At 50.0% G+C, this 72,089-nt stretch overlaps 1 long non-coding RNA gene across 1 annotated transcript; it reads right to left on the bottom strand.

Moving 5' to 3' along the window:
* Positions 1 to 43,476: 43,476 nt before the first annotated feature.
* Positions 43,477 to 48,933, bottom strand: LOC138246153 (uncharacterized). The gene is made up of 3 exons (XR_011194231.1): positions 48,887 to 48,933; positions 48,401 to 48,471; positions 43,477 to 44,434 (listed from the first exon to the last, which is right to left on the bottom strand). It is a non-coding gene; the product is annotated as an uncharacterized lncRNA (long non-coding RNA).
* Between the last annotated feature and the right edge of the window lie 23,156 nt (positions 48,934 to 72,089).

The following is a 72,089-nucleotide window of genomic DNA, read 5'->3' as shown; positions in this document are numbered from 1 at the left end:
AAAACTGATGCTCACCCTATACCCAGGGCAGATGAGCTCATAGATACACTGGCATCTGCCAAGTATCTAAGCACTTTTGACTTGACTGCAGGGTATTGGCAGATCAAATTATCAGAAGATGCAAAAGCAAAAACTGCATTTTCAACCATTGGAGGCCATTACCAATTCACAGTAATGCCTTTTGGATTGAAAAATGCACCTGCCACTTTTCAAAGGTTGGTGAACACAGTCCTGCAAGGGCTGGAAGCTTTTAGTGCAGCATATCTGGACGATATAGCTGTCTTTAGCTCCAGTTGGGATGATCACCTGGTCCACCTATGGAAAGTTTTGGAGGCCCTGCGAAAGGCAGGCCTCACTATCAAGGCTTCAAAGTGCCAGCTAGGGCAGGGGAAGGTGGTTTATCTGGGACACCTGGTTGGTGGAGAACAGATTGCACCACTTCAGGGGAAAATCCAAACTATTATAGATTGGGTTCCCCCTACTACTCAGACTCAGGTGAGAGCCTTTTTAGGCCTCACTGGGTACTATAGGAGGTTCATAAAGAACTATGGCTCCATTGCAGCCCCTCTTAATGACCTCACTTCAAAGAAAATGCCTAAGAAGGTATTATGGACAGCAAACTGTCAAAAAGCTTTTGAGGAGCTGAAGCAGGCAATGTGCTCTGCACCTGTCCTGAAAAGCCCTTGTTACTCTAAAAAATTATATGTCCAAACTGATGCATCTGAATTAGGAGTAGGGGCAGTCCTATCACAACTTAATTCTGAGGGCCAGGATCAACCTGTTGCTTTTATTAGTAGGAGGTTGACCCCTAGAGAAAAGCGTTGGTCTGCCATAGAGAGGGAGGTCTTTGCTGTGGTCTGGGCACTGAAGAAGTTGAGGCCATACCTGTTTGGCACTCACTTCATTGTTCAGACAGACCACAAACCTCTACTTTGGCTAAAACAAATGAAAGGTGAAAACCCTAAATTATTGAGGTGTTCCATATCTCTACAGGGGATGGACTATACAGTGGAACATAGACCTGGGAGTACCCACTCCAATGCAGATGGACTCTCCAGATATTTCCACTTAGACAATGAAGACTCATCAGGTCATGGCTAGTCTTATTGTCCTTCGTTTGGGGGGGGGGTTTGTGTAGGAAAGTACCATCTTGCCTGGCATGTTACCCCCATATTTCACTGTATGTATGTTGTTTTAGTTTTATGTGTCACTGGGACCCTGCCAGCCAGGGCCCCAGTGCTCATAAGTGTGCCCTGTATGTGTTACCTGTGTTATGACTAACTGTCTCACTGAGGCTCTGCTAATCAGAACCTCAGTGGTTATGCTCTCTCATTTCTTTCAAATTGTCACTAACAGGCTAGTGACCAATTTTACCAAATTACATTGGCATACTGGAACACCCTTATAATTCCCTAGTATATGGTACTAAGGTACCCAGGGTATTGGGGTTCCAGGAGATCCCTATGGGCTGCAGCATTTCTTTTGCCACCCATAGGTAGCTCTGACAATTCTTACACAGGTCTGCCACTGCAGCCTGAGTGAAATAACGTCCACGTTATTTCACAGCCATTTTACACTGCACTTAAGTAACTTATAAGTCACCTATATGTCTAACCTTTACCTGGTAAAGGTTGGGTGCTAAGTTACTTAGGGGGTGATTCTAACCCTGGCGGTCGGTGATAAAGCGGCGGCCAACCCGCCAACAGGCCGGTGGTCCAAAAAATGGAATTCTGACCCTGGCGGGAACCACCAACACAGCCCGCCACTTTAACACTCCGACCGCCACGGCGGGACAAACAAACAGGTTGGCGGTCACCGCCAACAGGCAGGCGGCAGACAATGTACCGCCCACCCTATCACAACTCACCAATCCGTCACCTTTTCCGGGGCGGGAGCCCCGCCGATAAAAACACGGCTGAAACAGACTACGAACGGGAAAACGCTCACTTCTATGCACTCCACGAGGAAGGAGGACAACATGGAACCCGAATTAAACATCCTACCTGCTCTCGTCTACCTGCTCATCTACCACGAGTACGAACGCCGCCGCAGACGACAACAGTGAGTACTGCACCTACGACACAGGGGAGGGGGGAGGAGGAAAGGTTACGGCACACACATATGCGACCCCCACCCCACCCCCAAACTATGTACACACCAATGCAGAGCAACAAGTCACAGTGACACCACCCAAACCCCCCGGAAAAATGCAAAGACATCATTAAATAGAGAAACAAAATTTATGTAAAAATAGCCTCTGTTAAGTCATGGTCAAATAGCAATTAAAATAATACAAAAGAAAATAAATATTTTGTGCAATCGATAAACCGAGGCAATTAGTCCTGCACATTTAACGAAATTCCAAGTGTCCGTGGGCCAAAGTGTATCAACACAAGGGCAAAGCTCACACAGGAGACCTGAGTCCGTTGGAGAGAACACTGCTGGGGCATCTGATGATAAAACTACAGGCACCTCAGGGGGAAGGGAAAGGGGGGCACCACAGCCACATGAGTCCACGACGCCAGATCCACGAAGGGGCCACCATGCCCACTGTACAATCCTGGGGAGTGCAAAGCCACAGTCTCTCAATGTCTCTACAGTGGGTGGTTTGCCCACTGTACAATCCTGGGGAGTGCAAAGCCACAGTCCATCAGGTGGATTACAGAGACCACTGGTCATGGAGGAGGCATGGTGGGCACAGTGAACCGTGAACAGTAGCTCGACACAGAACCGGCACTGTCATTGTGCCAGCGGTGCTTGACAGGAGGGGCCCAGCGGAGCGGTGCTTGAGACGGCGGGGCCCAGCGGAGCGGTGCTTGACAGGAAGGGCCCAGCGGAGCGGTGCTTGACAGGAAGGGCCCAGCGGAGCGGTGCTTGACAGGAAGGGCCCAGCGGAGCGGTGCTTGACAGGAAGGGCCCAGCAGAGCCGTGCTTGAGACGGCGGGGCCCAGCGGAGCGGTGCTTGAGACGGCGGGGCCCAGCGGAGCGGTGCTTGACAGGAAGGGCCCAGCGGAGCGGTGCTTGACAGGAAGGGCCCAGCGGAGCGGTGCTTGAGACGGCGGGGCCCAGCGGAGCGGTGCTTGACAGGAAGGGCCCAGCGGAGCGGTGCTTGACAGGAAGGGTCCAGCGGAGCGGTGCTTGACAGGAAGGGCCCAGCGGAGCGGTGCTTGAGACGGCGGGGCCCAGCGGAGCGGTGCTTGAGACGGCGGGGCCCAGCGGAGCGGTGCTTGACAGGAAGGGCCCAGCGGAGCGGTGCTTGACAGGAAGGGTCCAGCGGAGCGGTGCTTGACAGGAAGGGCCCAGCGGAGCGGTGCTTGACAGGAAGGGCCCAGCGGAGCGGTGCTTGAGACGGCGGGGCCCAGCGGAGCGGTGCTTGAGACGGCGGGGCCCAGCAGAGCGGTGCTTGACAGGAAGGGCCCAGCGGAGCGCTGCTTGAGACGGCGGGGCCCAGCGGAGCGGTGCTTGAGACGGCGGGGCCCAGCGGAGCGGTGCTTGACAGGAAGGGCCCAGCGGAGCGCTGCTTGAGACGGCGGGGCCCAGCGGAGCGCTGCTTGAGACGGCGGGGCCCAGCGGAGCGGTGCTTGACAGGAAGGGCCCAGCGGAGCGGTGCTTGACAGGAAGGGCCCAGCGGAGCGGTGCTTGAGACGGCGGGCCCTGTTCAGCGGTGCTTGAGACGGCGGGGCCCTGTTCAGCGGTGCTCTTCTGCACGGCGGGGCCCTGTTCAGCGGTGCCTATCTTCACGGCGGGGCACTGTTCAGCGGTGCTCTTCTGCACGGCGGGGCCCTGTTCAGCGGTGCTCTTCTGCACGGCGGGGCCCTGTTCAGTGGTGCCTATCTTCACGGCGGGGCCCTGTTCAGCGGTGCTCTTCTGCACGGCGGGGCCCTGTTCAGCGGTGCCTATCTTCACGGCGGGGCCCTGTTCAGCGGTGCTTGAGACGGTGGGGCCCTGTTCAGCGGTGCTCTTCTGCACGGCGGGCCCTGTTCAGCGGTGCTCTTCTGCACGGCGGGGCCCTGTTCAGCGGTGCCTATCTTCACGGCGGGGCCCTGTTCAGCGGAGCTTGAGACGGCGGGGCCCTGTTCAGCGGTGCTCTTCTGCACGGCGGGGCCCTGTTCAGCGGTGCTCTTCTGCACGGCGGGGACCTGTTCAGCGGTGCCTATCTTCACGGCGGGGCCCTGTTCAGCGGTGCTCTTCTGCACGGCGGGGCCCTGTTCAGCGGTGCTCTTCTGCACGGCGGGGCCCTGTTCAGCGGTGCCTATCTTCACGGCGGGGCCCTGTTCAGCGGTGCTCTTCTGCACGGCGGGCCCTGTTCAGCGGTGCCTATCTTCACGGCGGGGCCCTGTTCAGCGGTGCTCTTCTGCACGTCGGGGCCCTGTTCAGCGGTGCTCTTCTGCACGGCGGGGCCCTGTTCAGCGGTGCTTGTCCAGTAATTCAAGGGTGCCAGACCTGGCCTGGACTCCCTGCTCAGTCGCCCTCCGGCCGTGCAGTTGCTGGACCCTTCGGGGACGGAGTCCTGGGCCCTTGGGTGTCCTCCCTTACACCCGGGATTGGGCTTGTGGGGCCCTCCTGCTCCGCGCTCCTGCTGGCTGACTTCTCCGCCCTGCTGCCCTTTCGCTCCTTAGATGAGGCTCTCTGGGCCTTGCCTCCCCTGGATGTTGTGGCAGGTGAAGTGGCCGAACTTTGGTCCTTGGGGGCAGCCGTGTCAGGCTTCTCACGGCGGCACTTGAGTTTCTGGGTCCTCTTGCCAGGGGGGGGGCTTGCTGTCCCCTTGCTGCTGACAGATGTGTCACTGCTGCCAAAGGGTGGACTCCAGAACCCATGCACTACAGTGACACTTGTAGCTGGGCTGGTGGTGGCTGAGGTGTTCTTGGGACTCTTAGCAGTTGGAGGGGGTGGGTCAGGGGAGGGAAAGAGGTTAAGATTGGAGAGGTAAAGTTTTTTAGAACCAAGGTAAAGGGTGGGAGTAGTGGTGATGGGAGTGGAGGAAGAGGATGTGGTTGTAGGAGAGTCAGGTGTGCTGTCTTTGGGTGCAGGTGATTGTGACGTAGGCTGTCGTGAGGTGGATGGCTGTTGGGTGGGTGGCTGCCTGCGTTTGTGTGTCTTGGAAGAGGGGGTGACAGACACAGTGGGAGAGGACACAGGGGACGTGTAAATGGCAGTGGGGGTGGTGACTGCACGTGTGCGGACTGTACTGGAGGGTGTGGTGGTGATGGAAGCACTGGCTGATGGTGGTGTGCATGCAGGTGTGAGTGTAGACGTCACAGGGAGGGAGGAGGGAGACGAGGAGGAGGGGGACACAGAGGTGGTAGTGACTGTTGGCATGTCTGCATCTGGGTGTTGCTTGGGTGAGTGTTTGTGGGATCTGTGGTGCTTGTGTCTGGATGAGCTGCCCTTGGGTGTTGAGGTGTGTGCAGGCTGGTCTGATGGTGTGGATGGGATAGGCTGAGGAACAGGAGACAGAGACAGGGTGGAGGCAGTTAGAAGAGGGAGGCTGGAAACAGGGACAATGGCTGCCGTCAGTGCTGAGGCCAGAGAATTGAACGATCGTTGATGGGCAGCCTGACCCGAATGAATGCCCTCCAGGTAGGCATTGCTCCGATGCACCTCCCTTTCTACCCCCTGGATGGCATTCACAAGGGTAGTCTGCCCAACAATGATGGTCTGAAGGAGGTCAATGACCTCCTCACTGAGGGCAGCAGGGGTAACAGGGGCAGGGGCTGAGGTGCCTGGGGCGAAGGAGACGCCCGCCTTCTTGGGCGAGCGGGCACGGAGCGTAGGCTGAGGGGCTGCTGGGAGGGCGGGGCTGGTGCGCTGGGTGGCGGCTGTACCTGTAGAGGCGGGGGGCCCGGATGTTGCCGCCACCGCTAGGGAGCTCCCATCCGAGGACGTGTCGGTGTCGCTGGTGTCACCACCGGTCCCCGTTGTGGTGCTCCCCTCGCCCTCCGTATCACTGGTGCCCTCGGTGTCTGTACCACGGCCCACCGGGTCCTTGTGAGTTGCAGCTCCCTCGTGCTCCGATGCCAATTCTCCTTCGCCTGATGATGCTAATGCACACATGCACAAGAAGATTAAGAAAAAGGGTGGGGGGAGAAAAAAAAAACAGGTTGAGTGCATGCAATGTCAACACCGTTGGCGGAGAGGACAGACACAGGAGCCTCATGCACTACGCTGCGCAATCGGGGTATACTACTCAGTACTTGTGACCAGGCCTACAGGTCTATGCACAACAAATACACACTTGGATGATGCAGGACCATGGATAGCTGTACTTGGCACCCTACAGAGGTGGGGGGCGGGGGCACTGGGCCATGCCTAAAGGAGAGGACTACACTACAGAAAGCGCCCTGGCCTAATGTCACCCACAACCCTCCTCCCCCACCCAGACGCCTCCACTGCGCATATAGATAGCAGAATGTGCAGATACTCACCCCCTTGTGTCTGCTGTGATGTCCTCAAGCGCCCATCCAAATCAGGGTAGGCCACCTCCAGGATCCGGGACATCAGGGGGTCAGGGTACGACTTGCACCCCTCCTAGGTTGGGAGGCCATCCCCAGCAGTGACTCGGCGGTCTTCCTGGTCCCGCGGCGGATGTCCTCCCACCTCTTGCGGCAGTGGGTGCCCCGTCTGATGTGGACCCCCAGGGCCCGGACTTCCTTGGCGATGGCACGCCAAATGTCGACTTTCTGATGGGCGCTGACCTATTTGACATGTACAGGGTGGGAAAGTAAATATCATCATTTATCTGCATGTTGATGTGATTGCCCCCCCCCTCCCCAACCTTGCCATGTGGCACATGCTCTCATCTGTCGTACGTTGCACTCCTCATTCGCTCCCCACCCCACCATCTTACATCCACCCCACTCAACACAGGCATAGCCCATTCAATGTGCACCCAGTGTACTTACCTGTTGGTCTGGAGGACCGTAGAGTAACGCATACTGGGGGAGGACCCCATCCACAAGTTTCTCTAACTCTTCAGACATGAAGGCAGGGGCCCTTTCCCCAGTCGCAGCAGCCATTGTCTCTTCCAGACCGAGGTCACAGCAGCACTTGCAGTATAGGTCCTCTCCTGTGGATGATCAGGTCTCGAGTGATTAAGCAGATAGAAAATGGCAGTCACGCCCGCGGCGGTACGTACCGCAGCGGTGCGTACCGCGACCGCCGGCGCACATCCTCATTGGCTCCTGAAACCCATAGGCTTCAATGTTAACCAATGCGTCTTCGTACAGCGGTCTTCCACCGCCTACCGCCACGGTGTGCCACGCCAGCGCATTGACCTCACATCCCATTGTCCCACTTCACAGGTCAGGCAGCCGCCATTTCAAGGGCCCACATGGCTTAATTTAATCTGCGTCACACAGGCCTAGGCCTTGCCACACATACACGCCTTTCAATACATAGATAACCGTATGCTATGCAAGCTGTGGTGAACGTACCTGTGATTTGCTTGACTCCATACTCCATGTTGTCCTTCCTAGGCACCGTCCGCTGGGACTTGCGAGGAGAAGGATGAATCCTCGCGTGTACCGACCGCTGGTGGACCTGTCGACAATGGAAGAACGCCATATCATACTACGTTACCGATTTGACCGTGCCACTATACATGAACTGTGTGCCCAGCTGGAGCCAGCCCTGATGTCCCCCATACGCCAACCCACAGGAATTCCCCCTCTAGTGCAGGTTCTGTCAGTCCTCCATTTTTTGGCAAGTGGCTCATTCCAGACAACAGTGGCCATGTCATCTGGAATGTCTCAGCCTATGCTTTCAAAGATTTTGTCCAGAGTGTTGTCTGCCCTGATGAAACACATGCGGAGCTACATTGTTTTCCCTGAGGAGGCTGATTTGGCCACTGTGAAGGGTGATTTCTATGCCCTTGGACATATCCCCAACATCATTGGTGCCATTGATGGGACCCATGTGGCTTTAGTACCCCCAAAAGACGATGAGCAGGTGTACAGAAACAGGAAAAATTACCATTCTATGAATGTCCAGGTGGTCTGTTTGGCTGACCAGTACATCTCCCATGTAAATGCCAAGTTCCCTGGGTCAGTGCATGACGCGTATGTTATGCGTAATAGCAGCATCCCTTATGTGATGGAACAGCTACAGAGACAACGTGTGTGGCTAATTGGTGACTCTGGTTACCCCAACCTGCCTTGGCTATTGACCCCAGTGAGGAATCCCCGGACCAGGGCAGAGGAACGTTACAATGAGGCCCATGGGCGAACTAGGAGGATCATAGAAAGAACCTTCGGCCTTCTAAAGGCCAGGTTTAGGTGCCTGCATATGACAGGTGGATCCCTGATGTACTCACCAAAGAAGGTGTGTCAGATCATCGTGGCCTGCTGTATGCTGCACAATCTAGCATTGCGACGGCAGGTGCCTTTCCTGCAGGAGGATGGTCAAGATGGTGGTGTTGTAGCAGCTGTGGAGCCTGTGGAGAGTGAAGAGGAGGAAGACGACGGGGACGACACAGACAACAGGGACAACGTTATCCAACAGTATTTTCAGTAGCACACAGGTAAGACTCACCCACGCCATTTAACATTTACTTATAGCCTCCTGCATCTCTACTTTGTGTATTACCCCACAGTTCTTTTTAACTGATTTTTGATTTTCCCTTCCCTTTTCAGTGCTGTATGACCCACTGCGTGACTTCTGCTTGGTTAGCCCATGGACTAAAGCTTATTGACATCGGTATGTTGTCATCACAAATTGACTGAACATTATTGAACAGTAATGTGTAATCCATTTGTAAAAAATACAGGCTGACTCCTGAATGATTTCAGTGCAATGAGTGATTTATTTATAGTGCTAGATATTGGTACATGTTATTAAAACGGTGATGGGTGATGGTGGAGTAATGTCCATGGCAGAGTCCAGTTCTCAGTTTCACAGGTGCATTGTCCATATGCCTGTGGAAGGATGGAGCAGGGGATGTTTAAGGTTGGACAGGGTGACAATGTGGGACAGTGGGATGACATCAGGGGGTATCTTAGGCTGGCGGGTGTCTTGGCATCCTACTCTGTCTTCCTGTGAGATCTCAGGTTCCGCTTGCGGGGTGGTAGTTCTTCAGCAGGAGGTGGGGTTCTGGTGGCCTGTCGTTGTGGTGGGGCCTCCTGTCCACTAGCGCCGGCGGAGGTGGTAGGCTGTTCCTGGTCCTGGCTAGTGACAGGGGCCCTTTGGGGTGCCACATGGTCCCGCAATGTGTTTTCTATCCGGTTGAGGGCCTGGACTATGGTCCCCATAGCGGTACCGATGTTCCTGAGTTTATTGCTGAACCCCATGTAGCGTTCCTCCTGCTGTGCCTGGATCTCCGTGAACCTGGCCAGTACCGTCGCCATCGTCTCCTGGGAGTGGTGGTACGCTCCCATGATGGTGGTGAGGGCCTCTTGGAGAGTCGGTTCCCTGGGCCTGTCCTCCCCCCTGTCGCACAGCAGCCCTCCCAGTTGCCCTGTTTCCCCGGGCCTCTGTCCCCTGGACGGTGTGCCCACTACCACTGCCCCCAGGTCCCTGCTGTTGTTGGGGTGTTGGGTCAGCCTGGGTGCCCTGTAGTGGCGGACACACCGCTGATTGACGCGTCCTGGAGACAGAGGCATGGGCCCGCTGGGTGGGGGCTGTGCTGATATTCCCAGAGGGGGTTGGGTCTGCTGTGGCCTGTATCTGTGTGTGGGGAACCGACTGTCCAGAGGTCCCCGATGGTCCGGGCTGGTCATCAGGTTCTAGGTCGACAGAGCTGCTGTCCTCACTGGGGGCCTGTTCTGGGGGTGGGATGGACATATCTGGACCCTCCGTGGCGGTGTGTTGGCGGTCGGGCCCTGCAGGGGTAAAAGAGTATGGTTATTGCTTTTGTGTGTGCCATGGCGTGCATTTTGTGAGTGCCCTTGTCCACCAGTGCTGGCATTCCCTTGTGGGAGGTGTTGTGAGGGGGGCTGGGGGGGGGTGGATGGGTATGTGCAGTGGTCATGCATAGGTGATGGGTGTCTATGGTTTGTGTTGGCATTCAGGGGTTGGTGTTGTTTAGGGTGGGTTGTGCTGGTGAGACATTGGCAGGGAGGATGTGTGCTGGGGGGTTGAGAATGGGGGTGAGGGTGGGGGTGTGGTTTGCATGCTAGGGGGGGGTGAAGTAGTTGAGAATCGACTTACCAGAGTCCATTCCTCCGGGTACTCCAGCGAGGCCATCAGGATGCATGATGTTTACTACCTCTTGCTCCCAGGATGTGAATTGGGGTGGAGTGGGTGGGGGTCAGCCGCCAGTCTTCTGCACAGCGATGTTGTGTCGCGACACCATCGAGCGCACCTTCCCCCGTAGGTCGTTCCATCGCTTTCGGATGTCTTCCTGATTTCTGGGATGCTGTCCCACAACGTTGACCCTGTCTACGATCCTTTGCCATAGCTCTGCCTTCCTGGCTATTGTGGTGTGTTGCACCTGTGTGCCGAAGAGCTGGGGCTCTACCCTAATTATTTCCTCCACCATGACCCTGAGTTCTTGGTCCGAGAACCTGGGGTGTGTGGATGAGGTGTGGGGAGGTGTTTGTAGTTATGTGCATGGTGATGTGTGCGTAGATGTGGTGTGGGTGATGATGTTGGGTTCCTGTGTGTGTTGTGCTTTGCGTTCCCTGTGCTCTCTTTCAGTGTATTGCGCCTTCGCTCATATATTTGTGGTCATAGGGGTTTGTGGGTGATGTGGGTGTGTGTTTTATATTTAATTGGGTGTGTGGGAGTGTTGTTTGGATGTGTATTAGGTGTGTGTATTTCAAATTGTCCAATGTGGCTGTGTTTTGTATATGTGTGTGTATTTTGACCGCGGCGGTGTGTACCGCCAATAGACTACCGTGGTTAAAAGACCGCTGCGTGGATTCGTGGGTCAGAATGGCATGGGCGTGTTTGTGTTGGCGTGGCGGTGGAGGTTTGGTCATCTCCAGTTTATCGCTGCCCGCTGATTAGGCGGGCTTCCGTGGATGTCGGGTTTTTGGCGGTTTCACAGTTGGAGGTCAGAATGACCGTGGCGGTTTACCGCGGCCGCGGAGGTAGAATGGCGGTCTTCTGCCCGGCGGTAAGAGCCTTTTACCGCCGAGGTCAGAATGACCCCCTTAGTGTGTGGGCACCCTGGCACTAGCCAAGGTGCCCCCACATTGTTCAGGGCCAATTCCCCGGACTTTGTGAGTGCGGGGACACCATTACATGCGTGCACTACATATAGGTCACTACCTATGTGTAGCTTCACAATGGTAACTCCGAATATGGCCATGTAACATGTCTATGATCATGGAATTGCCCCCTCTATGCCATCCTGGCATAGTTGGCACAATCCCATGATCCCACAGGTCTGTAGCTCAGACCTGGGTACTGCCAAACTGCCTTTCCTGGGGTTTCACTGCAGCTGCTGCTGCTGCCAACCCCTCAGACAGGTTTCTGCCCTCCTGGGGTCAAGCCAGGCTTGGCCCAGGAAGGCAGAACAAAGGACTTCCTCAGAGAGAGAGTGTTACACCCTCTCCCTTTGGAAAATGGTGTGAAGGCAGGGGAGGAGTAGCCTCCCCCAGCCTCTGGAAATGCTTTCATGGGCACAGATGGTGCCCATTTCTGCATAAGCCAGTCTACACCGGTTCAGGGACCCCTCAGCCCTGCTCTGGCGCGAAACTGGACAAAGGAAAGGGGAGTGACCACTCCCCTGACCTGCACCTCCCCTGGGAGGTGCCCAGAGCTCCTCCAGTGTGCTCCAGACCTCTGCCATCTTGGAAACAGAGGTGCTGCTGGCACACTGGACTGCTCTGAGTGGCCAGGGCCAGCAGGTGACATCAGAGACTCCTTCTGATAGGCTCCTTCAGGTGTTGCTAGCCTATCTTCTCTCCTAAGTAGCCAAACCATCTTTTCTGGTTATTTAGGGTCTCTGCTTTGGGGATTTCCTTAGATAACGAATGCAAGAGCTCATCAGAGTTCCTCTGCATCTCTCTCTTCATCTTCTGCCAAGGAATCGACTGCTGACCGCACTGGAAGCCTGCAAAACTGCAACAAAGTAGCGAAGACAACTACTGCAACTCTGTAACGCTGATCCTGCCACCTTCTCGACTGTTTTCCTGGTGGTGCATGCTGTCGGGGTAGTCTGCCTCCTCTCTGCACTAGAAGCTCCGAAGAAATCGCCCGTGGGTAGACGGAATCTTCCCCCTGCAACCGCAGGCACCAAAGAACTGCATTACCGGTCCCTTGGGTCTCCTCTCAGCACGACGAGCGAGGTCCCTTGAATCCAGCAACTCTGTCCAAGTGACTCCCACAGTCCAGTGACTCTTCAGTCCAAGTTTGGTGGAGGTAAGTCCTTGCCTCCCCACGCCAGACTGCATTGCTGGGAACCGCGACTTTTGCAGCTACTCCGGCCTCTCTGCACTTCCGGCGGAAATCCTTTGTGCACAGCCAAGCCTTTGTCCATGGCACTCTAACCTGCATTGCACGACCTCCTAAGTTGTCCTCCGGCGGCGTGGGACTCCTTTGTGCAACTTCGGGTGAGCACCGTTTCACTCCTCTTTGTAGTGCCTGTTCTGGCACTTCTGCGGGTGCTAACTGCTTCTGAGAGGGCTCCTTGTCTTGCTTGATGCCCCCTCTGTCCCCAGACGCAATTGGCGACATCCTGGTCCCTCTTGGGCCACAGCAGCATCCTCAAACGCTAACCGCATGACTTGCGGCTAGCAAGGCATGTTGGCGGTCTTTCTTCAGGAAAACACTTCTGCACGACTCTCCACGGTGTGGGGGATCCATCCTCCAAAGGAGAAGTCTTTAGCCCTTGTCGTTCCTGCCGAATCCTCAGCTTCTACTGTCCAGTAGCAGCTTCTTTGCACCCACAGCTGGCATTTCCTGGGCATATGCCCATCTCTGACTTGCTTGTGACTTTTTGACTTGGTTCCCTTGTTCCACAGGTACCCTCGACTGGAAATCCATTGTTGTTGCATTGCTGGTTTGTGTCTTTCCTGCAGAATTCCCCTGTCACGACTTCTATGTCCTTTGGGGAACTTTAGTGCACTTTGCACTCACTTTTCAGGGTCTTGGGGTGGGCTATTTTTCTAACCCTCACTGTTTTCTTACAGTCCCAGCGACCCTCTACAAGGTCACATAGGTTTGGGGTCCATTCGTGGTTCGCATTCCACTTTTGGAGTATATGGTTTGTGTTGCCCCTATCCCTATGTGTCCCCATTGCATCCTATTGTAACTATACATTGTTGGCACTGTTTTCTAAGACTATACTGCATATTTTTGGTATTGTGTACATATATCTTGTGTATATTTGCTATCCTCATACTGAGGGTACTCACTGAGATACTTTTGGCATATTGTCATAAAAATAAAGTACCTTTATTTTTAGTATATCTGTGTATTGTGTTTTCTTATGATATTGTGCATATGACACTCGTGGTACTGTAGGAGCTTCACTCGTCTCCTAGTTCAGCCTAAGCTGCTCTGCTAAGCTACCATTATCTATCAGCCTAAGCTGCTAGACACCCTATACACTAATAAGGGATGCCTGGTGCAAGGTGTAAGTACCCCTTGGTACTCACTACAAGCCAGTTGAGCCTCCTACAATATCCCCTTGTCCCACCTTACAGGTCAGGAAGCCGCCATTTCAGGGGGCCACAGGGCATTAATAATAACTGGGTCACACCTATATAGGCCTGGAATACGCACAGTTACAGGCACATTGCAGATTAATAAATTTGTGCAAATGACATTTTGGGATACCTCAGTGTTGGCTGACTCTCTGCTTGCTGTTCTCCTCCATAGGGCACGTCTGATGGGGCAGGTGATGAGATGGCGGCATCCTCTGGTGTACAGACCGCTGGTGGACCTGTCGACAATGGAAGAGAGACACATAATAGTCACATACAGACTTGATTGTGCAACAATCCAGGGACTGTGTGCCCAGTTGGAGCCAGACCTGATGTCAGCTATCCGCCGTCCCACAGGGATACCCCCTCTAGTGCAGGTCCTGTCAGTACTCCATTTCCTGCCAAATGGTTCCTTTCAAACAACAGTGGCCATTGCATCAGGGATGTCCCAGCCAATGTTCTCTAACGTGTTGTCCAGAGTGTAGTCTGCGCTGCTGAACCACATGCGCAGCTGCATAGTGTTCCTTCAGGTGGAGGATTCGCCCACAGTGAAAGGTGACTTTTATGCCCTGGGACATATCCCCAACATCATTGGTGCCATTGATGGGACACATGTGACATTAGTAGCCCCCGCAGGAGTGAACAGGTGTACAGAGATAGAAAAAGCTACCATTCGATGAATGTGCAGATGGTGTGTTTGGCAGACCAGTACATCTCCCATGTGAATGCCAAGTTTCCAGGCTCAGTGCATGACACTTACATTTTGAGGAATAGCAGCACCCCTCATGTGATGGGGCAACTCCAGAGGCACCGTGTGGGTAATAGGTGAGGCCAAGGACCCAATACAGTGTGAATAGGTGCCTGGGTATGGGGTTGTCCCTAAGGGTTATTGTGTGTCTAACAGTTCTCCCTCGATATTTGCAGGTGACTCTGGTTACCTCAATCTGTCATGGCTGCAGACCCCAGTGAGGAATCCCAGGACAAGGGCAGAGGAACGCTACAATGAGTCACATGGGCGAACAAGGAGGGTGATTGAATGCACCTTTGGCCTCCTGAAGGCCAGATTCCGGTGCCTCCATATGACAGTTGGTTTCCTCTACTACTCACCAAAGAAGGTGTGCCAGATAATCATGGCCTGATGTATGCTGAACAACCTGGCTTGCGACGCCAGGTGCCTTTTCTGCAGGAGGATGGGCCAGCTGGTGGTCTTGTGGCAGCTGTGGAGCCTGTGGACAGTGAAGAAGAGGAGGCAGAAGAAGAGGATATCGACAACCGAAACAACATAATCATGCAATACTTCCAGTGAGACACAGGTAAGAAGATGTCACTGCCTCCCACATCTCATATTATTTTTGGAGCTAGCATCAGTCTGTCATTTTCACTCAGTGTATAGACCCTGACTTGCCACATTGACTTTCCATTTCACAGATGTGGGTCCCACTTTGTGCCCTCTGCTATATTTCCTCCAGGCCTACCGCTGCATTACATCGGTATGTGCACAAGTAAATTGACATTGCTATATTCCATGGTGATTGCAATTATACAGACTGACTCAAGATTGTTTTGTGATTGAAGTGTGTTTATTTCTGTGCTAATAAGTGGAGGGGGTTGTAAAATGGGCTGGGGGGATAGTGGACGAATGTCCATGGCAGAGTCCAGTCTATTTGTTTCACAGGTGCATTATCCAAAGGGGCATAGGAAGTGGAGCAATGGCAGTTGAAAGATGGACAAGGTGACAAAGTGGGACAGAAGGGTGACATTCAGGGGGATCTCATTTCCTGGCTGGGTCTTGGCAATGATCTCTGTCTTGTTCCTGGATCTCAGGGACCGTTTGCGGGGTAGTTCATCATCTGCAGGGGTTTGGGTGCCGGTGTCGTGTTCCTGTGGCAGTGCCTCCTGTCCACTAGCGCCGGCGGAGGTGGAGGGCTGTTCATCGTCCAGGCTAGTGTCAGGGGCCCCTTGTTGTGCCACTGTGTCCCTCCTGGTGTTGACAAGGTCTTGCACCCCTGCAATAGTGACCAGGCTGTTGTTAATGGACTTCAAGTCCTCCCTGATTCCAAGATAGTGTTCCTCCTTCAACCGCTGGGTCTCCTGAAACTTGGCCAGGACAGTTGCCATCGTCTCCTGGGAATGATGGTAAGCTCCTATGATGTTGGAGAGTGCCTCGTGGAGAGTGGGTTCCCTGGGCCTGTCCTCCCCCGTCGCACAGCAGTCCTCCCAGCTTCCCTGTTGTCCTGTGCCTCTGTCCCCTGAACCGTGTGCCCACTGCCACTGTCCCTGATCGTCCTGTGTTAGTGGGGTTGTCCGGGTTCCCTGTAGTGGTGGACACACTGCTGATTGACGTGTCCTGGGGACAGAGGGATGGGCCCGCTGGATGGGTGCTGTGGTGGTGTTTCCTGAGCGGGGAGGCTCTGTAGTGGCTTGTGAATGTGTCAGGGGAACTGACTGTCCCGAGGTCCCTGATTGGCCGGGCTGGTCATCTTGATCTAGTTGTGCAGAGCTGCTGTCATCACTGTGGGTCTCTTCTGTGGGGGGACTGGATTTGTCTGGCACCTCCAGTCCGGTGACATTGGGTATGGGGGCCCTGTAGGGGTATAAAGGCATGATTATTGCATCTGTGTGTGCCATTGTGTGCAATGGGTGAGTGACCCTGTACTCCAGTGCTTGTAATCTTGGCTTGGTCCTCATGTGATAGTTGGTTTGGGGTCTGTGTGGGTATCTGCAGTAGACATGGTTTGGTGATGGGTGTCCATGCATTGGTGTTACATGCAGGGTTTGTTTTGGGATGTGTGGGTTGTGTATCTGTGGGTTGTTGGGGTAATGGGTGTGAGGGTGGGTGTGGGGTATGTGATGGCATGCAGGCAGGGTGGGGGATAAAGTAGTAAAGATTTGCCTTACCAGAGTCCAGTCCTCCTGCTACTCCAGTGAGGCCCTCAGGATGCAGTATTGCCAAGACTTGCTCCTCCCATATTGTTAGTTGTGGGGGAGGAGGTGAGGGTCCACCGCCAGTCCTCTGTACAGCAATCTGGTGTCTGGAGACCACGGAACACACCTTCCCCCGTAGGTCACTCCACCTCTTCCTGATGTCATCCCTAGTTCTTGGATGCTGTCCCACTGCGTTGACCCTGTTGACAATTCTGCGCCATGGCTCTATCTTCCTTGCAATGGATGTCTGCTGCACCTGTGATCCGAATAGCTGTGGCTCTACCCGAACGATTTCCTTCACCATGACCCTGAGCTCCTCCTCAGAGAACCTGGGGTGTAGTTGAGGTGCCATGAAGTGGTGTGGGTGATGTGTGAGATGGTGTGTGTTGTGATGTGTGAGGGGATGTGTTGTGTGTTGTTTGAGGTGCGTGGATGTTGTGTAAGTGATGGTGTTGTGTGTCTGTGGATGCTGATGTTGTTTTCGGTAGTGTCTCTCTCTGGCCTGCCTTCAAAATTCTGGTAGTAATGGTTTGTGGGTGATGTGGGTGTGTGCTTTATATTGGATTGGGTGTGTGGGTGCGGTGTGTGTATGTGTATCAGGTGTGTGTATTTCGATTTGTCCAATGTGGTTGTGTTTTGTATATGTGTGTGTATTTTGAGTGCGGCGGTGTGTACCGCCAATGGATTACCGCAGTTGAAAGACCGCTGCGTTGATTCGTGGGTCGTGACAGTGTGGGCGTCTTCTTGTTGGCGTGACGGTGTGGGTTTTGTTATCGCCAGTTTATCACTGACCTTTGGTGTGGCGGACTTGTGTGGGTATCTGCATTGTGGTGGATTCTGAGTTGTGGATCGTAATACCTGTAGCGGAATTCCACTGCCGCAGCGGTATGTTGGCGGTCGTCTGCACGGCGGTAAGCAGGATTTACCACCAGGGTTGTAATGAGGGCCACAACGTTTGCTTTTTATTCTCAAAACCCCAAAAATTATATGCTTAGAAGCACATCATGTGCTAATAAACTTTTTAGGTCGAGCCCGCAAGCACTGACCTGTTGTAATCTATCTGTGGGCTTTTAACCACTCTCACCTCAAGCACAACACTATCACTCGTTCATGGGCTTGCCTTTCAAAAATGCTTTATTATCATTGGTACATGCTTTATGTTTGTTGAAGGGAAGTACCCTCTTTTTGGCATGTTTCTGCCTGATGTCAGTTTGTTTCACTGTGTCACTGGGATCCTGCTAACCAGGACCCCAGTGCTTATGCTCTCTCTCCTCTAAATGTTGTCACTGCATACTAGTAACCCAGTATTTCACCTAAAATTGGCATACTGATTATCCCTTATTAGTCCCTAGTATATAGTACCTAGGTACCCAAGGCATTGGGGTTCCATGGGATCTCTATGGGCTGCAGCATTTCTTTTGCCACCCATAGGGAGCCCATGCAAAGGCTTCTACAGAACTGCCATTGATGCCTGTGTGAAATGGTGCATGCACCCTTTCACTGCCATTTACACTGAACCAGGTCACTTATAAGTCACCTACATGTCAGGCCTTCCAACCCTGCAGGCTAGGTACAGAGTACTTGTGATTGAGGGCATCCCTGCACTAGCAGAGGTGCCCCCACATCATCCAGGACCATTTTCACGGACGTCGTGAGTGAGGGGATGCCATTTTACGCGTGCACTGGACATAGGTCACAACCTATGTACAGCTTCACAATGGTGAATCCAAATATGGCCATGTTTTGTATCAAACATGTTGGAATCATACCCCAAGGCTTTTGTAAGCATTGGTTGTATGATTCCATGCACTCTGGGGGCTCCTTAGAGGACACCAGTACTGCAATTACTGCCTTCTGAGGTTTTCCAGGCAGCCCCACCTCACAGACAGGTTTCTGCCCTCCTGTTGCTCAAGCAGCTTGAGCCCAGGAAGGGTGAACAAAGGATATCCTTTGGAAGAGTGATGTTACACCCTATCCCTTTGGATATAGGTGTTACAGGCATGGAAGGGATAGCCTCCCAGAGCCTCTGGAAATGCTTTGAAGGGCACACAATTTGCCTTCATTGCATAATCCAGTCTACACAGGTTCAGGGACCCCCAGTCTCTGTGCTGGTGCAAAACTGAACAAAGGAAAGGGGAGTGACTACTCCCCTGTCCATCACCACTCCAGGGGTGGTGCTCAGAGCTCCTCCAGAGTGTCCCTGGGTTTTGCCATCTTGGATTCCAAGTTGGCAGGGCGCTCTGGGAGCATCTGAGAGGCCAGTACCAGCAGGTGCTGTCAGAGCCCTCCCCTGATAGGTGCTTACCTGTGTAGCTGACCAATCCCCCTTTCAGGGCTATTTAGGGTCTCTCTCTTGGGTGGTTCTTGAGATTCAGATTGCAAGACTGGAGCAGGACTCCTCTGCATCCTTTACTTCACCTTCTTACCCTACAAAACTGTATCTGGACCCTCCAGGAACTCTACAAACTCCAATAAAGAAGCAAAGATGACTTCTGAAACATTGTATCTTCAGCTCCTGTCAGCAACTGCAACTGTTTCCAGGTCGAGCATCATTCAAGGAATGCCTGTCTTCAGCCTGCACTAGAAGAACAAAGGAATCTCCCTTGAAGTGAATGAGTCGCTTCCCTGCTTCAGAAGGCACCCCACTGCTGCGATGACTGGTGGCTTGAGTCCCCTTTGCAGAAGAGGTGCATGGATCCAGCAACACAGGTGGTAGACTGAAATGGTCCTGACAGTCCAGATGTCCAGCTGTCCAATCTTAGTGGAGCTAAGATCTTGCCTCCCCACACAAGACAGTACCCCCATGCGCCACATGTTTTGCAGTTGCCAAGGCTTGTTGGCATCCTTCCATGAAGTTCTTCGTCCACCATGCAGCTCCAGCCCCCAGCACTCCATCCTGTGGCGCACAGATTGGTTCTCCGGTGGCGTGGGAGCCCTTTGTAGTGTAGTGCTGCATGAGCCTCCTTTGGCACCTTCCTTGTCCCCATGCTGTGAGACTCCTGTGCATGCTGTCTGGTCTTCTGAGGACTCTCTGAGTTGCTGAGAGCCCCCTCTGTCTCCCACTCCTGGGTAGAGGTCATTAGGTCCCTCCTTGTCCCGGGAGCGCCATTTTCCGTTTAACCAGCTTTACCTGTGCCAAGGCTTGTTGGCAGAATCCAGCAATGCAAACCAGACTGCAGTCATCCATCTGGCATGGGACATCATCTGCACCAACTAGGAAGTGGCATCCATCTTCTTGGGTGCAGTACTGACTTTTCTTCTTCACCGTTGGTTCTTCTTTTGTACCTTCATCTGGGTTAGCAGGAGCTCCTGTTCTCCCTGAACTCTTCAGTGCTTCTTGGAATTGGTCCCCTTCTTCCATAGGTTGTCAGGTCCAGGAATCCATCAGTAGTGTCTTGCGGTCCCTTCTGGTTCTTGCAAAATCTTCTGTCACATGTTCTTGTGTGCTCTAGGAAAGTTACTGTGATTTACTCCTGCTTTCCTTGGCTCTGGGGTGGGTTCTATTGTTTACCTTTTGTGTTTTCTAATACTCCCAGCCCCCCTTTACACACTACACTTACCTAGGTGAGAAAACAACTTTCGCATTCCACTTTCTTAGTATATGGTTTGTGTTCCCCCAGGCCCATTTCTAACTGTTGTGATTTTCACTATTTGCACTGTTTTCTAACTGTTTGTACAGCTAATTCCGTATTCTAGTATATATACTGTGTATATTACTTACCTCCTAAGGGAGTATAGTCTCTAAGGTATTTTTGGCATTTGTGTCACCAAAATAAAGTACCTTTATTTTTGTAACACTGAGTATTTTCTTTCATGTGTGTGAGTACTGTGTGACTGCAGTGGTATTGCATGCGCTTTGCAAGTCTCCTTGTTAGGCCGTGGCTCCTCATCCACACTGCCCCTAGAGAGCGTGGCATCTAGACACTGTCTACATGTCACTGATAAGGGATAACTGGATCTGGCATATGGTGTAAGTACGTTAGGTACCCACTATAAACCAGGCCAGCCTCCTACATTGGTGGTGCAGCAGTGGGATAAGTACTTGCAATTGCCTTATCATTCTGTCACCGGTGCTTTCCACAGGAAAGATTACTCTGTACCTAGAGCTATACATGCATATACCTAGTTAGATGATCTAGTCTCTTACCTTCCTTTCTACGAGACTAGAGGTTAGGTAGAGTATGTTTTATTTTCACTTACACTACTCTAATACTCACTACATCATTTCTACTGCTGGGCATAACTCTGAGATCATGGGTACTCCCTTTGAGGGCATGACCTTCAAAGAACTTAAGGGGCTTTGCTCAGAAAGGAGCCTAAATGTTGGGCAGAACCCTAATAAGAATTTTCTTTTAAGTCTTCTTCTCCAGGATGATCAGGTACATGCTGATAACCAGGAGGAGGGGGAGGGAACTTGTGACCCCTTAGAATCAAAGAATCACCTTGAAGATTCAGAGGAGGGCTCTTCCAAAGATCTTCCCCGTACCAAACTTCCTAGTGTAGCTGGCAGTGGGAGGGGCAGTCACTCTCGGAGGGCCTCCTTTCAATATCTAGAAGTCAGGTTACCAGGGTTAGTAAAGTTGGGAAAATATCTACCTCTGCCCACTCTCATATCACCTCAGTTTGTGAGGGATCCCATGGTTCAACTCCAGGTGAGGACTCCATAGATAGAGAGCTCAGGAAAGTGAGACTGGAGTAGGCCAGGCTGAGGCTGCAACAGCTAGCCCTAGATATGGAGACCTTGGCCGTCGAGAGAGAGAGGCAGTGGTTGGGGCCAGTTCCCCATGGTGGCAACAGCAGTTTCAGGAGTTATGGAATTAGGGAGGACACAATTGACTCTAGAAACATGCATAACATTGTTTCCCCATACAATATGGGGGGTGACATTTACAAGTGGTTTATTGCACTGGAGAGGGCCTGCAAAGTTCAGAAGGTCTCTCAAAGGCAGTGGTCTTTTATTCTGTGGTTGTCCTTTTCTGACAAGGGGATGGATAGACTTCTAACTGTCAGAGAAGAAGACTCAGACAATTACAATATTCTCAAAACTACACTCTTGAATAGATTTGGATTAACCACTGAACAGTACAGGATAAAGTTCAGAGAAACCAGAAAAGAGTCTTCACAAGATCAGATAGACTTTGTGTACTGTTCTGTGAAGTTTTTAGAAGGTTGGTTACATGGCAGCAAAAAGTGGCTGACTATGAGGGTCTATATAATCTAATTCTGAGAGAGTATATTCTGAATAACTGTGGGGGTTATTACAACTTTGGAGGATGTGGTAATCCGTCCCAAAAGTGACAGTAAAGTGACTGTAGGAAGTTGGCTCTGTATGCACTATTTCAAAGTAAGGAATAGTATGCACAGAGTCCAAGGGTTCCCTTAGAGGTAAGATAGTGGCAAAAAGAGATAATACTAATGCTCTATTTTGTGGTAGTGTGGTCGAGCAGTAGGCTTATCAAAGGAGTAGTGTTAAGCATTTGTTGTACATACACACAGGCAATAAATGAGGAACACACACTCAGAGACAAATACAGCCATTAGGTTTTGTTATAGAAAAATATATTTTCTTAGTTTATTTTAAGAACCACAGGTTCAAATTTTACATGTAATATCTCATTTGAAAGGTATTGCAGGTAAGTACTTTAGGAACTTTGAATCATTTCATTAGCATGTATACTTTTTACATAAAACACAATAAGCTGTTTTAAAAGTGGACACAGTGCAATTTTCACAGTTCCTGGGGGAGGTAAGTTATTGTTAGTTTTAACAGGTAAGCAAGTCACTTACAGGTTTCAGTTTTTGGTCCAAGGTAGCCCACCGTTGGGGGTTCAGAGCAACCCCAAAGTTATCACACCAGCAGCTCAGGGCCGGTCAGGTGCAAAGATCAAAGAGGTGCCCAAAACACATAGGCTTCAATGGAGAGAAGGGAGTGCCCCGGTTCCAGTCTGCCAGCAGGTAAGTACCCGTGTCTTCGGAGGGCAGACCAGGGGGGTTTTGTAGGGCACCGGGGGGGACACCAGTCAGCACAAAAAGTACACCCTCAGCAGCGCGGGGCGGCCGGGTGCAGTGTGCAAACACGCGTCGGGTTTTCAATGGTTTTCAATGAGAGATCAAGGGATCTCTTCAGCGTTGCAGGCAGGCAAGGGGGGGGCTCCTCGGGGTAGCCACCACCTGGGCAAGGGAGAGGGCCTCCTGGGGGTCACTCCTGCACAGGAGTTCTGTTCCTTTAGGTGCTGGGGGCTGCGGGTGCAGGGTCTTTTCCAGCCGTCGGGAAATGGAGTTCAGGCAGTCGCGGTCAGGGGGAGCCTCGGGATTCCCTCTGCAGGCGTCGCTGTGGGGGCTCAGGGGGGACAACTTTGGTTACTCACAGTCGTAGAGTCGCCGGAGGGTCCTCCCTGAAGCGTTGTTTCTCCACCAGTCGAGTCAAGGTCGCCGGGTGCAGTGTTGCAATTCTCACGCTTCTTGCGGGGAGTTGCAGGGGTCCTTAAATCTGCTCCTTGAAACAAAGTTGCAGTTCTTTTGGAGCAGTGCCGCTGTCCTCGGGAGTTTCTAGTCTTTCTTGAAGCAGGGCAGTCCTCAGAGGATTCAGAGGTCGCTGGTCCCTTGGAAAGCGTCGCTGGAGCAGGTTTCTTTGGAAGGCAGGAGACAGGCCGGTAAGTCTGGGGCCAAGGCAGTTGGTGTCTTCTGTTCTTCCTCTGCAGGGGTTTTTCAGCTCAGCAGTCCTCTTCTTCTTGTAGTTTAAGGAATCTAAATTTTTAGGTTCAGGGGAGCCCTTAAATACTAAATTTAAGGGCGTGTTTAGGTCTGGGGGTTAGTAGCCAATGGCTACTAGCCCTGAGGGTGGGTACACCCTCTTTGTGCCTCCTCCCAAGGAGAGGGGGTCACATTCCTATCCCTATTGGGGGAATACTCCTTCTACAAGATGGAGGATTTCTAAAAGTCAGAGTCACCTCAGCTCAGGACACCTTAGGGGCTGTCCTGACTGGCCAGTGACTCCTCCTTGTTTTTCTCATTATCTCTCCTGGACTTGCCGCCAAAAGTGGGGGCTGGGTCCAGGGGGCGGGCATCTCCACTAGCTGGAGTGCCCTGGGGCATTGTAACACGAAGCTTGAGCCTTTGAAGCTCACTGCTAGGTGTTACAGTTCCTGCAGGGGGGAGGTGTGAAGCACCTCCACCCAGAGCAGGCTTTGTTTCTGTCCTCAGAGAGCACAAAGGCTCTCACCGCATGAGGTCAGAAACTCGTCTCTCAGCAGCAGGCTGGAAGAGACCAGTCAGTCCTGCACTGAACAATTGGGCAAAATACAGGGGGTATCTCTAAGATGCCCTCTGTGTGCATTTTTGTAATAAATCCAACACTGGCATTAGTGTGGGTTTATTATTCTGAGAAGTTTGATACTAAACTTCCCAGTATTCAGTGTAGCCATTATGGAGCTGTGGAGTTCGTTTTTGACAGACTCCCAGCCCATATACTCTTATGGCTACCCTGCACTTACAATGTCTAAGGTTTTGCTTAGACACTGTAGGGGCATAGTGCTCATGCACATATGCCCTCACCTGTGGTATAGTGCACCCTGCCTTAGGGCTGTAAGGCCTACTAGAGGGGTGACTTAGCTATGCCACAGGCAGTGGGAGGTTGGCATGGCACCCTGAGGGGAGTGCCATGTCGACTTAGTCATTTTCTCCCCACCAGCACACACAAGCTGGCAAGCAGTGTCTGTGCTGAGTGAGGGGTCCCTAAGGTGGCATAAGACATGCTGCAGCCCTTAGAGACCTTCCCTGGCATCAGGGCCCTTGGTACCAGGGGTACCAGTTACAAGGGACTTACCTGGGTGCCAGGGTTGTGACAATTGTGGAGACAATGGTACATTTTAGGTGAAAGAACACTGGTGCTGGGGCCTGGTTAGCAGGGTCCCAGCACACTTCTCAGTCAAGTCAGCATCAGTATCAGGCAAAAAGTGGGGGGTAACTGCCACAGGGAGCCATTTCTTTACACAAGCCCCCCCCCCAGCCCACAGGCCAGGAGACTCAGCCAAAGCTGGGAGAGTCTTCCTAGTCTGTCAGGCGAGGAAGAGTAGAGGAAATAGGCTGGTTTGTTGCAGGGCCTACTCTGCCTTACATCCTCCTGTCCAGGTCATTCCCTCTGGGGAACTGACCCACTTCCACAGTGATAGGACCTAGTCTGAATTGCCTCTTGTCTGTGTCTTTAATGTCTCCACCCATCCTCTCCATTTTGGGGTTAGAGGTATCCACCTCTGCTAATCTTATCTTAGCCAGGGTCACCCCTAGCTTACCCAAAGAGGTTACCCAGAGCTGGAGTAACCCCACCATGACCAACAGGGTCAGGGGGCCTAACTTGCTATTTGGCATGGGGTCTGACCACCATGCCAAGGATAGTGTAGCCATAAAGGCTAACACCCAGCAGAGGCCACTGACAGCTGTCAGTGCCCAGAACCACACCTTTAGCTCTTCACCTACAAGGGAGGGGGCTAAGTTGCAGGCTTCTTTGGGTTCAGGGTGCCTGTCTGCTGTATTAGAGTGGGGGGTTACCACATCTTGTAGTAAACACCCTTCTTCCATTCTTTCTTCTGTTAGCTGAGGAGCCACCCACTCAGGCTTAACAGTTGCCTGACTAGCCAGGACTTCTTGTGGGTCAGGTTGGACTTTAACAGTGCCATTTTTGGAGTTCTCCCCTACTGGAGCAGAATCTCCCTGGCTTGCTGGAACCTTGGCTAAAGGTTGTCCACCCTTCCTACACTGTTTTCTTTTCTTTTTCTTCTGGGGCCTGCTTGCAGTTACTGCAGGGGCAGGACCTCCAGAATCCTTGGGAGAGGACTGGCACTGGACCAGTTCCTCTCTTGGGTTCTGACTAACCTCTGGGTAGTCATTTCCAAGGAGACAATCAAGGGGGAGGTCTGTACTGACTACCACCCTTCTCCAGCTAAAAGTCCCACCCACTTCTATGGGCACAAAAGCCACAGGCCTATCAGTGACCCTGGCTGGGCTAACTCTTACTCTGGCCATCTCACCTGGGATGTACTGGTTTGAGAACACCAGCCTGTCATGCACAATAGTGTGACTGGCACAAGTGTCTCTCAGGGCAGTGGTTGGGATTCCATTCACCTGTAGGTGGTGGAAGTGTCTACTTCCCTCTGGAATCTCCAACTCACCTGTTGGGCCCTTTTTCCAGTTGAAGGCTATGAAGACCTCCTCATCTGAGGAGTCATCCCCAATGGCTACACTGGTTACCCCTGGGATTTTGCTAGGGGGTATGTTTTTGGGACAAGAAGTGTCCTTGGGGTGGTGCCCTGTCTGTCTACAGTTATGGCACCATGCCTTAGTGGCATCCCAGTTCTTACCCTGGTACCCACCTTTGTTTTGGGTTGTGTCTCAGGGCCCACCCACCTGTTCTGGTTTTTGGGGGCCTACAGAGGACTCTTTTTCTTTATTTCTAGTGTCACCCACTTTGTCCTGGGGAGGCTTTGTAACCCCTTTCTTTTGGTCACCCCCAGTGGAAGTTTTGGTTACCCTAGTCTTGACCCAGTGGTCTGCCTTCTTTCCCAATTCTTGGGGAGAAATTGGACCTAGGTCTACCAGATACTGATGCAACTTTTCATTGAAGCAGTTACTTAAAATGTGTTCTTTCGCAAACAAATTATAAAGCCCAACATAGTCATGCACTTCATTTCCAGTTACCCAACCATCCAGTGTTTTCACTGAGTAGTCTACAAAATCAACCCAGGTCAGGATTTTTGAGCCCCCCTGAATCTAATTCTATACTCCTCAGTGGAGAATCCAAAGCCCTCAATCAGGGTACCCTTCATGAGGTCATAGGATTCTGCATCTTTTCCAGAGAGTGTGAGGAGTCTATCCCTACACTTTCCAGTGAACATTTCCCAAAGGAGAACACCCCAGTGAGATCTGCTTACTTTTCTGGTTACACAAGCCCTCTCAAAAGCTGTGAACCATTTGGTGATGTCATCACCATCTTCATATTTAGTTACAATCCCTTTAGGGATTTTCAATATGTCAGGAGAATCTCTGACCCTATTTATGTTGCTGCCACCATTGATGGGTCCTAGGCCCATCTCTTGTCTTTCCCTTTCTATGGCTATGATCTGTCTTTCCAAAGCCAATCTTTTGGCCATCCTGGCTAGCTGGATGTCCTCTTCACTGGAGTTATCCTCAGTGATTTCAGAGAGGTTGGTCCCTCCTGTGAGGGAACCAGCATCTCTGACTATTATGTTTGGAGACAGGGCTTGAGAGGCCCTGTTCTCCCTAGTTAGGACTGGTAGGGGGGAATTTTCCTCCAAGTCACTATCTTCATCCTCTGTGTTGCCATCCTCAGAGGGGTTGGCCTTTTCAAACTCTGCCAACAGCTCCTGGAGCTGTAGTTTGGAAGGTCTGGGGCCCATTGTTATTTTCTTTATTTTACAGAGTGACCTTAGCTCCCTCATCTTAAGATGGAGGTAAGGTGTGGTGTCGAGTTCCACCACATTCACATCTGTACTAGACATTATGCTTCTAAAAGTTGGAATACTTTTTAAGAATCTAAAACTAGTTCTAGGTTCTAATTCAAACTTTTACAAAACTTTTAAACTCTAAAAGAAATGCTAAACAGGATCTACCACAAGGCCCTAGCAGGTCTTTTAAGAATTTAGAAAAATTTCAAATTGCAAAAAATCAATTTCTAATGACAATTTTTGGAATTTGTCGTGTGATCAGGTATTGGCTGAGTAGTCCAGCAAATGCAAAGTCTTGTACCCCACCGCTGATCCACCAATGTAGGAAGTTGGCTCTGTATGCACTATTTCAAAGTAAGGAATAGTATGCACAGAGTCCAAGGGTTCCCCTTAGAGGTAAGATAGTGGCAAAAAGAGATAATACTAATGCTCTATTTTGTGGTAGTGTGGTCGAGCAGTAGGCTTATCAAAGGAGTAGTGTTAAGCATTTGTTGTACATACACACAGGCATTAAATGAGGAACACACACTCAGAGACAAATCAAGCCAATAGGTTTTGTTATAGAAAAATATCTTTTCTTAGTTTATTTTAAGAACCACAGGTTCAAATTTTACATGTAATATCTCATTTGAAAGGTATTGCAGGTAAGTACTTTCGGAACTTTGAATCATTTCATTAGCATGGATACTTTTTACATAAAACACAATAAGCTGTTTTAAAAGTGGACACAGTGCAATTTTCACAGTTCCTGGGGGAGGTAAGTTATTGTTAGTTTTAACAGGTAAGCAAGTCACTTACAGGATTCAGTTTTTGGTCCAAGGTAGCCCACCGTTGGGGGTTCAGAGCAACCCCAAGGTTATCACACCAGCAGCTCAGGGCCGGTCAGGTGCAAAGGTCAAAGAGGTGCCCAAAACACATAGGCTTCAATGGAGAGAAGGGGGTGCCCCGGTTCCAGTCTGCCAGCAGGTAAGTACCCGTGTCTTCGGAGGGCAGACCAGGGGGGTTTTGTAGGGCACCGGGGGGGACACCAGTCAGCACAAAAAGTACACCCTCAGCAGCGCGGGGGCGGCCGGGTGCAGTGTGCAAACACGCGTCGGGTTTTTAATGGTTTTCAATGAGAGATCAAGGGATCTCTTCAGCGTTGCAGGCAGGCAAGGGGGGGCTCCTCGGGGTAGCCACCACCTGGGCAAGGGAGAGGGCCTCCTGGGGGTCACTCCTGCACAGGAGTTCCGTTCCTTTAGGTGCTGGGGGCTGCGGGTGCAAGGTCTTTTCCAGCCGTCGGGAAATGGAGTTCAGGCAGTCGCGGTCAGGGGGAGCCTCGGGATTGCCTCTGCAGGCGTCGCTGTGGGGGCTCAGGGGGGACAACTTTGGTTACTCACAGTCGTAGAGTCGCCGGAGGGTCCTCCCTGAAGCGTTGTTTCTCCACCAGTCGAGTCGGGGTCGCCGGGTGCAGTGTTGCAAGTCTCACGCTTCTTGCGGCGAGTTGCAGGGGTCTTTAAATCTGCTCCTTGAAACAAAGTTGCAGTTCTTTTGGAGCAGTGCCGCTGTCCTCAGGAGTTTCTAGTCTTTCTTGAAGCAGGGCAGTCCTCAGAGGATTCAGAGGTCGCTGGTCCCTTGGAAAGCGTCGCTGGAGCAGGTTTCTTTGGAAGGCAGGAGACAGGCCGGTAAGTCTGGGGCCAAGGCAGTTGGTGTCTTCTGTTCTTCCTCTGCAGGGGTTTTTCAGCTCAGCAGTCCTCTTCTTCTTGTAGTTTCAGGAATCTAAATTCTTAGGTTCAGGGGAGCCCTTAAATACTAAATTTAAGGGCGTGTTTAGGTCTGGGGGTTAGTAGCCAATGGCTACTAGCCCTGAGGGTGGGTACACCCTCTTTGTGCCTCCTCCCAAGGAGAGGGGGTGACATTCCTATCCCTATTGGGGGAATCCTCCTTCTACAAGATGGAGGATTTCTAAAAGTCAGAGTCACCTCAGCTCAGGACACCTTAGGGGCTGTCCTGACTGGCCAGTGACTCCTCCTTGTTTTTCTCATTATCACTCCTGGACTTGCCGCCAAAAGTAGGGGCTGGGTCCAGGGGGCGGGCATCTCCACTAGCTGGAGTGCCCTGGGGCATTGTAACACGAAGCTTGAGCCTTTGAAGCGCACTGCTAGGTGTTACAGTTCCTGCAGCGGGGAGGTGTGAAGCACCTCCACCCAGAGCAGGCTTTGTTTCTGTCCTCAGAGAGCACAAAGGCTCTCACCGCATGAGGTCAGAAACTCGTCTCTCAGCAGCAGGCTGGAAGAGACCAGTCAGTCCTGCACTGAACAATTGGGCAAAATACAGGGGGTATCTCTAAGATGCCCTCTGTGTGCATTTTTTAATAAATCCAACACTGGCATTAGTGTGGGTTTATTATTCTGAGAAGTTTGATACTAAACTTCCCAGTATTCAGAGTAGCCATTATGGAGCTGTGGAGTTCGTTTTTGACAGACTCCCAGCCCATATACTCTTATGGCTACCCTGCACTTACAATGTCTAAGGTTTTGCTTAGACACTGTAGGGGCATAGTGCTCATGCACATATGCCCTCACCTGTGGTATAGTGCACCCTGCCTTAGGGCTGTAAGGCCTACTAGAGGGGTGACTTAGCTATGCCACAGGCAGTAGGAGGTTGGCATGGCACCCTGAGGGGAGTGCCATGTCGACTTAGTCATTTTCTCCCCACCAGCACACACAAGCTGGCAAGCAGTGTCTGTGCTGAGTGAGGGGTCCCTAGGGTGGCATAAGACATGCTGCAGCCCTTAGAGACCTTCCCTGGCATCAGGGCCCTTGGTACCAGGGGTACCAGTTACAAGGGACTTACCTGGGTGCCAGGGTTGTGACAATTGTGGAGACAATGGTACATTTTAGGTGAAAGAACACTGGTGCTGGGGCCTGGTTAGCAGGGTCCCAGCACACTTCTCAGTCAAGTCAGCATCAGTATCAGGCAAAAAGTGGGGGGTAACTGCAACAGGGAGCCATTTCTTTACACAAGCCCCCCCCCAGCCCACAGGCCAGGAGACTCAGCCAAAGCTGGGAGAGTCTTCCTAGTCTGTCAGGCGAGGAAGAGTAGAGGAAATAGGCTGGTTTGTTGCAGGGCCTACTCTGCCTTACATCCTCCTGTCCAGGTCATTCCCTCTGGGGAACTGACCCACTTCCACAGTGATAGGACCTAGTCTGAATTGCCTCTTGTCTGTGTCTTTAATGTCTCCACCCATCCTCTCCATTTTGGGGTTAGAGGTATCCACCTCTGCCAATCCTATCTTAGCCAGGGTCACCCCTAGCTTACCCAAAGAGGTTACCCAGAGCTGGAGTAACCCCACCATGACCAACAGGGTCAGGGGGCCTAACTTGCTATTTGGCATGGGGTCTGATCACCATGCCAAGGATAGTGTAGCCATAAAGGCTAACACCCAGCAGAGGCCACTGACAGCTGTCAGTGCCCAGAACCACACCTTTAGCTCTTCACCTACAAGGGAGGGGGCTAAGTTGCAGGCTTCTTTGGGTTCAGGGTGCCTGTCTGCTGTATTAGAGTGGGGGGTTACCACATCTTGTAGTAAACACCCTTCTTCCATTCTTTCTTCTGTTAGCTGAGGAGCCACCCACTCAGGCTTAACAGTTGCCTGACTAGCCAGGACTTCTTGTGGGTCAGGTTGGACTTTAACAGTGCCATTTTTGGAGTTCTCCCCTACTGGAGCAGAATCTCCTTGGCTTGCTGGAACCTTGGCTAAAGGTTGTCCACCCTTCCTACACTGTTTTCTTTTCTTTTTCTTCTGGGGCCTGCTTGCAGGTACTGCAGGGGCAGGACCTCCAGAATCCTTGGGAGAGGACTGGCACTGGACCAGTTCCTCTCTTGGGCTCTGACTAACCTCTGGGTAGTCATTTCCAAGGAGACAATCAAGGGGGAGGTCTGTACTGACTACCACCCTTCTCCAGCTAAATGTCCCACCCACTTCTATGGGCACAAAAGCCACAGGCCTATCAGTGACCCTGGCTGGGCTAACTCTTACTCTGGCCATCTCACCTGGGATGTACTGGTTTGAGAACACCAGCCTGTCATGCACAATAGTGTGACTGGCACAAGTGTCTCTCAGGGCAGTGGCTGGGATTCCATTCACCTGTAGGTGGTGGAAGTGTCTACTTCCCTCTGGAATCTCCAACTCACCTGTTGGGCCCTTTTTCTAGTTGAAGGCTATGAAGACCTCCTCATCTGAGGAGTCATCCCCAATGGCTACACTGGTTACCCCTGGGATTTTGCTAGGGGGTATGTTTTTGGGACAAGAAGTGTCCTTGGGGTGGTGCCCTGTCTGTCTACAGTTATGGCACCATGCCTTAGTGGCATCCCAGTTCTTACCCTGGTACCCACCTTTGTTTTGGGTTGTGTCTCAGGGCCCACCCACCTGTTCTGGTTTTTGGGGGCCTACAGAGGACTCTTTTTCTTTATTTCTAGTGTCACCCACTTTGTCCAGGGGAGGCTTTGTAACCCCTTTCTTTTGGTCACCCCCAGTGGAAGTTTTGGTTACCCTAGTCTTGACCCAGTGGTCTGCCTTCTTTCCCAATTCTTGGGGAGAAATTGGACCTAGGTCTACCAGATACTGATGCAACTTTTCATTGAAGCAGTTACTTAAAATGTGTTCTTTCACAAACAAATTATAAAGCCCAACATAGTCATGCACTTCATTTCCAGTTACCCAACCATCCAGTGTTTTCACTGAGTAGTCTACAAAATCAACCCAGGTCTGGCTCGAGGATTTTTGAGCCCCCCTGAATCTAATTCTATACTCCTCAGTGGAGAATCCAAAGCCCTCAATCAGGGTACCCTTCATGAGGTCATAGGATTCTGCATCTTTTCCAGAGAGTGTGAGGAGTCTATCCCTACACTTTCCAGTGAACATTTCCCAAAGGAGAACACCCCAGTGAGATCTGCTTACTTTTCTGGTTACACAAGCCCTCTCAAAAGCTGTGAACCATTTGGTGATGTCATCACCATCTTCATATTTAGTTACAATCCCTTTAGGGATTTTCAATATGTCAGGAGAATCTCTGACCCTATTTATGTTGCTGCCACCATTGATGGGTCCTAGGCCCATCTCTTGTCTTTCCCTTTCTATGGCTAGGATCTGTCTTTCCAAAGCCAATCTTTTGGCCATCCTGGCTAGCTGGATGTCCTCTTCACTGGAGTTATCCTCAGTGATTTCAGAGAGGTTGGTCCCTCCTGTGAGGGAACCAGCATCTCTGACTATTATGTTTGGAGACAGGGCTTGAGAGGCCCTGTTCTCCCTAGTTAGGACTGGTAGGGGGGAATTTTCCTCCAAGTCACTATCTTCATCCTCTGTGTTGCCATCCTCAGAGGGGTTGGCCTTTTCAAACTCTGCCAACAGCTCCTGGAGCTGTAGTTTGGAAGGTCTGGGGCCCATTGTTATTTTCTTTATTTTACAGAGTGACCTTAGCTCCCTCATCTTAAGATGGAGGTAAGGTGTGGTGTCGAGTTCCACCACATTCACATCTGTACTAGACATTATGCTTCTAAAAGTTGGAATACTTTTTAAGAATCTAAAACTAGTTCTAGGTTCTAATTCAAATTTTTACAAAACTTTTAAACTCTAAAAGAAATGCTAAACAGGATCTACCACAAGGCCCTAGCAGGTCTTTTAAGAATTGAGAAAAATTTCAAATTGCAAAAAATCAATTTCTAATGACAATTTTTGGAATTTGTCGTGTGATCAGGTATTGGCTGAGTAGTCCAGCAAATGCAAAGTCTTGTACCCCACCGCTGATCCACCAATGTAGGAAGTTGGCTCTGTATGCACTATTTCAAAGTAAGGAATAGTATGCACAGAGTCCAAGGGTTCCCCTTAGAGGTAAGATAGTGGCAAAAAGAGATAATACTAATGCTCTATTTTGTGGTAGTGTGGTCGAGCAGTAGGCTTATCAAAGGAGTAGTGTTAAGCATTTGTTGTACATACACACAGGCAATAAATGAGGAACACACACTCAGAGACAAATCCAGCCAATAGGTTTTTTATAGAAAAATATCTTTTCTTAGTTTATTTTAAGAACCACAGGTTCAAATTTTACATGTAATATCTCATTTGAAAGGTATTGCAGGTAAGTACTTTAGGAACTTTGAATCATTTCATTAGCATGTATACTTTTTACATAAAACACAATAAGCTGTTTTAAAAGTGGACACTGCAATTTTCACAGTTCCTGGGGGAGGTAAGTTATTGTTAGTTTTAACAGGTAAGCAAGTCACTTACAGGTTTCAGTTTTTGGTCCAAGGTAGCCCACCGTTGGGGGTTCAGAGCAACCCCAAAGTTATCACACCAGCAGCTCAGGGCCGGTCAGGTGCAAAGGTCAAAGAGGTGCCCAAAACACATAGGCTTCAATGGAGAAAAGGGAGTGCCCCGGTTCCAGTCTGCCAGCAGGTAAGTACCCGCGTCTTCGGAGGGCAGACCAGGGGGGTTTTGTAGGGCACCGGGGGGGACACCAGTCAGCACAAAAAGTACACCCTCAGCAGCGCGGGGGCGGCCGGGTGCAGTGTGCAAACACGCGTCGGGTTTTCAATGGTTTTCAATGAGAGATCAAGGGATCTCTTCAGCGTTGCAGGCAGGCAAGGGGGGGGCTCCTCGGGGTAGCAACCACCTGGGCAAGGGAGAGGGCCTCCTGGGGGTCACTCCTGCACAGGAGTTCCGTTCCTTTAGGTGCTGGGGGCTGCGGGTGCAGGGTCTTTTCCAGCCGTCGGGAAATGGAGTTCAGGCAGTCGCGGTCAGGGGGAGCCTCGGGATTCCCTCTGCAGGCGTCGCTGTGGGGGCTCAGGGGGGACAACTTTGGTTACTCACAGTCGTAGAGTCGCCGGAGGGTCCTCCCTGAAGCGTTGTTTCTCCACCAGTCGAGTCGGGGTCGCCGGGTGCAGAGTTGCAAGTCTCACGCTTCTTGCGGGGAGTTGCAGGGGTCTTTAAATCTGCTCCTTGAAACAAAGTTGCAGTTCTTTTGGAGCAGTGCCGCTGTCCTCGGGAGTTTCTAGTCTTTCTTGAAGCAGAGCAGTCCTCAGAGGATTCAGAGGTTGCTGGTCCCTTGGAAAGCGTCGCTGGAGAAGGTTTCTTTGGAAGGCAGGAGACAGGCCGGTAAGTCTGGGGCCAAGGCAGTTGGTGTCTTCTGTTCTTCCTCTGCAGGGGTTTTTCAGCTCAGCAGTCCTCTTCTTCTTGTAGTTTCAGGAATCTAAATTCTTAGGTTCAGGGGAGCCCTTAAATACTAAATTTAAGGGCGTGTTTAGGTCTGGGGGTTAGTAGCCAATGGCTACTAGCCCTGAGGGTGGGTACGCCCTCTTTGTGCCTCCTCCCAAGGAGAGGGGGTCACATTCCTATCCCTATTGGGGGAATCCTCCTTCTACAAGATGGAGGATTTCTAAAAGTCAGAGTCACCTCAGCTCAGGACACCTTAGGGGCTGTCCTGACTGGCCAGTGACTCCTCCTTGTTTTTCTCATTATCTCTCCTGGACTTGCCGCCAAAAGTGGGGGCTGGGTCCAGGGGGCGGGCATCTCCACTAGCTGGAGTGCCCTGGGGCATTGTAACACGAAGCTTGAGCCTTTGAAGCTCACTGCTAGGTGTTACAGTTCCTGCAGGGGGGAGGTGTGAAGCACCTCCACCCAGAGCAGGCTTTGTTTCTGTCCTCAGAGAGCACAAAGGCTCTCACCGCATGAGGTCAGAAACTCGTCTCTCAGCAGCAGGCTGGCAGAGACCAGTCAGTCCTGCACTGAACAATTGGGCAAAATACAGGGGGTATCTCTAAGATGCCCTCTGTGTGCATTTTTTAATAAATCCAACACTGGCATTAGTGTGGGTTTATTATTCTGAGAAGTTTGATACTAAACTTCCCAGTATTCAGTGAAGCCATTATGGAGCTGTGGAGTTCGTTTTTGACAGACTCCCAGCCCATATACTCTTATGGCTACCCTGCACTTACAATGTCTAAGGTTTTGCTTAGACACTGTAGGGGCATAGTGCTCATGCACATATTCCCTCACCTGTGGTATAGTGCACCCTGCCTTAGGGCTGTAAGGCCTACTAGAGGGGTGACTTAGCTATGCCACAGGCAGTGGGAGGTTGGCATGGCACCCTGAGGGGAGTGCCATGTCGACTTAGTCATTTTCTCCCCACCAGCACACACAAGCTGGCAAGCAGTGTCTGTGCTGAGTGAGGGGTCCCTAGGGTGGCATAAGACATGCTGCAGCCCTTAGAGACCTTCCCTGGCATCAGGGCCCTTGGTACCAGGGGTACCAGTTACAAGGGACTTACCTGGGTGCCAGGGTTGTGCCAATTGTGGAGACAATGGTACATTTTAGGTGAAAGAACACTGGTGCTGGGGCCTGGTTAGCAGGGTCCCAGCACACTTCTCAGTCAAGTCAGCATCAGTATCAGGCAAAAAGTGGGGGGTAACTGCAACAGGGAGCCATTTCTTTACAGTGACGGATATACCACCAGCCGTATTACGAGTTCCATAGGATATAATGGACTCGTAATACGGCTGGTGGTATATCGCCACTTTACCGTCACTTTTGGGGCAGATTAACACCTCCTCCAAAGTTGTAATAACCCCCTGTATGTCTGATTTGTTACACTAATACTTGGTAGACTCAGATCTGACCTCTGCCCAAGAATTGGGAAAGATGGCAGACAAATGGATCAGAACAATGGTGAGCAGGAAAACTCATACAGGGGGTGACAGAGACAAGAAAAAGGATGGTGGGGACAAAGTGAAAAAGCAAGAGTCTTCATCAGGCACACACAAATCCTATGGGGTGGGTCTAAATCCTCTTCCATCCAACAGAATAAAAAACCTTGGTGTTAAATGTGTAAGAACAAAGGCCATTAGGCAAGTGACAGTACTTATCCAAAAAAAACTACCAAAGCTCCCACCACCACAACCCCCACTGCTTCCACTATTGCCCCTAGTAATAGCAGTGGTGGTGGGAAAAACAACACTACAAATAGCCAGTGCAAGCTAGTGGGGGTTGGTTTAGTTAGGGAAACCACTGAGGCTGTTTTAGTCTCTGATAGTGGCATTGACCTTGCCACCCTTGTTGCTTGTCCCCTTAATATGGATAAGTATAATCAACAACCCCTAATAAATTGTGGTCAGGTTCAGGCCTACAGGGACACAGGTGTCAGGGTCACATTGATGATGGAAAAACTGGTACCCCTTGAGCAACACCTACTTGGTCAACAGTACCAAGTGACTGACGTCCATAATAACACTGTTAGCCACCACATGGCTATTGTTAATCTCAATGCTCTTGTGTCACTTACCAAGCCAGTGGTAAAACTGGTGGCACCCCAAAGGTCCCTTGATCCCACTGCCAGTGGTTGGGGTGCCCTTTGAAATGGTAGGGGTTGACATAGTTGGCCCCCTTGACCCTCCTACTGCTTCTGGCAATAGGCTTACCTTGGTGATAGTGGACCATGCCATTAGATATCCAGAAGAAATTCCTCTGAATACCACCACAGCTCCTACAGTGGCAAAGGCCCTCCTGGGAACATTTTCCAGGATAGGCTTTCCAAAAGAGGCGGTGTCAGACAGAGGTAGTAACTTCATGCCTGCATACTTGAAAGCAATGTGAAAAGAGTGTTGGGTAACCTACAAGTTCACCACACCTTACCATGCCCAGACAAATGGGGTGGTTGAGACATTTAATAAAACTCTCAAAGTTATGATTATGGGACTCTCTGAAAAGCTCAGAAGGAGATGGGATGTCATATTACCATGCCTCCTTTTTGCCTACATGGAGGTACCCCATAAGGGAGTGGGCTACAGCCCATTTGAACTCCTTTTTGGTCACCCTGTGAGGGGTCCATTAGCTCTTGTAAAAGAGGGGTGGGAGCAACCCTTGAAGCCCTTTAAACAAGATATAATAGATTATGTACTTGACCTAAGATCTAGAATGGCTAAGTACATGAAAAAGCCACTAAACACCTCCAGGCCAGCCAGGAATTACATAAACAATGGCATGACCAGAAGACTGCCCTGACAGTGTACCAACCAGGCAGGACAGAAAGTGTGGGTACTAGAGCCTATGGCACCCAGGGCACTCCAGGACAAATGGAGTAGTCCACACCTGATAGTGGAAAAGAAGGGTGAGGTCACTTATGTAGTGGACCTAGGCACACCCAGAAGTCCTCTTAGAGTACTTTATGTGACCCACCTAAAATCCTATAATGATAGGGCTGATTTAACCCTGCTCCTGGACACTGATGAGGGACTGGAAGGTGAGAGTGACCCTTTCCCTGACCTCTTCTCCAACACTGCAGCTGATGGCTCAGTCGAAGGAGTCATTCTTGCAGACTGTCTTTCTGAAGAGCAGAAGGAGGATTGCAGGAACCTCCTAGGACAATGTTCTAAACTTTTCTCTCTGACACCTGGACAGACAACTTGGTGTGAGCAGTCCATAGATACTGGAGACGAGACAGTTTACCTGTCAAAAGTAAGATTTATAGACAGACTGACCATGTCAGGGGCTGCATTAAGTCTGAGGTTCAGAAGATGTAGGACTTAGGAGTCTTTGCGCACTCAGATAGCCCCTGGGCCAGCCTAGTGGTGCTAGTACCTAAACCTCATTCTCAAAATGAGAAAAAGGAGATGGCTTTCTGTGTAGATTACAGAGGGCTTAATACAGCCACAAAGAGTGATACTCACCCTAAACCCAGGGCAGATGAGCTTATTGATACACTAGCATCTGCCAAGTATCCCAGCAGTTTTGACCTGACTACAGGGTATTGGCAGATCAAGCTATCAGAAGATGCAAACCCCAAAACTGCTTTCTCTAACATTGGAGGGCATTATCAGTTCACTGTTATGCCCTTTGGTTTGAAGAATGCACCTGCCACCTTTCAGAGGCTGGTGAACACAATCCTCCAAGGTCAGGAAGCTTGCAGTGCAGCATATCTTGATGATATTGCTGTCTTCAGCCTTACGTGGGATGACCACCTGGTCCACCTCTAAAACGTTTTGGAGGCCCTGCAAAAGGCAGGCCTCACTAATTTTGGGTCAAGAAGGTTAGTGCTGACTAGCTTCATTTTTTAACACCACCCGGGCATCATATTTATACTATAATGCTAGGTGGTGCTAAAAATTGGTTAGAGTAATTTTTCTGACGATAACCATTGCACCTTGTCGTAAGGCAAAATAACATTAATGGAGGAAAAATGACTCTAACCCAGTTTACAACATGTAAATATGTTGCAAAACGGAAATGCACCATTTTTGCCCGCAAAGGAAGAACATAGTGCAAAGGAGAGCCAAAATCAAACCAGACAGCCAGCAGAGACCCCATGGAGACATCATTCAACCAGGAACCATCCAGGAGGACACAGACAAGACCAAGGGGAGAGAGAAGAAAAAGAGAAAGTATCATTTCAGCACGGAGGGCCACGAAATACTGGTGAGAGAGGTGACAGAGCATCAAAATCAACTCTTCGTCACCTCAAGATTGACAGTTGGAAGGAGAGAGACTATCTGGCAGCAGATAGTGGATAAGATAAACAGTGTTGCAGAGGTCAGGAGAATTGTAACTGAGTACAAGAAACACTGACATGACTGCAAGCGAAAGACAAAGGAAAAATGGCAAGGAACAGGAAGGCAGCATTCAAACTGGAGGTGGAGGTCTAGCACCACAAGAGGACTTCGACAAGCTGGAGGAGATGGTTGCAGCAGTCATCCCGGAGGAAATCGTCAGAGGAATCGCAGGACAGGACAGTGCAGACTAACAGGAAACACCACAAATGCAGGGTAAGGAGCATGGAGGAAAGTTATGCTAAAATGTTAAGTGCAAGAAGGGGGAGGCACATAGGACTCACACAATGCATGTCAAAGTAGCGCAGAGGGACACAATGCACATTAAGCAAGTTGCACCATGCTGGCTTAAGCTACACATGTGCCTACACCTTGGTAGTGCTATTCAACGTGACACATACACAACCTGGACATACATTGAAAACCAGCCTTAAATACATATGCAGCACATGGGATAGATGGCCTGTATAATCACTGTGCCACTGGTTGTGTCATCACAACATCCCTTTTAGTCATATCAACACCACCAACATGACCAAGACCTCAGAGACCAGGTAGTTAGTCAATACCATTCCTGAGGTTACGTCATAGTGGTGTCCCTTGCAGTAACACCTTCCAACTGCCTTGCCTCATTGCCCAAACAGATCTGTGCTGCATCTCACAGCACACAAGTCATTGCAACTGTCCCAACAGTACCCAGACATGTGTCTGTAGCACCACCACACCGCACATAGACAACACATTTAAATAAGGCAGCCACCACTCCATCATGGAGTCAGGGTGTTCCTTGAGTGCATGGAACAATGAACTGAACTGGCACTGGGGGAATAGCAGGCTAGACCTGCTGGTAATGCCATTACCCATAGCAAACAGTAGGTCACAACAGTCACAGGCTGAGCCCACAACTACTCTGACACAACCATGTCAGGCACATGGGAATGGGGAAATAAACACACACATTCAACACATAGGGTATGACTGTGAACATAATGGCGTATAATTCCACTACGACGGGAGGGGGATGGTGCATGGGCAAGTCTGGTGTTGGTAAGAGTGCCAGTGGAGTGTACCCTTTGCGCTTGGCAGTCAGAGTCCCAATTTGTGATGGAGGCTGGAAATCTGTCTGCTCATGGTAGTTCTGTGGAGCAATTAGCACAAAATTCTTTATGGATCAAATAGACTCAGTGTCACTTTTGGGCAGCATTGGGTGTGACAGGACAAGCTGCACTCAGCCCTGCACATCAGGCAGTGGAAAGGACAAAGGGCAAAGGGCCAGGGCATGGGAACCCCTGCACTGCCCATGCCAAGTGCATGGGCTGTGCAAGGGCACCCAAGACCACACCACAGCACATCACCAACAATCTCTGCATTGGGGTTTCACCGCCATGCAAAGGCTGGTGGAAATGTGGAAACAGACCTGGTGGGTAGTGTTGAATGTAGTACTGGTCTGGTGTCTCAGGACAGATGGCATAGCAAATCCGTAAGCTGCTTGAAAACCTGCCAGTGCCAGACCATTGGCCCATGGGTCATTCCACATTGACAACAGTTGCCACTACCACCTGTGCTGTTGGGGGCGGTCAAATACACAATGGCAGTCCGGTGTCCATAGGACTGATGCACTTGAAATGAGGGACCAGCATGACTACCCGCAGAATCACCTCTAATTAGCTTCATGCCCTGACCTAAGTACAACTCTTGTTAAGTGGCTATGTCCATAGACTCATTTACCATCAGGCACTGTCACACACAGAATGATGTACACAGCAGAAATGTCATACCCATGCTGCCCATCCCTGGGTCTAACCCTGTGCTTGTGCCAAATGAGCTGTACTGCCACCATGCTGCACTTATGCCTCATAGTGTAAGGAGGACTGCATTGAGGGGGAGGACATAGGTGTGTAGTAATGCAAACACACCTACACAGATAGAAGATTAATCTGAACTCTGCCAGGTCCAGGAGTGCCATGCAAAGTAGCACACATACATAAACAATAACACAAGGAGCTATCAATGGTAACAAGAGCATAGTGTCCTGGCAATGCCATTCCTGGGGTGGCGAAAGGTGTCAGCACTACTTGGGCGTATGTGAAACATGTAAGACTGTGACAGGTGAAAATTGCCATGTATGGTGCTGGGGAATGAGCAACAGCCATTGCAAGGCCTCCCCATGCAAATGGATTGCATAGGCAGGGTAGAGAACGAAAAATGGTGCCAAGCCACAAAAAGGATAGACATCACACTTAGAAGATATGACGCAGCTACTTGTGCTAACTGTGCTTCCAGTCATGTGACATGCAGGTGGAGCATAGGGTTGTAGACTGCAGCCATAATATACAGGAACAATCCTTTGGTATTTAGGGGTGCATCATAGGCCCCTAGTGCCACAGGAGCATCGCTTTTAGTGGCGCTCCTGGTGCGCTAAGCACTGCACTGTATTGACAAGTTGGCTTTAAGCCACATTTTGTGACTTAACGTCACCTTGTAAATACGGCCCATTCCCACGCAGCACTGTACGTGGAAGGGGCATTCAGTGGGTGTTGCTGTGGGCGTGTCACAACAACACCAATTGCATTTTGATGCTGCCTCAGATTAATGGAATTTTGTAAACCTGAGGCAGCGTCAAAATCTAACACCACCCCCAGGGGTGGCGTTAGCATGGTACAACGAGGAGGAATACATTTATACCTCTATGTTTTTTGCTTTTCCAATGCATGCTGCATTCTGCAGCACACATAGGAAGAGCAAAATGCCAGAATAGATTGTTTATGTTCCTTCCGGCACATAAACAATCATTTGAAAATGACACTTTGGCACTTCTGTGTGTGCTGCATTCTACAGTTCACAGAGAAGTGCCAAAGCGCCATTAGTGATTGTTAATGCCCAGGAAGGTACACCTTCAAGCACATAAACAATCACACCCCTCAACGCATACATCCTTGCACAATGGTGCAAGGATGCCTGTGTTGGCACTGGCAGCTGAATTTTGCATCAGCACGAGGGACAACACAGGGGTGCACCGTATTTACTTACATAAGTGACACAGCGCGATGCTGCCATTTTTTGCACAGCACTGTGCTGCACACTTTTCCATAAGTCTGGCCCTAAGATGACAGTGAGCCTCAAATATCAAGTCAGTGACATGACATATCAACTGCCACAACACAGATAGACTGAATTTACACCATCTCATTGCAGACGATGATGGCTCTCATGTGGATCTGCCTGTCCTGGAGTACCCTGATGACCTGGATGACCAGCTGGCAACCATCAGCCAAGAGAACTTGTAAACCTCCAGACACCACCTCTAGTCGCAAGGAGGAGTAATGATGTAGCAGACATCCACAGGTCCCACTTAGCACCCCAATAGTACGACCTGCCATTGCCAACACAGCTGAGGACTCCGAGGACTAAGGGACCAGCTTTGAGAGGAAGGTCGGGTGGTGATGCAAACTATGGCAGCCAGCTTGGAGGGGATGCACATGTGCATATTTACGGCTACTGAACAGACTGCAGCTAACCGACGCACACACTCCCCAATGCGTGGAGTCCAGGAGTGTCTGAGGGGCATAACTGCTGCCATGAAAGAGAGGCCAGAACAACTACTCTCTCAAACTGGCAGCAGTATGCTTGAGGGCAAGATGAACTCCATGCACTGGGAAATGGTCTCGCTCAGAACAGACATGGCTGCCTACGACAGGGATGTTGCTGCTATACTGAAAAATCAGCAGCTCCACCTTGCTGCAGTGAAGCCATATGTAGTTCCACAGATGGCAGCTTCCAGGAATTGGGAGTCCACATCTCCAACCACTGAAGTGTGTGTGGTCCCCTTTCCCTCCCAACTACCACCATCAAGGGTAGAGGAGACCCCACACACATTGGAGGATGAAAATGTGGAACAGAAGATCTTCACCGGTAGGAGTTCCCGGTAACACCAGCCCATGCCACATCGCCAGTGTTTTCCTTTGTACTGGGCTTGACATCATGCCACTGTTAGCACTGTTGCAGATATGCACTCTTCACCAATACACTGTTGACCTTTCTGCTATAGACTGCAATTGTCTCTAACTTTTAAATTGGCAATTTATGTTCCCCTGCACTGAAAGACACTTTACCCAAGCATGTCCCATGACATGTCCCTCAACCCTTGACTTGTGTTGTGTCACAATTGGATGGATTCCATTAAAGGGGTCACAGACCTGGACATTGTAAATATTGCACTACGACACTTGCAATTAAACACCACCTACACAACCAGTATGTCTTTGTGTGTTGTGACACATCTACTATGCTTAGGAATTGTGATATGTGTAACATGTCTTTAGTCACAGAGTGTCAGTACAGGAGTGCAGGAACTTGCGGGCATATCTACGCATATGGTGCCTACATGATGAACATCGATGTTGGTCTCATTCCCTACAAGCAATTCACTGAGTATGTCAAAAATGTTGAACACGTGTATGCTTCACCCACTACATACGGCAGGAATGGCTGTGAAACTGTTCTTGGGCAATATCGTCAGCTGGGAGTGCCAGTAGAACACATTGGTGTGAAACAGAGGGACTCAATCTCATCTGTAATTGCCACTGGTCAGTTTAGCAGGATAGATATGACATGTAGGCTGTTGTCAGATGTCCCACAATTCCCAATATTCCGACACAGGACCCAAACAATTACAGCTGAATAACCACTCACACCTGTCCAATACATGGTCAACAAAGTCACCTTGAGTGGTGGGTACACTGTATGGTAAATGCCAGACAAGTAGATGTGTTGTAGCTGCCAATGTGACAGCTCAGTTGTAAGAAGGTGATGAAGATGTCAAGAAAGGGATCTGGAGCCAGGACGGAATCCCCAGGCCAACACACAATTTTCACTGTATACTCATGGGAAGACCCTGAGATCCAAGCATAAGCCACATGAAGTAGGGGAGTACCCAAAGACTTTTAATTAGAATGTAACTAAAATAAAAAGAATGAAGAACACCTACCCTAACCTAACCTAACCTATCCTATCCCAACTATACATAACCAACAACTGACCCTAACTACTCTATGCTAAACCTACTTAACACTTTTAACAACACACTCTACACATTGACTCCCCACCCTCCTTATATCATGAGACACATGCAGAACAACATATACTAAACTACACATATACTACCTATAACTAATCAAATATATATTTGTGGGGTATTTTGTATTTTTTTAAAAACATTGTGTATACATATATATATATATATATACATATATAACACATAAATGCTCCAGCATCATCCTCCCACCCACCTACATAGTGAAATATAAAAAGTAGAAAATCCACCCCCCAAATCTACTTACCTAACTAAACTACTAACCTAATCTAACCTGACACTAACCCCCTAAAACCCACTATAAAACATTAAAGCAAATTAGGAGGGACGGGACTGAACTAGGGGTGAGAGTCATTAAGCCAATCACAGATTGGCCCTCTTGATTTTCCTCTTGATAAATTTGAGTCTCTTGGTGTTTTTCTCCACCTCCTTCTCAAGAGTGTCCAACTTTTTGAGGACCAGTGTGACATCCCTCTGTAGGTCCTTAATAGCAATCATGTCCATAGCAGCAGGTGGGGTCGGCTGTGGCATGGATGTTGAGGGTGCAGCAGCTGGGGCTTTTGTGATGGTGGCAGCTGTGGCCTCCTGCACAGCTGTGGTGCTTAGTCCTTAGTCCTTAGGCAGTGTGGGTCCCCCTTGGGTGAATGCCCGCCACTCCCCGTTGGATTGTTCTGTGCGATAGCAGGATGCCATCTTCTGGAACCCAGATTCCACTGCCAGTATGTGCCTATAACAGACTGTCCTCCTCTGAAAAGCCCGCAGTTCCTCGTTGTTCATGTTGGCAGCTGCTAAATTGAGACAGGCAACCATCAGTGACAGCATTGTGTGGAGTTTGTACAGATTGTTAGTTTACAAACTACATCGAATTGCATATGCACTCCAACTCACTTTCCGGATAATACATTAGCCCTGAAGAATGAAACAACAATGCTGCCTTAGCATCATTTAATTGACACCAAATCCACTCACAACAAGATTAGGAAACGTACCAAATTAGGTGTGCATTGATTTTGTGCCATGTGTAACAATTCAAAGGCAGTGTCAATCTCACATAGATCAGGGCAACTATTCCTCATCATCTGTGTCGATTTTTAACCATACATCACCAGTAACTTGAATTTGTTATTGGGAGTATGGGATGGAGTTGGTAACCATAAGGGGTCAGTGTTGATAGGTACACATGCAAACCTGATCAAAATGACTGTCACCTACACTGTGAGCATCACATCTACCTACAGATTTGTTGTTGTTTCACACACTGTGCCTCATGGGGGATGGCCATGCAATCCATCATCTCAAGTGTCCAGGTCATCCATCAAGGCATGCCCACTCATACATGGAGTCAGGGAGTGGACCATAAGTTAGGAGAGCTAGACAACTAGGAAGCTGGTATCAGTAGGTCTTTCACATCTACATTCATGTGTCCAGGTGCAGACACCCATCAATGCCTGATAAGCCAATACCATTCCTTATACACCCATATCCATGCCAGCACACATTTGGACTTGACCTACATGCACGCATATTATATTCCATATAAGTGTCACGTAAGTGGAGTACAAAAGATGTGGCACCATGCTGAGGGACAATTGCCCACCCAGTCCTACATTTACATTACAATATAGGGATGCACCAATTTGTGTACAAAATGGTACATCAATGTGTTGTGAGAATGACGGTGTGTCCCAATGCCAATATTTTCACAACGATGCACATCTAGGTCACATATGGGCCTACATGTGGCTTGTTATCACCTTGTTTATACAATGCTGCCCATTGAGCACCACAAGCCTCACAAGATATGACTCTCTGCTTGTGCATGAGGAACCCTTAAATGGGACATAGTAGCCCCATCCAGCCTACTTTGATATCTGATTGTTTGACAGCTCATCACTTCTAGCATTGAGTACATCACACATGACTCACTCTGGCAAAAGCCTTAATCACTACACAGGACAGACATAATCACACTTACTGGATACATCAGGGTCCTCAAACCTTGCCACTTCGCCTATGGTGTAGGGGGCAGGTCCACTTGTAAGATATGGATGGAAAACCATGGTTAGTATCATATAACTGTCACTACTAATTGACAACATATTACAGTGTGTGCTATTTTAGAGGAGTGAGCTATTTATCCCGGTTGAGGACAGTGCAACAGACACACCACTGTAAACTCACAATGACACTGATACTCAGGTGAGTGAGAGCCACATATCTGCACACTTACACTAGGCCTGGACTCATGTAGTGCTACACCCTGCAACAACCATATATGGCCAATCTATAGAAGATGGAACTCCATGGTGTGAGGGGGAGTTGGGTGACAGATACCTGACACTACCCTGGTGCTCTGCAAGATAACTGATTCAGGTATTCTGGCTTGTCCTGCAAGGCACACAGAGGCAATTTGCAAACGACAATTGCTCAATTTTTAGTATGCAATGATCATGCATTGAGTAATCCTTGACTGATGTTTCAAAGTTATCTGATGGTATCAAATGCCTCATTGCCACTGCCCCCTAAGGGGGGGTATGCCCCCTTTGCTAACATTATGTCAGCGATACTCTGTGTGAAATTCTGACAATGTAGACATTCATGGATTGCCCTACTTTGTTATCACAATCCAGTTACATATGGTATGCTGGCTGTGTCTTGGCTTATCATACATGACACTATGCTGTGGCACAGGTGTTACCACGCCCCCTGAAATGTGTGACTTAGTGATGGTTATGCATGAATCACTAAACACTTGCATTGATGAAATGGTAGTTACACTTCATTCCGGTTGCATGCAACCTGTCCACACGCATTGCATGCAGCACACCAACACATCTGCTACTGTCATTCAAGTGCGGTGAACAGTAAATAGTTTGCCAATGGGAGACTCACCAACAGGGCCACAATCACCATACAAAGATGGTCAAGCAGCTCCTGCTCCCAGGCCATCAGATCTACCCAGCAATGCTTCAGCTGGTGTAGGAGACTGGGCTGGCTTATAGTGGGTACCTTGTGGTACTTACACCTTGTGAAATGATAAAAAGATCCACACCGGAAAAACCAAACCAGTCACAACTAACTCACACAAACACTAAATCTCTCTATTGATCAGCTAAAATCAGAGGAATCAAAGGTAAGTATTTAATATGATTCCGGACAAAATCCCAGATCATACAATGACAGAACAAACACATGAATATAAAAACATCAATAACACAAAATAAACATCAGATAACATTCAATAAAAGGGAAACAAACAGAAGACATATACAATAGTCTATAAAATGGAACTGTCCCACTATTTATAGGAATCGGCCTATCGATAATTATCAATAATCTTTATTCGATAAAAGCCTCCTTCTATGGGTCCAGTAAAAGTAAAGCGTTGACGCGTTTCGGTGGGCTTCCAGACCTTTTTCACCACCTTCTTCAGGACTAAATATTGTATTCCCCAATGTTGTTCATTCAGACCTACACACAACAACACAATAGACTGAATATATATATATATATATATACATACTGTCACATTTCTAATCCCCAGATACAGCATTCACCCCCCCTTAAGGACAACAAATTCATTATCAAACTCACACCCAGATTCCTATAATATATAGCGTCACAAAATAGAGATTTCATTGCCCACCTTCTTGGTCCAGCCCTTAATACTCTTACATTGGCATCTATACATATAAAAGAACTTCATATAAAATAAAATTAACCATTAAAAACAATAACCACCACTCACCTCCAAGAAAGCCAGTACACAACATCCACACTGATACACTTAGATACTTTCCTTAACATCCACCGTCTTTAAGGATTATGGCCCTCATTCTGACCTTGGCGGGCGGCGGAGGCCGCCCGCCAAAGTCCCGCCGTCAGGTTACCGTTCCGCGGTCGAAAGACCGCGGCGGTAATTCAGACTTTCCCGCTGGGCTGGCGGGCGGTCTCCTTCAGACCGCCAGCCAGCCCAGCGGGAAAGAGGCTTCCACGATGAAGCCGGCTCGGAATCGAGCCGGCGAGTGGAAGCTGTGCGACGGGTGCAGTTGCACCCGTCGCGTATTTCACTGTCTGCGAAGCAGACAGTGAAATACATGTAGGGGCCCTCTTACGGGGGCCCCTGCAATGCCCATGCCAGTGGCATGGGCACTGCAGGGGCCCCCAGGGGCCCCGCGACCCCCCCTACCGCCATCCGGATCTCGGCGGTCCGACCGCCGGGATCTGGATGGCGGTAGGGGGGGTCGGAATCCCCGCGGCGGTGCAGCAAGCTGCGCCGCCGCGGAGGATTCAATGGGGCCGCGGTACACTGGCGGGACCCCGCCAGTGGTGCCGGTCCGACCGCGGCTTTACCGCCGCGGTCGGAATCCCCATTGGAGCACCGCCGGCCTGTCGGCGGTGCTCCCGCGGTCCTCCGCCCTGGCGGTCAAAGACCGCCAGGGTCAGAATGACCACCTATATTTCTATATAGATAAAAAGAAACAATCAATCCATTGTCCACCATAACTCAGAGGCCAGAACCCATGTAGTGATAAAAAGTTCCTCCATGCTATCCTTCACCCATAGGTGCATAAAAAGTGTAAAACATTTTTTTTATAATTTTTGTATTAACACTAAAGCAAAAAACAAAAAAGAGAGAGACTCCAAATCTATATATGTCCCTCATACATTCCAAAAATATATCTTTAATTTCATAACATAACCACAATATCTTCAATTCCATGGCATGCATTAATCATAGTCATGGGACTTACCATGGAGTCCAAATATATTCAGAAAAGATAGGTCAGAACCAAAAATGAATCAGCTGGTTCAGGCCTTAATTCTACAATGAGAATAAGAAATTTTGAATTACAAGGTACAACAGTACTCTCAAAATTAATTAAAACGTAATTCAAGAACCGCCCTATTATTGCATTACATACAGTTCATAAAACTAAAACTAAACCCCTATGGGTCCCCTGATCTCTATACACTTTGTTCTTAATATGTAGGCTAATCCCATCTTATTCAATTCTATATTCAAACTATATAACTACGTTATGTAAAACCAACGGGTCACCTCATGTGTCGGCTTCTCACATGGTATTAAATTCTGTACTATAGTTAAATCCCTAGACTTGGAAAAATCAGCGCCTCCCCTCTTCTATCAACAGTTCCCACAACTTACCTTAAAGTCGGCGTTCTTATTTTTATTTAAACGCTTAACTTTTTATTCGTAAAAGCCGGACATGACTAACCTCTGTCTTTTTATAGTCGGTGCTCGCTCCATTCAAAGTAGGGCAGGGAGTGAAATCACTTCCTGTTCCTTCAGGTTCACTTCCTGCCCACCACACGCGAGACCCGCACTATTAGAGTGTAACTCTCGGCACCACACAGGCGCCATTTTGGAGTATTCGATTATTACGGACAGATGCCGGATATACTGATCTGCTGAAACAAAAAATATAATTAAGGGGACAAATACAGCACCGAATTATTATTTATGCTCCAAATATGAACGACATTATGAGCATCTGGATGACACAATACTTATTATGGACTGGGGAGCAACGCAATAACAAAATTATGCGACTATATTCGATTCAATAAAAACGTAACTCACTAACAAAGTTTAAAAGGGCTAAAAGATTCATTAATCAAAATTAAAAAAGGCTGACAATACCCCCATTGATTAATAAAAATTATTTTATATATAAACACACAAGAGCCTATATCTACCCCTTATTATAATAATAGATGGCCATCTCCTGGGTACTGGAGAAGGGCAGTGAGCCTGAATGACCAACTGAGACAATTCACAACAGCCTATTCATAATCAAAATCCTTCCTCTTTACAATTTAAGACAGATTCTATGGTGTTAAACCTCGTATTATACCACCATTCACGTTTTTTCGTAAATAACTCACAGTTTCCCCCTCTCTTCCTCTGAAATATTTTTTCTAAAATGAACCACTTAAAATCCATTTCTAAATGTTCACTTCTCATAAAATGTTCCACCAAAGGTGCATTAATCTTTCTGGTTCGAATGGCGGATCTATGTTCGCATAAATGAACCCGCAATTCACGCCCCGTCTCTCCCACATATCCTAATCCACAGGGACAAAGAATCACATTCTTGCTGCTGCAGTTGTTCAAGGTTTTCGAGGTAATATTTACTCCATTGAGTTCAATGCTTTTCTTCTCTAAACATTGATCACAACAACTACAATTGCCACATTTGTAGTTGCCTCTAATAATATTACCAGTTAACCCCAGCTGTCCAAATTGCCGATCCTCTCTGTATGTATAGACCAACCTATTCCTCAAGTTCTGGTTGCATCTAAATGCGAAAAGAGGCTTTTCCAATCTCATTTCGTCTATAGCCAACAATAGATGCCAGTTCCTATTTATCAAATTTTTTATTTTACTACTAAACGCATTAAATTGGCTAACAAAAACTATCCGTTCATTGTTTTTCCATTTTCGATCCTGATTGAACATACTGTCCCTATCATAAAACCGGGCTCTCTTAAAAGAATGACTAATACGTTTTTTCGGGTAACCCCTGTTCTTCAATTTTTGTTTCAACACATTAGAATGTTTATAAAAATCTTCCAAAGATGTACAATTTCTCCTCAATCTTAAAAATTGTCCATTGCCCTTTGGGCTTTAGGGTGAAAACTCTGGCCAGGTCCAGTTATCCCTTATTAGTAGATTAGAGGTGTTCTAGCAGCTTAGGCTGATAGAGGTAGCTGTAGCAGAGCAGCCTAGGCTGAACTAGGAGACATGCAAAGCTCCTACTATACCACTCATATCAGTGGTTCCCAAACTGTGCGCCACGGCGCCCAGGTGCGCCATCAAAACAAGACAGGGGCGCCATGAGCTGCATCATTACCGATAGCAGTGACCTAATTCTGCAGCTGCATATTAGAACTTAGATAATCCTCTCCATTAAAAAAAGTCAGAAGCCGTTTTCCTTGTCTAGAGTGCACAGCTCGTGATTGTGGAATTTCGAGTGAGAAATTGAAATACAGCAAGGAAGGGCCTTGAAGTTTAATCTTCAAACACCATCTAGTGGTAGTAATTATAGTACACACTAGTTCTATTCACAAAAACCTGCAGGCTCAAGTTTACTAAGATTTCACACAATGTGATTAAACTTTTGCTGTGCATTGTTGCATTAAAGAGAAAACAGAGTGCAGCACCATTTATGCAAAACTTTGCATGCTGCTGGTGTCACTCCCAGATCTAGCACACAAATAGGCTGCTTTGTGCGACGCACAGTCAAACACCAGAGTGCAGAGGAGAGCATATGCTGTCTAGCATAGGATTAGTACTGGAGACATTCCCCTCAGTACATATTTCTAAGCATAGATTATATTATTTCTGACTTAACCAATTATATATTTTTTTAATTAAACAACTGTTATATTTTTATGTTGTTACATCTATGATTATAATACCTTCATTGGCTTTATCCCAATTATTTTCAGCGTGAAAAATGTAAGTACTCCTGAGGTCTGGCTCACATCCCCCACCGGCCCCCCAAAAAACAAAATGGCATAATGGGGAGCCGCGGCCAATAGCCAATAGGTCAAGGGAGGCGCGGGTCAAAAAAGTTTGGGAACCACTGACTTATATCATAAAGTACTATATCACATGAAAACACAATACTCAGAGTTACTAAAAATAAAGGTACTTTATTTTAGTGACAATATGCCAAAAGTATCTCAGAGGATACCCTCAGTTAGGAGGTAAGTAATATACACAAATTATATGTACACAAACTAAAATCAGGTAAGTAACAGTAAGAAAAGTAGTGCAAACAATGTAGAATCACAATAGAATGCAATAGGTAGAAATAGGCCTAAGGGCACACAAACCATATACTCCAAAAGTGGAATGCGAACCACGAATGGACCCTGGGCCTAGTGTAGGTTGTAGAGGGTCACTGGGAGTGTAAGAAAACACTAAGGGTGTCCAAGATACCCCACCCCAAGACCCTAAAAAGTAGGAGTAAAGTTACCCCACTACCCCAGAAAGACAGTAAAGTCGAGATAGGGGATTCTGCAAGAACAACAACTGCCAGCAAAACACTGAGGATGGATTCCTGGACCTGAGAACCTGTAAAGGAAGGGGACCAAGGGGAGGAGCCCACTAAACCCCGGATGAAGGTGCAAAAAGGCTGCCTCTGGGTGGAAGAAGCTGAAGATTCTGCAACAACGTAAGGTGCCAGGAACTTCTCCTTTGGGCAGAAGATGTCCCACGGTGTGCTGGAGGATGCAGTGTTGTTTCCACACAGAAAGACTGCAAACAAAGCTTGCTAGCTGCAAGAGTCTCAATTGAGGATTTTGGGCACTGCTGGGGCCTAGGAAGGACCAGGATGTCGCCCCTTGGAGGCGAAGACAGAAGGGGCACTCAGCAACTCAGAGAGCCCAGTGTCCATTGTGCCCTCACACCTCTGCATCCAAGATGACAGAGGTCTTTGACACACTGGAGGAGCTCTGGGCATCTCTCCTGGGAGGTGCTGGTCAGGGAAGTGGTCACTCCCCTTTCCTTTGTCCAGTTCTGCGCCAGAGCAGGGCTGGGGGGATTCCTGAACCGGTGTAGACTGGCTTATGCAAAGAGGGCACCATCTGTGCCCTTCAAAGCATTTCCAGAGGCTAGGAGAGGCTACTCCTCCCAGTCCCTTCACACCTATTTCCAAAGGGAGAGGGTGTAACACCCTCTCTCAGAGGAAATCCTTTGTTCTGCGTTCCTGGGACCAGACTGCCCAAGGCCCCAGGAGGGCAGAAACCTGTCTGAGGGGTTGGCAGCAGCAGTATCTGCAGTGGAGACCCCGGAAAGTTCGTTTGGCAGTTCCCGGGCTCTGTCACCAGAATGGAATTGGGGTGACAATGCCATGATCCTAGATATGTTACATGGCCAAATTCAGAGTTACCATTGTGACGCTACATATAGGTACTGACCTATATGTAGTGCACACGTGTAATGGTGTCCCTGCACTCACAAAGTCCAGGGAATTTTGTCTGAATAATGTGGGGGCACCTTGGCTAGGGCCAGGGTGCCCACACACTAAGTAACTTTACACCTAACCTTCACCAAATGAGGGTTAGACATATAGGTGACTTATAAGTTACTTAAGTGCAGTGTAAAATGGCCGTGAAATAACGTGGACGTTATTTCACTCAGGCTGCAGTGGCAGTCCTGTGCAAGAATTGTCTGAGCTCCCTATGGGTGGCAAAAGAAATGCTGCAGTCCATAGGGATCTCCTGGAACCCCAATACTCTGGGTACCTAGGTACCATACACAAGGGAATTATAAGGGTGTTTTCCACTGTGCCAATCTGAATTGGTAAAATTAGTCACTAGCCTGCAGTGTCAATTTTAAAAGCAGAGAGGTGGTTAGCAGAGCCTCAGTGATACAGTTAGGCACCACACAGGGAACACATTTAGGCCACAAACTTATGAGCACTGGGGTCCTGGCTAGCAGGATCCCAGTGAGACAGTAAAAACGCCCTGACATATACTCACAAACAGGCCAAAAGTGGGGGTAACAAGGCTAGAAAGAGGCTATCTTCCTACAGCTGGTGCTCGTTGATGCTGCTGTGGTACACCATCTTCAGCTGGTGGAGCACCTTATCCCACAGCAGCCGCCTCGCCTCTGACCAGTAGCCCTGGATCACATGGCACTCCATCTCCAACATTAATGGGAGGTAGTGGGCTACCAGCCACACGAATCCTCCCTGCTCCTCCTCCCTCATCCTAGCCAGTCTCCCCCTACCAGATATATCTCTGAGGTACAGGTTGACAAAAATTATGATTCTAAATAAAAATAAAGGAAAGGAAACCTATGGCTCAAAAATAACAATCCCAACTAACTCAACTTGACAACTATCCCAGACAGGCACCCCACAGTACAAGTACAATGAAAGACAGAAAACACACACATTTACTAACACTGGGACAAAATACAGTGAAATACTACACAAAACACAACAGGCGGGACACCACAAGATACAATACAGAGCAAGAACACACCACCAACTCCAAGACACAACCACACAGTCAAAAGAGGCACAGACAGTAAAGAGAAAGTGAAAGACCATCCACTGTACCATGCCTGTAAACAGGATTTCCTATTATATCACTTCCTGTCCCTGTGCGTCACGTTTTCTGTTATGCATGTATTTATTTGATGCATCTGATATTTTAGTGAGTATTTCAGTTTATGCGTTGATTTAACAGTTAATCAGCATTGAGATGAGTGCGAAGGTGGAATTCACACTAATAGCCCATGGGTCACATACCTTACGTTTGCGGATGTTTTTGACACATGCGCCTAATTTTCTTTTACTCTATTCCTGAATGCGTGATTTTGTCCATTGTCAATGGATGCACCCTGTATCAACATACAAATGGAATGGGCTGGGCTGCAGTGCGGCATTTTGTGTAAGGCCACATGTGGTAGTCCATACAACAATGTGATTTGGGTGTGATTGATCTGTTACACCAATGTGTGTGTTACAGAATCGAAAGCATGCAAATGTATTCACATCATGCATATGTATGCATGTGTGACAACAGTGTATCCACATATGTATGGCAGTTAGTTCTAATCAACAGTTATGGAATGTGATTGTGAACTGTGTTTACTTCTGTGATGTGTGTAGTTGTCTTACAGAGCATAACATTTCAGACGACATACACAGCTCGGGTATTGTTGATGATGGCTGATGAATGCTATCTAGCAAATCCTGTCCGACACTGGCTTCATATGTTGATCTTGAGTATATCATGTCCTTCAGTTTTCACATTCAAGTGATGAGGCTATTTGTAATATGTGTGATGGTAGCAGTTCAATCTTACGCATCACATGTGATGTTGATCCTGTACTCATCAGATCAGTGTTTGTGACATGCTCCCTGAGGTTAGACTCACAATCCTGTGGTATATGTTGTGTAGATTGAAGAGACCAAAGCCGGGTTTTGTGAATAAGTGAGGTGTTTATTGACAAAATGTACAAGGTGAGTTACATTATTATTAAGTGAAGAAGTTCTCAACAATGTGCAGTCTGCGGTGTATCCCAGCAGCTGTGTTGTGCTGTTCCCCCTCATTTTCTGACCCACCACCCTACTCCTCCTCAGGCAGGTCATCAACCTGCTCATATAAGGGGACAGTCATATCCACACATATGTTGTGCAGGATAGCAGATGCCATAATTACCTTGCAGACAATGATTGGGACATACAGGAGGCTGCCTCCTGTGATGTCCAGGGACTTGAATCTGGACCTCAGGATGCCAAATGTCCTCTACAGAATAGTCCATGTCCTCTGATGTTTTTCATTATATGCACGCTTTGCTGCTGTGCTTGGGTTGGGAAAAGGGATCATTATTCATGGCTGTATGCCATAATCCTGATCCGCTGCAAAAGATTAAAGGAATAAATTGTTGTTAGGGTTTGCAACAGGTATGTCATGTAGCAAGGCAGTTGATATTGTGAGCTGGTTGTGACTCATGTATTTCTGGTATGGCGTGAGTTCCTATCTTTGTGTATTGTCTCATCAGCACTAGGTTGTTGGACATGACAACCTTGTGTTTGGCTCAAGGACCTGAGACATATGATTTGGATTCCAAACTAATGGTCATAATGTATGTACCATGTGTTGTGTAGTGCACCTGTGTCTCAGTGTGCTATCCCTAGAGGAGACATGATACATCCTCACAACACAATGGGGTCAGATGTGGTGGCAACATGATAGCACTACAGAGCCCATCCATTTTGACATGTGTCATTGCAGGTGATGTGTGACACTTAGAGCCCTTGAAATTGCTAAGTGAGAACGTACAACACGTCTCCAGAATTGGCTGCACTGTCCTGAAACATTTCGACTATGCAAAAATGCCCCATGTGTGACATGTTACTTGGCAACCCATTGTTGTCCCCTGCGCCACTTGCTCATTTGCAGCTGTGCACCAACACTACCTACCTTGCATCAGGGAACTTGGCTAGCTGCCTTGTGGAGGCGGATGTATCTGTGCAGCAAGGGACATCACCCTATACATATGCTATTTGGATGGCCAATTGGCTCTTTCTTTATGTGCAGCAGTATGCAGCATGCATTGGTGGCACAATCCTCTGAGTTCAAGGCACAGTCTACTTCCTTATTGCAACTTGCATACAGCTCCCCTGGGGTAGTGTTTGTATTTGGTACTTCCTCAGGTTTTAGGTGACAGCTACATCTGAGTCAGGATCATCATGCTATGTATCTTGTGGTGAAAGACTTGCAGAGACACAAATTGTCCATCCTGGAATTGTTCATTGATCCTGCTGTGCCGAAATATGTAGGCGTCATGGACACTCCCAGGATACTTGACCAAAATATTTATTAATAGTCCCTGGTGGTCCACTATGCCCTGCACATCGTGGAATGTGTGTGCTTGTGATTCTAGTATAAGTGCTCTGCTGCTGCAGGTGGTACGAGCCGGACATAGGTGCAGTCAATTGAACCGAGCACATGCAGGAAGCCATCGATTTGAAAGAACCCCTGGGGAAGCTGATGTGATGGGTGTCTGGGAGATTATAGTGTCTAACACCTTTGGAAAGAATGCAGTGAATGACGGCTGGGAGACATTAGCAACCAGGGCACCCATTGTTTGGAAGGAACCACTTGCCAACATGTGCAGGACAGGTAGCAGCCTTGTCACGGGTGGTATGTTGTGTGGGGTCTGCAGGCTGTCTGTAATTTGTGGCTCAATGTGCTGCAGCTGGTGTAGTAAGGCTTGCCGGTTCAGTCTGTAGGTCCTAATAATGTCCAGGTCCCTGATGCAATGGAGGGTTGTCCTGGTTCTAAAGACCCTCTCCTGCCTTTTGTATTGTCCTTGTGGTCCCGGTTGTGGTGGTGATGATTGCTGGAGTTATTGCGTTCCTCTGAGCCGTCTTGCAACCTGCATCATTATCTCCTCCATCTTCTCCTGTGGGTTGGTGATATTGCTTCTGTGTGTTCTTCCTAACTAGTGGTATGTTTGCCTCATTTTAACACCTGCCCTGACCCAGGTATGAAATTTTGATGCAAATCAGTGTTAAAGTCATTTTTGGGGTCCGTCTCCCACCCGTGCATCTTTTTTGTCTGGGTGGATAAATACAGCGCTAGGGTGTTTGAGTCATTTTTTGAATGGGAACGCCTACCTTGTTTCTCATTGGCGCAAGGAGGTTTCACACATCTGAAAAATTAGGTTAACACCAATATTTTGACACTAGACGGTCTAGCATCAAAATATAAATATGGCGTTGAGTTTGCGCTGAATTAGTGTAAAAAACAAATGATGCTAATTCAGCGCAAACAGAGTATAAATATGCCCCCTACTTGGTGGAGAACAGATTGAACCACTACAGGGGATGATACAGATTAGTTTAGACTGGGCTCCCCCTGCAACACAGACCCAGCTCAAAGCCTTTCTTGGTCTCACTGAGTATTACAGGATGTTAATTAAAAATTATAGCTCCATTGTTGCCCCTCTTAATGACCTCACATTCAAGAAGATGCCTAAAAAGATATTGTGGACAGCACGCTGTCAGAAAGCTTTTGAGGAGCTTAAGCAGGCCATGTGTGCTGCACCTGTCCTAGAAAGCCCAAACGACTCAAAGACGTTTATTGTCCAAACTGATGCTTCAGAGGTAGGGGTTGGGTCTGTGAAGTCTCAACTTAATTCAGAGGGCCAGGATCAACCTGTTGCTTTTATTAGTAGAAGGTAGACCCCTAGGAAAAAGTGTTGGTCAGCCATAAAGAAGGAGGTCTTTTCTGTGGTCTGGGCTCTGAAGAAGTTGAGACCATACTTCTTTGGAACTCACTTCATAGTTCAGACAGACCACAAACCTCTCTTATGGTTAAAACAAATGAAAGGTGAAAATCCTAAATTGTTGAGTTGGTCCATTTCCCTACAGGGGATGGACTTTAGAGTGGAACGTAGACCTGGGAGTAACCACTCCAATGCAGATGAACTCTCCAGATATTTCCACTTAGACAATGAAGACTCATATGGGCAAGGTTAGCCTTATTGTCCCTCGTTTGGGGGGGTCGTGTAGGAAAGTAGCCTCTTTTTGTCAAGTTACCCCCAATTTCTGCCTGATGTCTGTGTGTTTGACTGTGTTCACTGGGATTCTGCCACCTCACAGACAGGTTTCTGCCCTCCTATTGCTCAAGTAGCTTGAGCAAGGCAGACAAAGGATTTCCTCTGGGAAAGGGATGTTACACCCTTCCCTTTGGAAATAGATGTTACAGGCATGGAAGGAGTAGCTTCCCAGAGCCTCTGGAAAATGCTTTGAAGGGCCAGATGGTGCCCTCCTTGCATAATCCAGTCTACACTGGTTCAGAGCCTCCAGTCCCTGCTCTTCCACAAAACTAGACAAAGGAAAGGGGAGTGACCACTCCCCTGACTTTACCACCCCAGGGGTGGTGCTCAGAGCTCCTCTAAAGTGTCCCTGAGTTTTGCCATCTTGGATTCCAAGTTGGCAGGGCACTCAGGGAGCATTTGTGTGGCCAGTGCCAGCAGGTCACGTCAGAGCCTTCACCTGATAGGTGCTTACCTGAGTAGCTTACCAATGCCCCTTTCAGGGCTACTTAGGGTCTCTCTCTTGGGTGGTTCTTGAGATTCAGATTGCAAGACTCCAACAGGAAACCTCTGCATCATTTACTTCATCTTCTTACCAAAGAAACTGCATCTGGACCTTCCAGAAACTCTACAAACTGCAACACAGAAGCAAAGATGAGTTCTGCAATATTGTATCTTTGGCTCCTGCAACTGCAAGTGTTTCTAGGTCATGCATCCTAGAAGGACTGCCTGTCTCCAACCTGCATCAGAAGAACAAAGGAATCTCTCTTGAAGTGAAGGAGTCACTTCCCTGCTTCAGCAAGCACCCCTCTGCAGTGACAACAGGTGGCTTGGGTCCCCTCTCTTGTAGCAGTGCGTGGATCCAACAACATGAGTGGTGAACTGAAGTGGTCCCAATGGTCGAGACGTCCAGCTGTCCAACTTTGGTGGAGGTAAGAGCTTGCCTCCCCACGTAAGACACGTAGCCCCTTGCATCACATGTTTTGCTGTTGCCAAGGCTTGTTGGCTTCCTTCATCAAAGTCCTTTGTGCACCGTGCAGCTCCGTCCCCAGCACTTTATCCTGTGGTGCACAGCTCCTGAGTTGTTCTCAGGCAGTGTAGGATCCCTTTGTGTAGTGCTGCATGGGCCTCCTATTGCGTCTTCCTCATCCCCATGTTGTGGGACTCCTGTGCACGCTGCCTGGTCTTCTGAGGGCCTTTTCTGAGTTGCTGAGAGCCCCTTCTGTCTCCCCCTCCTGGGTAGAGACCACTAGGTCCATTCTGGTCCCGGGCAACGCCATTTTCCACTAACCACGAGCTTTGCATGTGCCAAAGCTTGTTGGCAGAATCCAGCAATCCAAACCAGACTGAAATCATCCACCTGACGTGGGACATCATCTGCCCCAACCAGGAACCCACATCCATCTTCTTGGGAGCAGTACTAGCTGTTCTACTTCACCAGCAGTTCTTCTTTTGCACCTTCATCTGGGTTAGCAGGGGCTCTTTGGTGCTTCTTGGAATTGGTCCCCTTCTTCCACAGGTCTTCAGATCCAGGAATCCATTGTTGGTGTCTTGCAATCTCTTCTGGTTCTTGCAAAATCTTCTATCACATGTTCTTGTGTGTTCTAGGAAAGTTACTGTGACTTACTCGTGCTTTCCTGGGCTCTGGGGTAGGTTCTATTACTTCCCTTTGGTCTTTTCTAATACTCCTAGCGCAAAGATGATGGCGATGAGTACAGCCGCCTATCACACAAGGGAGTGGGGAGGAAAACGAGGGTGACACACACACACGCACCATACACACCCCAGACAAACATACCATACACACAACCAGCTGCACAAGAAAAAAAGTTAATCCCCCTAAATCGGCTGAAAAATGCAAGGACAAAACAATTTCACCAAAGTGTTTTTAATAAGATCAACACAGTAAAAATAATAAGTTAGGCAATTTAACAGATATATACAAATTTACAGAAAAAGAGACACAGCCCAGTCCTCAATTTGCGTGGGCCACATGACAATGGGCCAAAGTCCAAGGCCCCACTTGTCACCTGCTTCAACACGGACAGAACACTGCAGGGGCATCAGTTGGTAAATAGGCAGGCACCTCAGGGAGACATGGGGGGCACCACAGCTGGGAGATAAAACAAGACCACTGGTTCTGGAGGGGGCAACCTACCGTGTGCTTGACCCTGGGGAGTGATGGGCCACAGTCTCTCGAGTGGGTGTCTTGCCCACTGGTTCTGGAGGGGGCAACATGCCCTGTGCTTGATCCTGGGGAGCGATGGGCCACAGACTTTCAAGTGGGTGTCATGCACACTGTTTCTGGAGGGGGCAATCTGCCCTGTCCTTGATCCTGGGGAGTGATGGGCCACAGTCTGTCAAGTGGGTGTCATGCCCACTGGTCTTGGGGGGGTAGCCCGCACAGCAGCCCATGGAGGCAGGATTACATTGCGTCTGCTGGCTGCACTGTGGTGGTGCTGCTGGTGGGGGAGGCTCCTGCACATCCCCTTCACCCTTTTACGGATGCACTGTGGTGGTGCTGCTGCTGGGGGAGGCTCCTGCACATCACCTGCACCCTCCGACAGATGCACTGTGGTGGTGCTGCTGGTGGGGAAAGGTACCTGCACATGCCCTGCACCCTTGGACGGATGCACTGTGGTGGTGCTGCTGGTGGGGGGAGGCTCCTACACATCCCCTGCACCCTCAGACAGATACACAATCATGGTTGGTGGTGGGAGCTCTGTCACAGCTGCTGGCCCAGGCTCCTTGCCCGTCCTGCCTGCTGGTGCCTAGGTCACTACAAGTTGGTGCGGCTAGGACTGGGCCCGTGGACTTTTGGCTGTGGTGCTTGGTTGGGTTTGTGATGCCCTGGCCATATGTGCAGGATGGGGGGGAGTAGGGGGAAGAGATCAATGGTGGATAGGAACAGTTTTTTAGGGACATTTGAGTGGGAAGGGGGAGAAGGAATGGGAATGGAGGATGAGGGAGTTGTAGTTGAAGGTGTCTGTCTGCTGAATTTGGGTGCAGGTGCATGGGCTGTAGGCTCTTGTGAGGTGAATGGCTGTTGGGTGTCTGAGTGCTTGCATTTGAGTACTTTAGGAGGGGGGACACAGGGGACAGACACAGTGGGAGAGGACACAGGGGATGTGTGTATGGCTGTTGTAGAAGTGTCTGCCAGTGAAGTGTGTGTTCTGCTTGGTGTGGTGATGATGCTGGTAGTGGATGATGATGTAGTGCATGCAGGTGTGAGTGTGGACGTGGTTGGGGGGAGGTGCTGTAAGAGGAGGAGGGGGAAACATTAGAAATAGTGGATGTTGTTGTGTCTGCAACTGGACAGTGTTTGTGTGAGTGCCTGTGTGATGAAGTGTGGTGCTTGCGTTTGCCTGTGAAACTCTTGGGTGTTGTCTTGTGTGCACGCTCGTCTGTATGTGTGCCTGGGATGGGTTGGGGTTGAGGAGAATGGGACTGGGCAATGGAAGTTGGGAGGGGAACAGTAGAAACAGGGACAATGGCTGCCATCAGAGAAGAGGCCAGAGCCTGAATTTATCTCTGTTGGGCCGCCAATCCAGTGTGAATGCCCTCCAGGAATGCACTTGATTGTTGCATCTGGGCTGCCAGCCCCAGGCTGGCATTCACAATGGTTGACTGCCCTTTAGAGATGGATCTCAGGAGGTCAATAGCCTCTTCACTCAGGGCATCAGGGCTCACAGGGAAGAGCCTGAGGTGCCTGGTGGGAAGGAGATGCCCACCCTCCTGGGTAAGCGGGCATGTGCAACTCAATGAGGAGCTGCGGGGAGGGCGGTGCTGGTGCAGGGGGTGGCGGCTGTACCTGTAGCTGGGGTGGTCACAGAGGTGTCCACCACCACCAGGGAGCTTTCATCGGAGGTGGTATCTGTGTCTGAAGTGTCCCCTCCAGTCTCTGCTGTGGTGCTCCCCTCCCCCTCCGTCCCACTGGTGAGAAATTGCTAACCACCAAAGCATGGGGAGGGGCACACACTGCCAAATGCAGCACACCTGGGACCCACGCAGCCCTGACCAGTAGTGGATGCCTATGAGCTAGGAAGCAGGATTATCCCTTTGGAACCATAGACACCAGGGGACCCATGCTCCAATGCCAGGCCTGGCCTAGGGGCACCCACTGACACACATTCACCACCCGGATACCACCCTACCATGCCTAAGTTGTAATGATGGGCACTGTACTCACCCCCTTGTGGCTGCTGTGATGCCCTCAAGCGCCCATCCAGCTCTGGATAGGCCACCACCAGTATGTGGGCCAGCATGGGGGGGCAGGGTTCGATGGGCACCCTTTCCTCATTGGAGGCCATCCCCAGCTGGGCCTCCATCGTCTTCCATGCCCAGCATCTCAGGTCCTTCCACCGTTTGCGACAGTGGGTGCTCCGCCTGCCATAGACATACATGGTCCGCACATCCTAGGCAATGGCACGCCATGTACCCTTCTTTTGATGGGCACTGACCTGCAGAGGCAATACAGACAGGGAAATACCATTAGACAAACAGTCCTGCCTGTTACACATATGGCCCTCCATTCACCATCACCATTGCCACCCACTTAGCCCAGCACACAACGTGTACACCACCAAGAGGACATCCACCAACTCCCCTTTCATGAGGCCTTCACACACACAACTCCATGCATTCAAGCCACATGTATCGTGCTCACAGTGTACTCACCTGTTGGTCTGGAGGCCCATACAGCAGTCTGTACTGGGGTAGGGCCCCATCCACCAGTCTATTCAACTCCTCCGACATGAATGCTGGGGACCTTTACCCGGTCACACAGGCCATGGTAGGTTCCAGACACAGGTCACAGCATCACATGCAGTGTAGGTCCTCTCCTATGGATGGACAGATATCAAGTGAGGAACATGATAGAAAATAGTGGTCACATCCACGGCGGTGCATACTGTCACCGCCAGCGTAGATCACCATTGGCCACTGTACCCCATAGAGCCCAATGTTAACCAATGAGGACTTGCACGGCGGTTCCCGACCGCCTCCCGTAACGGCACACAACATCATGGGAATTACCTCACTTCCACCTATCCCACCACACAGGGCAGGTGGACGTCAATTTGGGAGGGGAGGCCCTGGATTAATGCTGCGTCACAAGAGATATTAGCACATACTGGACAAAACACACTGACCCATTACATGTTTACAGGATGCAAACTACTGTTGTAGCTCCATTTTTCAGTTTGTGACCAGCTCCTCACTCTTTTGTCCCTCAGATTCCTACTGCTGAGGATGAATAGGAGATGGAGACATACCCCAGTGTACAGACCCCTGGTGGACTTGCAACACTAGAGGATAGACACATTGGCCCTCATTCTGACCTTGGCGGTCGGCGGAGAGGCGGCGGTCGGACCGCGAACAGACCGGCGGTATTAAAAATGGCATTCTGACCGCGGCGGTCACCGTCGCGACCGACCGCCACTTCCCCACTCCGACAGCCACGGCGGTCATGACCGACGGGCTGGAGTCTGCGCACTCCGGTCCGGCGGTCGACCCAAGACCGCCAACGGTATCATGACCCTGCTCACCGCCGCGGTTTCTGGCGTTCGGGAACCGCCATGCGAACCATGGCGGTAGGCACTATCGGGGCCAGGGAATTCCTTCCCTGGCACTGATAGGGGTCTCCCCCACCCCCCACTGCCCCCCCGAGTCCTCCCCCCACACCCTCCACCCCCCTGGCACCCCCCAGAGGTGGTACGAACCCCCTCCCCACCCCCACCCCGACATGCACATACACGCACCCCGACATGCACACACCCCCAACATGCACATATACACACCCCCTACACACACACATACACAACGGGGACACATACCCGCACACATACATGCCGACATGCGCACCCGCCGAACTACACACATTGCCCATAGGCACAGCAGCACTCCCCGCCCGCATGCACGCACTCACACACCCCCTCTACACACTTACACGCACACCCCAATGCACGCACACATCACACAACACCCCCCCACCCCCTCTCCTCACGGACGATCAACTTACCTTGTGCGTTGGTCCTCCGGGAGGTGACAGGAGCCATGGGGAGGTGACCGCCAACAGAAGACCGCCAACAGAAGACCGCCACACAGAAATGTGGGTCGTAATTCTGTGGGCGGTGTTCTGCTGGCGTGGCGGTGGAGGTTGACCAGTCTCCACTTTCCCGCCGACCGCCAGTGTGGCTGCTGGCGGTTTTTCGGCGGAACGCTCCCAGCGGTCAGAATGCGCACAGCGGCATACCGCCGCGGTCGGCGGTCTTCACCGCGGCGGTAACTCGCGGTCTTGCGAAAAGACCGCCAAGGTCAGAATGACCCCCATTATCCTCACCTATAGACTTGACAGGGCCACAATCACATAACTGTGTGCCCAGGTGGATCCTGGCCTGATATCTGCTATCCGTCACCCCACTGGAATCCCCCCTCTTGTGCAAGTGCTATCAGTAGTTCATTTCCTGGCAACTAGTTCTTTCCAAGGGACAGTGGGCTTGGCAGCAGGAATGTCACAGCCAATGTTCTCAAACGTGCTGACAAGAGTGTTTTCTGTCCTGATAAAACACATGTGCAGCTACATTGTTTTCCCCCAGTTTGAGGATTTGGCCACAGTGAAGGCCAAATTTTATGCAATGGGACATATCCCCAACATAAATAGGGCAACTGATGGAACACATATTCCATTTATCCTCCCCCTCTGCAGAATGAACAGGTGTTCAGGAATCATAAGATTTCCGACTCCATGAATGTTCAGATGGTGTGCTTGGCGGACCAGTGCATCTCCCACGTCAATGCTAAGTATCCTGGGTCGGTGCATGATGCCTTTATCCTGTGGAATAGCAGAATCCCAAAGGTGATGGGCCAACTACAGAGGCACAGGGTGCGGCTAATAGATGAGCCTTGGTTTCCACCCAGTATATGTTGGTGTATGGGTGGGCCATATAGGATAGTGTGTGGCTAAATGTTGTCCCTCAATATTTGCAGGTGACTCTGGTTACCCAAATCTATCATGGCTGCTGACCCCTGTGAGGAATGCCAGGACAAGGGCAAAAGAACGTTATAATGAGGCACATGGGCGAACCAGAGGGATCATTGAAAGGTCTTTTGGCCTCCTGAAGGCCAGGTTACGGTGCCTCTATCTAACAGGTGATTCCCTGTGCTGCTCACCCAAGAAGGTCTGCCAGATAGTAGTGGCGTGCTACTTGTTGCAAAACCTGGCCCTCAGATGCCATGTCCCATTCCTGCAGGAGGAGGAGGCTGGAGATGCCCGTGTGCCAGCAGTAGACTCTGTGGACAGTGAGGATGAGGAGGCAGAGGATGAGGATGAGGACAACAGAACATATGTGATCCGACAATATTTCCAATGACACACAGGTAGGAAAGTGTTACTTTACATTTCAATGACTTTGGTTGTAATTTGTGTGGCAATGGCATGCTGATATTTGCCACTTCTATGCCCACTTACTGTTCCCTCTGGCAATTCATTTTGTGGATGTTGGTGACCCGACATATACCTCTGGTGTGATCACTACAGCCAGCTACAGGTCATTAATATATGCTCATTCTCTGTACAGTTAATTTGCAATGTTTGTACTTGTTTCAATGAATACATATTTGATATATCAATCAATCAATCAATCAATCAATCAAAACAAATTTGTTGTACCGCGCTTCTCACCTGTGAGGGTCTAAAGGCGCTGGGGGAGGGAAAACCGGGGGGGGGCAGGGAGGGTCACTGATCGAACAACTATGTCTTGAGGTTCTTTCTGAAAACCAGTAGGTCTTTGGTTTTGCGAAGGTCGGTGGGGAGGGAGTTCCATGATTTGGGGGCGAGGTAGGAGAAAGACCTGCCTCCTGTGGTGGTGCGTTGGATGCGGGGGACTGTGGCTAGGGCGAGGTCGGCTGATCAGAGGTTGCGTGTGAGAGTGTGGAAGTTAACTCTTTCATTGAGGTAGGTTGGGCCGGTGTTGTGGAGGGATTTGTGTGTGTGGATGAGGATCTTGAATGTGGTTCTCTTGTCTATAGGGAGCCAGTGAAGGGATTTGATGTGTGGTGAGATTCGTTCGTGGCGGGGGAGGCCAAGGACGAGGCGTGCAGCTGTGTTCTGGATTCTCTGGAGTTTGAGTTTGAGTGTGGTGCTGGTGAAGAGGGCATTACCGTAGTCCATTCTGCTGCTGATGAGTGCGTGGGTGACTTTCTTTCTGGTTTCTGGGGGAATCCATTTGAAGGATTTTTTTAGAGTGCGAAGTGTGTGGAAGCCAGAGGAAGTTAGAGCGTTGATTTGCTGTGTCATGGAGAGGGAGGGGTCGAGGAAGATGCTGAGGTTGCGTGCGTGGGTTGCGGGGGCGGGTGCGGGGCCTAAGGCGGTGGGCCACCAGGAGTCGTCCCATGTGGTTTTGTTGGGGCTGAAGATGATGATCTCGGTTTTGTTTGAGTTGAGCTTGAGGTGGTTAGTGGTCATCCATTTGGCGGTGTCGAGGAGAGCGGTGTGTAGGTTGGTTTTAGCAGTGGTGGGGTTGCGGGTGAGGGAGAGAATGAGTTGGGTGTCATCTGCATAGGAGAGGATAGTGGTTCCGAGTGCTCAGAGGATGTTGGCTAGGGGGATCATGTAGATGTTGAAGAGTGTGGGGCTGAGGGAGGACCCTTTGGGGACTCCGCAGGTGATCTTGGTAGTGTTGGAGTGGAAGGGCGGAAGGTGGACTCTCTGGGTCCGGTCAGTGAGGAAGGAGGTGAGCCAGTCTAAGGCTTTGTGGCAAATTCCTATGTTGTGGAGGCGTCTGCGGAGTGTGTGGCTTTGTCAACTTTGGTCCTGATATCGTCAGTGCATGCGATGAGGGCAGTTTCTGTGCTGTGGTTCTTGCGGAACCCAGATTGTGAGGGGTCAAGAGTGTTGTTTGCTTTGAGGAAGTGGGATAGGCGGGTGTTGACTAATTTCTCTGCAACCTTGGCGGGGAGAGGGAGGAGGGAGATGGGGCGGTAGTTGGAGAGGATCTCTGGGTCGGGTTTTTTTTTTTTTCGGAGAGTGGTAATTTCCGCGTGCTTCCAGGGGTCTGGGTAGGTGGCAGAGTCAAAAAGAGGAGTTGATCATGTTGTAGAGTATGGGGGTGATGGTAGGGCTAGCTTTGTTGTAGATGCGGTGTGGACAGGGGTCGGAGGGGGAACCTGAGTGGATGGAGTTCATGTTTTTTTAGGTTTCTTCGTGTGTGGTGGGGGTCTATGTGGAGAGTGTGGTGGGGGGTCCTGAGTGGAGGTTGGGTTGGGTGATCGAGGGGTATGTGTGGTGGGTGTGTGTGGTATGAAGCTGTTGCGGATGTCCAGGATTTTGTGGAGGAAGTGGTTGGAAATGGTGTCACATAGGGGCTGTGTGTGTGTGGGGTCTATGTTGCTGGCTTTGGGTTTGGCAAGTTCATTGATGATGGTGAAGAGTTCTTTGCTGTTTTGAGAGTTGTTGTCAAGGCGTGTCTTGCAGTGATCTCTTTTGGCGGTGCGTATGAGTTGGTGATGGGAGCGAATGGTGTTTTTGAGGGTGGAGAAGTTGGTTGAGGAAGGTTCTAGTCTCCATATTTTCTCAGCTTGGCAGCATTTGCGCTTGGAGTCTTGGAGTTCAGGGGTGAACCATGGGGCGTTCTTGATGTTGCGGGTGGCAATGTGTTTTCTGAGGGGGCTAGTGTGTCTGCGCAGGTAGTGATCCATTTGGAGAGGTTGTGTGCTCCTGTGTTGGGGTCGTTGGTGTGTGGGGGGGTTATGGGCCAGTTGGGAGTTCAGTCTTTCTGTGGGGATGTTGTCCCACATGAGGTAGGGTGTGGTGTGTTGATGGTAGTGTGTGGGGGGTCTGGTGAAGGAGACGTGGATGCAGCGGTGGTCAGTCCAGGGGAGTTCGGTGGTGTGGGTGTAGGCTATGTATTGGCTTGAGGTGAAAATTACGTTGAGCGTGTGTTCTGCTGAGTGGGTGGGTGCGGTGACCAGTTGTTTTAGTCCGAGGTTGGTGAGGTTGTCTATGAGGGAGGTAATGTTGTGGTCTTGTGGGTTTTCTAAGGGAAAGTTGAAAACCACGAGGATGATGTAGTCTGTGGAGGTGAGGGCGTGCAAGCTGATGGTGTTGGCGATGGTGTCGCAGAAGGCGGGGCGTGGTCCGGCTGGTCTGTAGATTAGTGTACCTCTGAGGGTGGAGTTGTTGTTAATGTGGATGAGGAAGTGCATGTGTTCAGTGATGTCGATAGTGTCTTGGGAGCTGGTGGTGACTTTGATGTGTCTCTGTGTAGGATGGCGATGCCACCGCCTGGCCTGTTGAGGCGGTCTTTGTGTTGGAGTTTGTATCCCTTGGGGGTGGCTATGGCTATGTCGGGTTCTGAGGAGGGGTTGATCCAGGTTTCCGTGAGGAAGGCGATGTCAGGTGAGTGTGATGTGATGAGGTCCCAGAGTTCTATGGCATGTTTGTGAAGGGAGCGGATGTTGAGTAGCAGGCAGTTAAGGTGGTTGTGGTGGGTGGCGTTGGTGTGATGCGTGAGGGTGTTGTTGTAGGATGTGTTCTGGTTGTGGGCTGGTGTGCTGCGGGGTTGGTTGGTGGGGGCAGGGTGGGTGAGTCTTGTGTTGGGGGTGCTGTGTTTGTTGAAGGTGGGGTCGCTATGGTTGGTGTGTGGTGTGAGGGATGACGAGCAGGAGAAGTGGTAGGTGTGGCAGGTGAAGGGGCCTTGAGTGTGTGTGGAGCTAGATGTGGTGCATGTGGGGCGGGGGCCTGGGTTGAGAGAGTGGAGGGTGAGGGGGGAGTAGGTGTGTCTGAGAGGGCCAGGGGTTCTGGAGCTGGGCGCGGTCCAGGTGCAGACGGGCGCAGACGGGCGCAGACGGGCTTGCCTTTGGCGCGCTTGCTGCGTCCGGCTGCTGCGCGGCCACGCCGCGGCTGCCATAAGAAGAGGGGACGGTGGGAGTGGCAGCTGGGAGGCGGGAGGGCCTGTCCAATGAGAGGGCTGGGGGTGGGGCCGCAGGGGACGCAGCGGTGGGGAAATAGACCAAAGAAGAGGTGAGAAGGAGGGGGGAGGCGGGAGGGGCCGCAGGGGACGCAGCGGCGGGGAAATAGACTAAAGAAGAGGTGAGAAGGAGGGGGGATGCGGGAGGGGCCGCAGGGGACGCAGCGGTGGGGAAATAGACTAAAGAAGAGGTGAGAAGGAGAGGGGAGGTGGGAGGGGCTGCAGGGGATGCTGCGGCGGGGGGAAAAACGCAAAAAGGAAACAGGGAAGGAGGTGGCGCGGAAGGCGGGGCGGGGACATACTCCAAATGTTTTTTTTCAAAGGGTGTTTATTGAAGTGCTAATATTCAGAGGGGCAAGTTCAATGGGATGGGGTAATGATGGAGGAAAGTCCAGGGTAGTGCTCCAGTCTGTTTTTACCACAGGTGCATTGTCCAAAGGGACATAGGAAGGGGAGCAATGGCAGTTCAAGGTGGAAAGGGTGACTGAGTGGGACAGAAGGGGACAGAAGGGGGACAATCAGGAGAGTCTCATTTCCTGGCGGGGTCTCGGCAAGTGTCTCTGGCTTCTGTCTAGATCTCAAGGAATGTTTGCTGGGTGGTTCACCTTCTGCAGGGGGAGGAGTGCTGGTGGCCTGTGAGTCTTGTGGTGGGGCCTCCTGGCCACTAGCGGCAGCGGAGGTGGAAGGCTGTTCAGATGTCTGGCTAGTGGTAGGGGATCTCTGGTGTGAGACTGCCTCCCTCATAATGTTGGCCATGTCTGCCAGGACCCCTGCTATGGAGATCATGGTGAAGTTGATGGCCTGCAAGTCCTCCCTGATCCCCTGGTAATGTCTCTCCTGCAGCCACCTTTTGTCCTTCACGTTGTCCAGGATCTGGCCCATCGTGTCCTGGGAATGTTGGTAGGCTCCTAGAATCTCGGAGCGTGCCTCCTGGAGAGTCAGTTCCCTGGACCTGTCCTCCCCCAGCGCACAGCAGTCCTCCCAGTGTCCCTGTGGTCCTGTGCCTCTGTCCCCTGAACTGTGTGCCCACTGCCACTGACCCCAGGTCCCTGATTGTCTTGGGTGCGAGGTGTGCCCTGGGTCTCTGGGACACACTGCTGATTGACGTGTCCTGGGGACAGAGGTATGAGTATGCTGGGAGGGTGCTCTGGTGGTGTTTCCTAATGGGAGAGGCTCTGTGGTGGTGTGTGAGTGGGCTTGGAAACCGGCTATCCAATGGTCCCTGATGGGCCAGGTAGGTCATCCAGATCCTGAAGACTAGAGTTGCTGTCATCACTGTGGGCCTCTTCAGTTGGGGGATTGGATAGTGCTGGCACCTCCTCTCCTCTCACATTGGCTAGGGTACCTGTGGGGATGTAAATGATGTGTTATGGTTTCTGTGTCTGACATATTGTACATCCGTGGCTTTCCCTCTATGGTTGGATTTGCTGTGTCAGCTTTCACCTCTGTATGTTAATGTAGTTAATTATCTACGGTGTCCATGCTTTAGTGATGAGTTTCCATGCAGGGCTGTGGGATTAGTGAGTTGTGATAGTGGTGTGTGGGGGATGTTGTGGAGTGATGGGAGTGAGGTGAGGGTGAGTGTATGTGATGGCATGCAGGTAGGGGGTGATAATAGTGGAGAGTTGACTTACCAGAGTCCAGCCCTCCTCCGACTCCGGCCTGGTCCTCTGGATGCAGTATTGCCAAGTCTTGCTCCTCCCATATTGTGAGTTGTGGGGAGGAGGTGGGGGTCCACAGCCAGTCCTCTGACGCTGGTGTCTTGTTGCTATGGAACATACCTTCCCCATAGGTCGTTCCACCTCTTCCTGATGTCATCCCTAGTTCTGGGGAGCTATCCCATGGCGTTGACCCTGTCCATGATTCCCCACCATAGCTCCATCTTCATGGCTATTGATATCTGCTGCACCTGTGCTCCCAATAGCTGTGGCTCTACCCTGACGATTTCCTCCACAATGACCTTTAGCTCCTCCTCTGTGAAACGGGGGTGTCTTTGTGGTGCCATTGGTGTTGTGTGATGTGTGATGGTGAGGGTGTGTTGGGTAATATGTTGGAGTGTGTGATGTGGAGTGCGTGAGTGGTTTATAGGTGTGAATAGTGTGTGGCTCTAGTTGTGTCAGTGGTCTTAGAGTCTCTCTGCTGGCAAATAATTGTATTCGTAAAGGGTTGTGGGTACTGTGGGTGTGTGTTTTATAGTGGTGTGGGTGTGGTGTGTATATGGGTGTCAGGTGTGTTATGTTTGAATTGTCCAATGTGGTGTTGTTTTGTTTGTGTGTGTCCATTTTGAGCACTGCGGTATGCACCGCCAATGGCTAACCGCTGTTGAATGTCCGCCATGGTGATTTGTGGGTCATATTGTGGTGGGCGTAGTTCTGTTGGCATAACGGTGTGGGTTTTGATATCGCAAACTTATCACTGACCTTTGGGCTGGCGGATTTGTGAGTATGCCTGAATTCTGTCAGATTGGTGTGTGTGTGTCATAATATGGTGAACGGATAGCCGCCTTGGTGGTGGTAAGTTGGCGGCTGTCAGCATGGTGGTAAGTGGGATTTACCGCCAATGTCATAATGAGGGCCTATGAACGGGCATGGCATTTGTGTGTGCGGCACCCACACTGAAGTCTGTTTCTTTACTGTGTGTGTCCCATGTTGGTCAGCGCCCATCAGAAGAGGGTCCTGAGGCAAGCCATCACCAAGGAAGTGCGGACCCTGGTGGTCTACAACTGTCAGAGCACCCACTGCAGGAACCAGTGGGAGGACCTGAGGCGCTGGGCCAGAAAGACCGGAGAGGCCCAGCTGGGGAAGGCCTCCCAGCGAGGAAGGGGTGCCCGTTGGACCCTGACCGCCCTAATGGCCCGCATTCTGGCGGTGGCCTATCCGGATTTGGATGGGCGCTTAAAGGCAGCACATCAGCCACAAGGGGGTGAGTACCAACACTGTGGTGATGCCACTATGATGGGTGTAGTTGGGTGTTGAGGGATGCATGCTTTGTAGTACCAGGCACTTAGACAGGTGTGTACCTGCAGTCCTGCCCCCTCCACGTCCTTGGGATAGTGTCATAGCTAGTTTGTAGGCCTGTGAGGGATCCAATTTTTGTGATATGGTATTCATTGTGGCCTCATGAACTTGTAAATGTATTGGCTTGGCATAGCCTCTCATGGGTTCACTTCACAAAGTGTATCAGAGTTGTGTTTCAGGATGGTAATGTAGTGTATACTGGGGTCATGCCTACTAGTCATGGGCACATTCATAACGTGTGTTGTGTCTGCTGAAGGTTCATGCCCGACCTGGATGGGAGTATCTGTGTTCCAAAATTTACCTATTTCCTGGATTTGACATACTTTTTTCTTGTTTCCCTACCCTTATGCTCCTTTGTCCCTGC

The sequence above is a fragment of the Pleurodeles waltl genome, chromosome 7 (assembly GCF_031143425.1).
Source record: "Pleurodeles waltl isolate 20211129_DDA chromosome 7, aPleWal1.hap1.20221129, whole genome shotgun sequence".
NCBI lineage: Eukaryota > Metazoa > Chordata > Amphibia > Caudata > Salamandridae > Pleurodeles > Pleurodeles waltl.
This window is presented reverse-complemented; position numbering and strand designations above follow the sequence as displayed.